The following is a 72089-nucleotide window of genomic DNA, read 5'->3' on the forward strand; positions in this document are numbered from 1 at the left end:
GTGAAGTCTATGGACCTTTTTGCTGAATAATGCTTCTAAATGTGTAAAACTAAATGCATATAATTACAAAGGAAATCAATTAGGTTGAGCTCTAGTTGTACGTTTATATCTACATATGTATTTATAGATATATATATATAGGTATAGCTATAGATGTATACATAGAACAAGTTCATGGATAGCAGGTAAAGACCTCTTATAGGGACGCCATAGTGCATAGGTGAGTCAGGAAGACTCCATGAATTCAAATCCGGCCTCAGATGCTTAGTAGCTGTTTTACCCTGGGTAAGTCACTTTACCCATTGCCTCAGTTTCCTCATCTGTAAAATGAGCTGGATAAGGAAATGGTCAACCATTCTAGCAACTTTGTCAAGAAAACCCCACATGGAATCTCAGAGACTCACAAATCCCCTGACACAGTTCCTGGCACATGGCAAATAAGCAAAGCCTTAGCTAGCTAGCTTTGGCTCCAAATGGAACAGTGTTCAACAAGCAATTTCCTCCCTCTGAATTTTGGAACTGTTCTCTGCCTACAGAGTCCATCATCCTGGGATTCAGAGAACCTTAGACACAGGATTGCAAAGGTGTCCTGACCTGGAGGGTTGACCGGGACATTCAGGTCCCAGAGCCCTGGTTTGAGAAGAACCAGAGTAATAATCGACAGCCCAATCTAGAACAAGCAATGCTAGGGAATAGCCCAGCAGGACTCAAGAGCCAACAGCATGGATGATGGGTAAAGTTTAGACAATGAAACGAGTAAGCAAATCTGGGCCAATTAGGGAATGACTGAACAAACTGTTGTATGTGATCACAGTGGAATACTATTATGCTAAAAGAAATTATGAGCTCAAAAATCTTCAGAAAACATGGATAGACTTAGCATGAAATAAGAGCAAAATAAATAACAGTAATATTGTTTTAAGAACAACTTTGAGCAACTAAGTCATTTTGACTATTTATAAATACTCAGATCACTGCAAAGAACAATCAAAGAAACCTTCTGTATCCAGAGAAAGAACTGATAAATTAATTATGGATAGAGTAATTTTACATATTTGTGTCTGATGGTAGGGGGAGGGAGAGGGGAGATAGGGGGGAGAAAAAATAAGAAAAAATTCACATCATAACTTTATTATATATTTAAAAGGAATAACAAATAGTACATAATAGATTTGCAGTTTCATGTGCAATCATATTTTTATTTTTCTACTGTTATGAAAATATTTTTTTACAATTCTTTTTTCACAAATGCAATTTCACAATTTCACAAATTAAAAACAAAGATTTTTTTTTTTAAAGATAGCAGCAATCTCTCTATTCCCAGACATTTCCAGTTTATGCTAATGAGGTTCCCCTGAATCTCTTCAACTTTGCCTGTTGCCCTGCAGCTTCCCTTCCAAATGGGCCCTTCAATGCTGACTATTGAAAGCTCGCTGCCTCTTGGCCCCATCCCACTGACTGCCATCTTGCTGCCTCTTGGCCCCATCCCACTGACTGCCATCTTGCTAACGTAATCCTATGCATCTACCAGGAGGCAGCTAGAGGGGCCCTAGTGTGCTGAGCCCCTTGCCTGGACGCAACAGCAAAAACAAACCAATACCTGAAAATATCATTTCCCCCCAAATCAAAAAATCCTGGTTTTGTTGTTCAATTATTTCAACCATGTCCAACTCTTCATCCATTTGGAGTTTTCTGAGCACAGATATCGGAGTGGTTTGACATTTTCTTCTCCAGCTCACTTGACAAATAAGGAAACTGAAGCAAGCAGGGTTAAGTGACTTGTCCACAGTCATATAATTAATAAGGTCCCAATTGAATTCCTGATTCTAGGCCCAGCACTCTATCCACTGAGCCACCCAGCTACTCCTAGATCATGTTTTTGATCAATACAACTTCTGCCTGAACATATAGAACAATACAACCTTCTTATACGTGACCTTATATGTGACTTCTTATAGAAAATTCAATTTCTGGGACTAGTATTCTCTGGAATAGTTAATCACCAACCACAGGATTAAATAAATACTGAGTACTCCGTGGTATGGTGGAAAGACTGTGTCAAGAGATTGGAGTTCTAATTTTGATTCTGTCACTGATTCATCATTGGATCTTTGGAGTTTCTTAACCTCATGTAGCTCCTCTGCTTAAAAAAACAAAAGAAAAGAAAAAGATTGGACTAAATGATCTCTTAGTTATCGTTAGCAACAGTAGCTTCATACTATGATTGAGCTCCCAGCTTATTTGATTCCCAAGATCCCCAACATCATTCTCTCTCACCAGACCCTGGAGTGTTTATACCTTCAACCTCACCACTCCCAAGATCTTGAATTTAGACATCTCCACCTATAATCACAACCTCTTATTCTGCCGTCTTACCCTTTGTTTTACTTCTCCTAAAGAAGTTCCCTCAATCTCCACCCATTGTGACCCTTCATCATTCTAGTCATCTTCTTCTGGACACTTCCAGATTATCAACACCATTCCTTACGTGTAGTTCCCCAGGACTGAACACGGTACTCCCACTTCCCTCTGAATTTAAGATTCTGTTCCACCTGGACTCTCACTAATAACTGATGGACTAGCATATAGATGCTGGACAAGTTATTGTCTATTCTTCTACTCTGGCACAAATAGCCTTGTCATTCAACCACGTCTTCCTCCATGGGGAACAAAAAGTGATCGTGGAAGGCTTGCCCAACCTCTTGGTATCTCATCAGGAAGATTTTCAGAGCAAAAAGAAAGGTAATGTCAGAAATTCAATTATAAGCAAACTAACAAAATTTTATTAAGCATCTATTATATGTAAGACACAGTGCTTAGCACTGAGGACACCACAACAAAAAACGACAGTCCCCTACTCTCAAGGAGCTTACAATCTACTTGGAATACAACATGGCTCCACAAAAATATAAATAATTTCAAGGTAGTTTAAGAAGGATGAGGGCCAAAATCTTACAAAAATGAATGTTGAAAACTATCTTTATGTGTATTTGGAAAAATAAAATACTATTAAAAACTTAAAAAGCGGGGAATAGTAACAATGGGGCAACCAAGAGAGACTTTAGAGAGGAGGGATAGTACATGAAGTAAGTCTTGAAAGATAATGAGGATTCTGAGAATGAAAAGTGAGGAAAATCTGTGCAAAGACCCAACAATGCAAGATGAAAGGACAAATGTGGGGAAGAAACCAGCAGCACAATTTAACTAATATAGAGAACAGAAGTGTCAAGCATACTGCCTGAAAACAACATGGCCACTGCAGCCTGAGCAAGATTAAAATGTAATTGGGAAATATTTAACAAAGTAAAAATACAATAGAACATAGGTAATGTGAATTTGTGGTTTTTCTAAGTCAATATGGCCTAGAATTTAGTGGTCTTATTTCTTTTTGAACTTGACATCAGTGACAGAGAACAAACATAGAGAAAAATGAAATTAACTGCGTAGAAAGGTGCAACCAGGTATGGAGGACTTTAAATGCCAAGTGAAGAAGTTCATATTTGTCCAAAGGAATAGGAATAGGATGGCATTGAAGCTATTTGAGGGAGGAAGGGCAACTGAGTCTGATCAAGGGTACTTGATTACCCATCAAGTAAAGGATGTGTAAAATGATGAGAGACAAAGCAAGAAGACAATTTATTTTTGTTTGTTTTTGCGAGACAATCAGAGTAAAGTGACTTGCAACTAGTAAGTGTCCAGTGTCTGAAGTCACATTTGAATTCAGGTCCTCCTGACTTCAGAGCTGGTGCTCTATTCACTGTGGCACCTACCGGCCCTCAAGAAGACCATTTAGCAGGCAATTACAACACTGGTATCAAGATGGGATATGAGTCTGAAATAAGCCATCTAACACACCAGGCAGATGGAGACATCACCTGTGTACCTCCCTGAAGCAAGGAAACATCCCTATGCATACTAGAACATCTGGAAGGAAAACTTCTGCAATTCTTCTCTGTCACCCTTCACTTTGGCTACATAGAATGGGAAATAACAGCTTTGAGAGGCTCTTGCTCTCTGCCCTCTGCTGTTCATGGACCTGATCTCTGCCAATTCCAACTTTAAGGACCGATGGCAAATGAACAGAGGTAGAAGAAGCAGCGGGAGCTTTTCTACCCAGGGCAACATGATCTACAGATTTATTGTCATCATTATTATTTTTTAAAATCTACCTTGAGCTTAAAAAAAAGTAGATGGATGAATGTGAGACATTTATTGTTTTTATTTTGATATTTTCCTTTCTCTGTGCCTGACCCAGACTAGAAGTCCAGAAGCTGTGTGTGTCAGATCAGCCCCAATGGGGGATAAATGCTAAATAAAGTTGATAGAAAAATCAAAGAGATAATTGATCATGAATATGGAAATGATAGTGAAGACTGAATGACTAGAGGGAAGGATGAAAATTCATTAGTAAATGCTTACAACCTGCCAAGTCTGTGCTAAGAGCTTCAGATACAAATACAAAAACAAGACTGTTCCTGCTCTCAAGGGGCTAACATTTAAAGGAGGGAGACAATACATATAGTAGAGTCAAGTCAAGCAAGGAAAGAAGTTCATGACTTCAAATCAAGAAGTGCAGAATAGAGCCCTTTCAAGCTTTCCAGACAGAAAGACCAAAGCTCAACAGAAATTATGAAATGCAAATGCAGTAGTTAAGCAAAATCCAGAGGGCCCTGCTTGCAAAGAATTTGAGAGCCAAGTTCCCTCTGATTTCTCCTCTTCTAGAAGAGCAGAAATATCAGAAGACCTAAGCCAAACTGGGAAGCAGGATTAAGTGGCTCAATGGATAGAGTACCAAGTCTGGATTCAGGAGGACTTGATTTCGAATCCAGCCTTAAACATTAACTAGCTGTCACTTAACCCCATTCTCCTAAATTGAGCTAAAGAAGGAAATGGCAAACTATTCCAGCGAAATGGGTTCACAAAGACTCAGACATGACTGAACAAAAATTAATTCATTAATGAATGAATGAAGCTGAAGCAGCCATGGTGAGGTCATGGAGAGGATGAAAGTGGTAATGATGATGGTGAAGTTGGTACTGATGGTGAGGGAGAGGATGGCAGTTACGATGGTGAAGGAGTGTAAGAATGGGTTAATGATGGTGGTGAAGATAGAAATGATGGTAAAGATAATGGTGGTGGAGATTGTAGCATTAATGGTAGTGACTGTGATGAGGATGAGGATAGTGGTAAAGGTGATCGTGATGACAGTGATAGACAATGGTATAGATCACTACGACACTGATGATTATAATCAGGGTGATTGGGATGGTCATAATTATCATAAGGTGGTACTAGTGAAAGGAACAGTAATGGCTGTGGAATTCACATCTCTGATAGCGATAGGATGAGGATAATGGTGATGGTGATGTGATGACAATGATGGATAGTAAAGATAGTGGTAGTGATGTTTCTAAAGATGATGCTGATGATAGTTATATGGCAGTCACAATCATGGCTGAGCAATGAGAGTGGAAGGGATCATAATGACAAAACTTCCTTAGATTAGGATCTTAGAAAGCATCAAGAATACATAATCATTTAAAGGTTTAAAGAACACATAGGAACAACCAATCTGAAAGAGAGAAAGCAGTCTGAGATGTACCAATTAACCAGTATTTATTAAGTGCTTGCTATGTGCCAGGCACTGTATGGAGTATTGGGATACAAAGAAAGATTTATTTTTTAATCCTCAAGGATTTTTTATCTCAAGGTCAAAATTGTCTCAAGGACAGTCTAAAGGTCTGAAGACACTGTGCAAATGACTATACACAAATGAGTATATATTGAATAAATCGGAGGTAGCCTTAAGAGAGTTAAAGTAATTAGAGACAGAAAAGAGGAGGAGATGTAGAAAAAATATTTACTCAGAAGCAGAGAGGGAGCTGAAGATAATTTTTTCCACATCACATCAAAGCTTCCCTCTACTCCATTACAGGCATCATCATAAGACCCTAGAATAGGACCTTTCATAGAAATATGGGGATTTGGCATTAGCAGAGTTAATGGGATAGAGTGGTTTCAAAGGGAACCTTAGTGATTTAGTACCGGTCTCTGGAGAAGCAGAGGTTAGGATAAAACTTCCTTCACTCTAGTCTCCAGAAAAGAAAGGAATCCCTAGATTTCCTTCAAAGTTCTGGGATGGAAATGGAGATGGAGATTATAGAAAGACTATTTTTCCAGAGGAAAATATTGTAGTTTCTCTCCACAAAATCTGAACATCACAGTGATGGCAGTCATAGGATCACATATTTTGACCTGAGGGACAATGGAGATCACCCAGTCCAAAGCTCTCATTTTATAGATGAGGAAAGAGAGACCCAGAGAGTTTAAATGGCTTCTGAGATTCTCACAAGCAATAGATAGCAGAGAAGTTTACTGACTCCAATCCAGTCCTCTTTCCATAATGCCAGGCCACTTCTCCGATAGTGATGATGATGTTTTATCTTGGGGGACAAACCCCAAAACACAACTCATAGGGGAAAAGAAGAGATGTGAGGATAGGAGGCTAAAAGCTTGTCCAATTCTCTAAGGCTTTTATGGACATTCGTGAGTTCCTAGGAGAAGAGGTAAAAGAGACATTTATAAAGTAGAGAGAAGAGGGAAGTAGACTACAGGAGAAAGGGGGAAAGCAAAAGGAGGAATAAGATGGAGAAGGGCATAATATTATTAACTCTTTCTTCAGAATCTCCAATGGAAGCAACAGTCCATAAATAGATGGGCAAAAAAGAGCACACTCTGTCCTCCCATATTTCCACTAGCCAGTGCCCAGGATCCTCTGGAAATTAATTTAGAGGAAGACATCCCCGCTCTGGTCTGGAGAAGCCAGAATTTATCAAAATATTTTCACTGGACTTGGTGAGAGCTACTTCTGACTTCTTTGCAAGACCTTCAGGTTCTCTGATTTCAGTTTCTTCCACCTGTCAGGCAAAAAATATGGCATGGCTCCAGTCAGTGGAAAGAGCTTGGCACTCATTGAACTAAGATAAAGGCTCACTTCCTTGTTTGGGCCAGGAAGATTCACAAAGAGGAAATGGCTCCTCTGTCATAGACTCAGTCCCTAATTAAATCCTGACGGTCATTTATTGGCTCAGTTTCTTCATCTGTAAAATGAGAAAGTCGAATCCATTGCTCTCTAAATTCTATCTCAGTTCTAAATCTATAATTCCATGGTTTCTCTTCCCAGGAATTTGAGAAAGCATGGAACCTAGGGCTACAGGAAGCCCAACCTGGCTTTCTGGAAAATAGGTTGTCCCAATATAATAGCATCCAATCAGAATTGAAGCCCTCCTTCAACTGAATTTGCCCCAAAGCACAAATAGTTCCTTGAGATCTTAAAGGCTAACCAATGGAGAGTCCAAGATCTGGCAGAACTTTACCAAGATGGAAAGATTTTGAAAACCACCCAACAATGGATTAGGACTGTTGGCCAGTCTAACTGAGAACAGAGTACCTCATCACTAAAAAAGCAGAAAGCAAGAATAATTATTTTTCTGGCCTCAGCAATTGAAGAAATGATATATTAAAAGGCAATGGTAGCACAGGGAGGGAATATCTGTGTTAGAGAAACCAAGGAAAAAGAACTTAAGCATGGGCTTTGATTGATTTTGTTATATATAAATGCTATCCATTTTTATGGGTTTATTTTGCAGCTATTACTTTACTGAACTATTAAAATCATGAATACTTTCTTTGCTAGTTCTCTAGGGTTTTCTAAGCAAGTTACAAAGAAGGATGATTTTTTTTTCTTTTTTGTCAATATTTATGACTTTAAATTCTTGCTCTTGTCTTATCATATCATTTATCATAGTGGTCAGAGTACAGATACAGCTGAAGTTAGATCTTCTGAAGCAATTAGCATAGCATCTTGGATTAGTGTAGAGAAGATAAAATGATGTACAGTGTCTCTACTTTACTATCCATGGGATTCTTTTCTAAGTAGGGATAGAAGAGCCTTTCAAACAAGTACAAACAAAATAGTCACAGCTAAATCCATGAAAGGCTAAGGGGATAAATCAGAAAAGTCTGCCTGGACACAAGATGACAAATTAGGAAGCCAGGTAAGAGGTACTGAAGGACTAAGTATGATTAACACGGTGTGAAAGAAGAAGTAGGAAACATGATGAGATTTGGCAACTAACTGGATGTAAGAAGGATGAGAATGGGAAATGGGTAGGGAGAAAGAAGGAAGAATTCAGAAAGACTCCAAGAGAGCAAACCAAATCTTATGGGGTGGAATAAATAACTCCAGACCCCAGACATGGTGCTTTTTTTCTGGTCTTAGGGTCTCCTTCCAGAATTTGGCTATTCAATTTTGCCAAGAGTCTTCCTGTTTTCTTTGTTCTCCTCCTGAAGGAAAGATGAAGGTCACTGGTGATGTAGTGGATAGACGACTGGGCTTGGAGTCAAGAAAACCTAAATTCAGATCTCAGACACTGATCATATGTGTGACCCTGGAGAAGGCACTTAACCTCTGTTTGCCTCAGTTTCCTCAACTATAAAATCATGTAAATAAAGCGCTTTATAATCATAAAAAACTATATAGTTATGCAATAGTAATAGCAGCAATAAAAGTAGTATTAGTAGTAGTAGTAGTAGTAACAGTAGTAGCAGCAGCAATAGCAGTAGTATAATAGTACTTATCTATTTCAGGGCTGTTGTGAGGATCAACTGAGATAATATTTGTAAAAGTACTTACCACAATTCCTGTTTCTTAGCAGATATTATATAGATGTTTATTCTCTATTCCCTTCCCTCCTCCTCTTGTCCTACCCCTGTCCCTCAACTCCATATATCAAATTAATTGACAAATATGTATCATTGAGACTGCCCCCTGGAAAGGGAAACTAGGATCAAGAACATGTAACCAAACTAGAGGGGAAAAAATAAAAAAGATACCTGAGGTTTCTCTTTCTGGGAAGCCATCTCTACCAGGTTCTCATCTGCATTCAACTTATAGAAGAGGTTTTTCCTAGTGGAGAAAAAGTGAGACTGTTTTCTACCTTTCTTCTGCCATCATTCCTCCACCTTTCCTAGCCTTCCTGAATTCCCACTTCCAACCCCGCCAATATACATTGAGGAAGAAGTCTCTGTCTCAGACTCCAACAGATCAGATAAGATCACACTGTCCCAGAAAAGAGACAGAAGAAAGGGATGAATAACATGAAACAACTCTTCTCTTGTCCACTGCTTCTTCCCCATGTTCACTGGGACTTGGGAAAGCAGGAGAAATATAGGTGAGATGATATAATGGAATGAGAATAGTCTTAAACTAAAAAGATGTAGTCTGAAGTCCTGTCTCAACCAAAGTATCCAAAGCAGGAAAAGATCTTTTGGTCATGGGATGACATATTTAAAAGAGACAATAACATCTCTATTTGTGTTCCATATGATGACTTACTTAGAAAACCCCCGAGAACTAGCAAATAAATATTTGTGACACTGAGTGGTTTTAGTAAGATAGCAGGATTCACAATAAATTCACAAAACAGTCAGATCTCACACTTTCCTTTTTTGGGGTTGGGGGTGGGGCGTTTCTCTAATATAACAGAGTTCTAATTTAAAGGCAGTATGGAGTATAGTAGGTAAGAATACTGGACTTAGAGTCAGGAAGACCCGAGTTGTAATTTTGCCTTAGGCACTTAGTAGCTGTGTAATCCTGGGCAAGTCACTTAACTTTCTCCATCTTAAGTTTCTTCATTTGTAAAGTAAGGATAATACCTATCTCACAGAGTTGTGAGTGTGAAATGAGATAAGAAAAGTTTCATATAAATACTACATATTAATAATAATAATAATAAAGTTAGATACTGCTCCACACCTCACTATGGTCTTTCAGGAGATCATTCATTTCCTAGTTGCTGGAGCCAAAGACTATAGAAAAAATAGGCATCATTTATCCCCATTTTATAGATGAGGAAAAGAATGTTCAGACAGATAAGTGAATTTAACATTACATAATAAGACCCAAAGACTCAAAATTGGCTCATAGATTCAGAACTGGAAGGGAGAAGCAATGTAATTTAAAGCCTTTGTTTTATATTTTAAAACTCAGTGAGGAAAGTTGATTCATCTGAATTTGATTTTCTTCATTTCTTAAATGGAAATAATGATGCCTGCTCTCTCTACTTCCTAGAGTGGTTGTGAAATTTGAACAAAATCATATAAATAAAGAGCTTTATAGTCATAAAATACTATATAGTTGTGCAATAGTAACAGCAGCAATAGAAGTAGTAGTAGTAGTAGTAGTAGTAACAATAGTAGCAGCAGCAGTAGCAGTAGCAGTAGCTGTAATAATGGCAGTGGCAGCAGCAGCAGCAGCAGTAGTAGTAGTAATCATTGTCATTCTCGATAAGAGTTCAAATCTTGCTTTAGACAATTATTAGCATTTTACAAATATTAAAATGCTATACTAATGCTATAGGGAGATGAAGGAAAGAGAAAGAAAAAAAGAGAAGACAAAAAAAAATTTTTAAAGGAGGAACTAAAGAAGGGGGACGAGGAAGGGAAGACAAGGAGAAAAAGGAGAAGAAAAAGAAGAAAGAGGAGGAGAACAACAAAAAGAGAAAGAGGTCCAGAGGAGGAAGAGAAGAAGAAACCTTTCCAGACAATTTTACCTTTTCCAGATGTGAATGGTCACCATACCCAAGAGCAGTAATAGGCAGCAAAACAGCACCATGAAGATGATAAAGAGCAGCTGATACAGGCTCAAGTGGTCAAGAACTGTAAGACCCAAGTGAAAAAGTCCACTTAGAAGGTTCATTAGTTTCTCCACTCCCAGCACATGTATCTTCTTCATTGTCTTCTAGGTCATCTTTAGCTTCTTGTCATTTAAATGAATTAAATGTCTACTCTAAATCACACCTAGGTACTGGAGATGCAAAAACAAAAAGCAGCATACCCTCTTCCCTCAGAGGGCTTCAGGGGCCAAAGAATAGAGGGAAAAAATCACAGGTACGCATAAAAGTCAATGCAAACTATAGACAAAGCAATGGTAGTGAAGACTGGGTACCAGCATCTGGAGACAGAATGGATCCTTCTAGGAGGTGCTACCCAAGGTGAGCCTTGAAGGAAGCTAGAAGTGAAAAGTGGATGGGGAGGGACCACATTCCCAGTATGGGGAAGAGCCTTTCCAAGGTTACATAAGTGGAAAATGGAATGTTGAATATAAGGTCAGCTTGAGTCTGTGAGAAAGAGCAGTGTGTAATAAGGCTACAATGTTAAACTGTAAAAGGGCTCCAAATGCCAATAGAGGAGCTCCTATAGATTGTCCTAGGAGAAATCCTGGAATCTTCTGAGTAGAGGGCTGACATGGTGTAAATGGCACTTTAGGAATGTCATTTTTTGTGGAAGATGTGGATAAAGAATGGATTGCAAAGGAAAGAAACTAGAGGCAGACAGACCAATTGGGAAGGAGGGTGCTGCAATATTTCCAGTGCAAAGTGATGGGGGGGAGGAGGAGGAAGAGCAGAGAAAAAGAAGAGGAGGAAGGTAAACAAGCAGAGTAGCTGGGTAAGGTTAGAGAGGTGTCCAACGATAAAGATGTTAGAGAGATGGAATTGACAAGGCATGGCAATTAAATGGATATGTGTAACTAGGGAGAGGAAATAATTGAAGATGAATTTTAGATCAAGAATGAAGTGGAGTGATAGGAAGAGATATGAAAGAGATAAGGAAATTAGGAAGAAGGGAAGGTTTAGAGCAAGGACAATAAGTTTCATTTTGGACTATTTCCTTTTGGACCTTGTATTCTCAGCACCTAGCAGCGATATGCACATAGTAAGTGCTTAGTGTTTGCTGGATCAAATAGAATTGATGGAATGAGAAAAGAACTATCCAAATTGAAAAAAGAAAATTTCCCAGCAGACCTTGGAGAGAACTTTCTCTTTCTAAATGGTGGTTCCCATTCAAAGAAACTTGTAGCCTCTCCTCCAGAGATTGTTACACAGAGAGAAACAAGCAGACCAGGCGTGTGATTCCTCCTCAGCATAGGGGAAGACACTAAATGAACTTCTTCCTGATATTCCCAGAAGATCTTTGCTCACCTCTTCGTCCAAGGTACACAGAAGATGAAGCAGAACCCAGAGCATTGGATGCCAAGCATACATAATCTCCCTGGTCTGTGGAACTCATATCCTGGACGTCCACCCTCAGAGTATTGTAGGAGGTTGATACTTGAAAGTGGGGAGGATGACGGCTTCCAGGATGGGTAGAAGCAATAAACTGGCTTCCATGATAAAGGGCCAGCTCAGCCCGGGGCTCACTATCCACATGACAGTGCAGGATTCCCCAGAGACCAGTCTCTGGCTCTAGGAAAAAAGTCACAGCAGGTATCCGTGGTGCATCTGCAAAGGAGATCCGGGAATGAGTCTTAATGTTAGAGATACTTAAGCTTAAGCTTAAGAGCTTAAGATAAGCAATATCAAATAAAGAGCTAAAGTCAGATTTGGAGTCAGAAAAAAACTCAGTCAGAAAAAGAGTTAGAAATGGACTTAAAATGAGAAGGAGCCAGGGATTGACCTAGAGTCACTCTAGAAAAAGTTCTAGAATTCAATCTAGAGTCAGAGAAAAGGCTAGAAACAGATTTAGAACTAAGAAAGATTAGGATCAGAGAAAGAACTAGAAACAGACCTCAAATCCAAGAAAGAACAATGAGAAATAAAGCCAAAGACCAATCAAGAATCAGAGAAAGAGCTAGGGAAAGTGCAAGACTCCAAGAAAGAGCTCAAAACAGACCTCAAATCCAAGAAAGAGCTAAAGAGAAAAGGCTAGAGCCTGACTTAGATTCAGAAAGAGATAGACGCAAAGGAAAGCCCCTCTTTGTAACATCAGCAGGCTTAGGGTTAAGTCTAAAACAATTTATTTGTATGATCAATCAGTGCACATTCAGATTGCAACAAAAATATAGAGGTAATGGCTCATCTTTAACCTTAATGATCTGAAAGGCTGGCAGACAGCTTATGTCTAAGAGGTCTGAATTGATCAACATCCAATATCTTTAGCGTGATGAGCCCTCTCAAGTTGGAGTCACCAAGATATCTAAGGAAGGGCAAACTAGCCTGGAGCAAAAACAGATCACTCAAAGTTCCCATGCCAATTGGCACTATAATTGGGTCCATAATTAGCCACTATACTTCTAGACTGGATGAAATGGAGACCCAGTCTTTAAAAAGGGCAGTGAGGAGGCATTTAACAAAAATCAGCTTATATTTACATGGAATCCAAAATAAAAGTACAAAAAAAGCAAATAAACAAGGTTTAAAGATAGACATAGACCTATAAATGTAGATATCTACATATCTACATCTGTAGATCTATGTCGACCTATATAGGTAAACATATAGATATAGGTATCCTAAAGTGAGCAATATCAGTTCAGCAAGTAGAAATGAGATAGAAAACAGACAGTCATTTCAGATTTATCATGATCCCCTTTGAGGTTTTCTTGGCAGAGATACTAGAATGGTTTGCCAGTTTCTTCTCCAGTTGATATTCAATTGAGGCAAACAGGATTAAGTGACTTGCCCAAGATCATACACCATAGTAAATGTCTGAGGCTGGATTTGAACTTAGGAAGATGAGTCTTCTTGACTCCAGCCCCAGCATTCCATGCACTATGGCACAATCTAATTGCCCAAGACAGGGTAAAGGGAGAGGCAAGGGGAATAATTTCACTATGTTCCACTTACAGCTCAATGAACAGATACTTGGATTCTAACAGCAAATTCTCTGTAAGTAAATCACTCACTAAGAGAGCCATGGAGGCAAACAAAATTCCAACTACTGAAATGTACATTGAGAGTTTGGGGGGGGGCAGCAGTAACTTTTACTTGCACCAGCTCAATGCTAGTCAGAGAAACATATCTAGACTCAGGAAACAATGTACAGTCACACAAAGAGCTAGAGCGACAGAAAGATCCAGAGATATATTTAGAATCAAAAGACTAAAGAGAGATCTAGAAAATAAATAGCTAGCCAGTGCAGAAGAGGTAAACTTAAAATGAAAGAGTTAGAGTCAGAGTTAGGAATAAGTCTAGTGTTAGAGAGAATTCTAGCGTCAGAGATCAAGAGACTAAAACAAAAAACAAAAAAAAACCCACCTTGGAGTAAGTTTTTCAAAGACAGTGATGGAGAAAATGACAGAATCAGACAAAGCTTTAGAAATAGACTTAGAAATTGTACATGTTTAACATATATTGCAATGCAATATATGTTAAACATGTACAATTTCTAAGTCTATTATTTGCTATCTAATGAAGGGGTGAAGGAAGGGAGGGAGAAAATTTTGAAAGACAAGGTTTTGTAAGGGTAAATGTTGAAAATTTTTGCATGTATTTTGAAAATAAAAAGCTATTATTTAAAAAAGAAAGAAAGAAAGAAGTAGACTTAGAGCCAGAGAAAGCACTATGATCACAGAGATAAGGAGGAGAAGGAGGGAGAGAAAGATACAGAGAGACACAGGGAGAGAGGAAGAGAAACAGAGAGAAACAAATAGAGACATTGGAAAGGAGAGAGAGAAATTCGGGAAAGATAGAGGAAGAGAAGGAGAAGGAGAGAGAAAAAATACAGAGACATAGGGAGAGAGGGCAAGAGGAAGAAAGAAGAGAAAGAGAAAAGGAGAGAAATAGAGATAGAGAAATGAAGAAGAGAGAGAGAGACAGAAAGAGAGAGGGGGAGGGAGGAAAGAGGAGGGTGAGAGAGATATGAAAGGAGTGAGAGAAAGGTACAGAGAAAGACATGGGGAAAGAGAGGGAAAGAGGAAGAGAAAGGAAGAGAGAGATGAGAGAACTAGAGGGAAGAGGAGGAAGAAGAAAAAGAAAAAAGAAGAAGAAGAAGATGATGATGATGATGCCCACAACAACAATAGGACAGCAGAAAGGGGAATTAAAGAGAGATTTAGAGGTACAACTCCAGTAAAAAAAAAAAAAAAAAAAAAAAAAAAAGATTGATCAATTGACCTAAAATTAAAGATATAAGCCAAAATAAAAAAACAGAGCCAGGCCTTGAGCCAGAGTAAAAGGCAAAATAAAAGGGTAGTAAATGAAATCCAAGATGCCAGGAGTTTGAACCAGTTTAAGATGTAGGGCCTTGCTTACAAGTGGTTCTTAAAGGTAAGACAGAGAAAAATCTCTAAGTCGGAGAGCCAACCAAGAGCAGTAGTTGTCATAGGCAAATGAACGAAAAAGGGAGATGGGATGTACTCTTGCAACGGACAACCTTCTGAGATATTTTATTAAAATTAAATATTAAATATTAATAAAAATTAATAAAATCAATTAATAAAATATCAATAAAAATAAAAGACATTTTCTGTTCTTTACCCAAGAATGACTTCACTACCAACAGGGATCAGAATTGCTACTGTTAGGCTTATACCTCAAGCCAGAAGGAAGCTATAACAGCTGTCTCTTCTCCTCCACCAATATCTTTAAGAAAAGGATAGAAAACAGGAAGATCTAAAACTATTATTCTGAAGGCAAGTGAATTCTGAGCCCACCCTTCAAGGCTCAATGAATTTATGCACAAAACAAGGATGCGTGATAGTTCTTGTTCACCTTCACTTCAAGTCTTAGCAGAGGAAAAAGTTGGGATTGTGGCCCCCAAGAAATGGGTACACCCTCAAACCCTTCCAGAAGAGCATACACACTTACATAAAACTTTGAGGCTCACGGGGGCTGAGGAGACACTCCCGAAGGACCCTTTAGCATGACATTGGTACACCCCAGCCTGCTCACTGGCCACCTGGGAAAACCTGAGTGTAGGCTCTGGCCCCTCCTGCAACCATCGGGAATTCCAGGACCACGTGTAAGTGGTGTTCTCTTCTTGGACCTGGCTGGTCAGCAGACAGGTCATATTGAGGGAATCTCCTTCATGAATCTCCAAGTCTGGCTCCACTGTGATGCGAAGACCTGAGAAACAGTCCAATGGCAGTAAGAGTAACAGCAGCAATAATGATGCTGTTTCAGAGAGCCAATAGAAAATCAGCTTACATTCCAAAGCTTTTATTCGACTACAAAATGCAAACATTTGATCCATCTATTCCATATTATTTAATACAAAACAACCATTAGAAGTTAATGGACAAGTTCCTACCTCAACTCCCTCAAAAATAATAGATGAGAACAAGAAATCGCACCAACAATAACAGCAATAATAATAATTTTATAGTGCTTTAAAATTTTCAGAGTTAACCTGTGTACCTCATTTAAACTTTGGAATTACTCTCCAAGACAGATATATGACTAATTATTATTCCCATTTTACAGAGGAGAAAACTAAAATACTAAGAAGTATAATGAAGTTTAATTTTTAAGAGTCAGAAAAAGAGATCTTACACCTTCTCCAAGTACAGAATCATCATCCTTCCCTCTCCCAAAACATACTCCACCCTGCTTTCTGAGACAGGAAATATCCTGTCTGGACATTTCATTATGCTCATCCTCTTTTTACCTCTGTATGATTATTCTCCCAGAGAATAGTCTCTCAGACTAGAATTCCAAGAAAATTAGGGTCCAAATAGAGCCTACCTGAGGGCAGAGACTATGACTTCTCATGAGACCCATGTCTCTCAGAGGTTATATCTCTTGTATCAGACTATGGGCTGTTTCTCCCATCAGGCCAGAGGTTTTTCTGTCTCTGTATGCCTATATCTATGTGTATATATGTATCTCTGTCTCTGTCTCTCTGTCTTTCTGTCCCCTTCTCCCTCCTTCTCTCATCTCTCATCACCACAGAACAGGCTTCAGTACAAATAGTTCAGGGATATTGTCACCCCATCAAACTGAAGATATCAGGAATGCTAATGACTCCACGTTCTCCTTGTACCTTGACCCAGTCCACTTGGAATGCCCAGAACCAGCAAGAAGGACTGACGGGCCCCTCTGTCCTCATTCCCTAGACTTCCACCCAAACCCTTCCACTTACCTTCTCCCTGTAACTGTCCAGTGGTAGTGATGGAGCCAAGAGCATTCTGGGCAGAGCAGAGGTAGTCTCCCTCATCCTCCAAATTGACGTGCCACAGCTCCAGCCGAAGGGTATTATGGGTAGTGTGGACACGGCTTCTGCCCACCAGTGACCCAAAGGGATTCTGACCAGAAGCCACCAGTTCACCATCATGGGACAGACTCAGTTTTGCGGGAGGCTCACTGTCCACGGTACACTGCAACACAGTCAATCGACCAGCCCGGGTATCCAAGAAAGAGGTCAGGAATGCATCTCTAGGGGCATCTGGGAACAAGGGAACCAGTCTATGGGGGCAAAGCCAGACGGCATCTGAGACTGCCCCCCCCCCAGCCTCTGCCTGCTCCCTTTCTGATTTAGAGCTCTCAGGGTTACCATTTTCTGTACTGGCATTTACAGATCCAGTGAAGTGAATTATTGGGGCTAACCCACTGGAAACAGGCAGTGGAACAACCTTTGAAAGAACCGGTCACCTTGTAATTAGCTTTAAATTCATATATGTAGAATTGAATCAAATCAGATTGAAATGAACTAACTTGAAATTTGATTCATTCATGTTGTTTTGCTCATCAACTTGGATATTCCCTCAAAGCAGGAGCTGGGTATCTCCTTCATCAGACCTAGAACTCCCAAAAGTAAGAGCTGTGTGTCCTCCATCAGACAAGGGACTCCCTGAGGTCAGGGATTGGGTCAATCCCCCATCAGACTGAGGATTCCCTGAGACCAGGGATGGACCATCAGACCAGGGACTTCCTAAGGAGAAGAACTGGTTTTCCCCATTGGACTAAAGGATTTCTCAGGCAAGGACTATCTCCCTTCTCAAACTATGATTTCCCAGAATACATGGATCACTTAATATCAATTTGAGTTGAATAAAACCTGAGCAAGCTATTAAGGTTTTCTAAACCAATTTCCTCATCTATAAAACAGACATCATAATACTTGGAGTAATTATCTCACAAGAATGTTAATGGAATCAAATTAAATAATAATAAATAACATTTAAATAGCCTTTACTATGTGTTAAGTACTTTATAATTATTATCTCATTTGATCCTCACTCAATCCTGGGAGGTAAGTGTTATTATTATAACATTTTACAGTTGAGGCAACTGAGGCAGGTAGAGATTAAATGACTTGCCCAAGGATACACATAATCTGAGGACAGATTTTACCTCCTTTCTTCTCTGGGCCTATTATCTCAAAACTGAGGGCAGTGGATCAGATGGTCTTTAGATCTCTCAGGCTAGGAATCACCAAAAAAGTGCTACCCCTAACTGGGCTCCCTCCCTCCCTCCCTCTCCCTTACATAAACGTCGCAGAGAAGCAGGCTGGGAACTTCGGACACTCCGGGCATCTCGAGCAGTGCAGGAGTAGGCACCGGCATCATGGGCCCTGGAAGTGCCAGGGAGCTGGAGGATATGAGAGGGCCCCTCCTGGAGCCAACGGCCATTGTGATACCAGGTGTAGACTGTGGGTGGCTTGGCAGCAGGGTCCTCACACGTCAGGCTGACAGGTGTACCCTCAGGCACCTCATTGGACGGAGCTATGGACACTCTGGTGACTGGAAGACAAGGAGAAAGAGCTGAGGCTGGGACTAGCTGGGGAGGAAAGCACGGGCTTTGTGCCTGGAACCCGGGATTGCCGAGTTCTAACACAGAGTCTTTTCTTACCATCTCCTTCTTACCCCTTCCCAAAAATCCCCTTGTATTTCATCTATATAAACTTTGTATCTGCTTCTATTTGCACATGGTTTCTCCTCTGATAGAGTGTAAGTTTCCTGAGGTCAGGAATTGTTTCATTCTGTCTTTGTGTAATCAGTGCCTGGAGTAACCATTGCTTGTTTACTGGATTAGGCCCCTTGGCTGTCCCTGCATAAAACATGGCAGGAAAGTCTTAGCCATAAGCAGAAGAGGCGTCTACCCACGTGGCATGATTTGAGGGACACTAACAAGGAGGTATTTCATCCCAAATCGGGGGTTAATGACAGAGTGGAGAGAGCTCTTGATTTTAAATCAAAAGATCTGGGTTTGAAACCTAACCCCGCTACTTACTACCTGGGTCTTTTCACTCATTCTGAGTCTCTGTTCTCTCCTCTGCAAAATTAGGAGGCGGATCTCAATGATCTCTAATCTAAATAGGGGGCAGGGGAGAAAGGAATAGGGAACAGGGAACAGAGGTCAAGAAAGAGGGGTGGATTGAGGGGACACTCCTCCCATCATGCTTTGGAGCCTTGCTGTCTCCTTCTCATGCTCACCTTCTAGATGTAGCTCCAAGGACGTGTTTGCCTGGCCCAGAGAGTTCTTAGCAAAACAGGTATAGAGGCCACTCCCAGGGGCCTTCAGCTCCTGGAGCTCGAGGCGAAGGGTATTGGGGGTGGAGGATGCCCCCATTCTGGTTTGCCCGATGGAAGACGAGGCCAGGAGTTGACCAGCCCAACTCAAAGCCAGTGTGGCCGGAGGCTGGCTGTCCACAGTGCACAACAACACGGCTGGCTGTCCTGCCTGGCTTTCCAGCAGAGATGTCAGACGCAGTGCCCGAGGTGGGTCTAGAGGGAAGGACAAAGGAAATCAGAGCAGGGGCAAGGCCAAACAGAGAGATCTTCTCGGAGGAGGTGACTAGGAGAACTGAAGAGGCTTAACGGCATGGTTAACAGGAAGGACGGGGAATAATGAGATAAAGCAGCTCTAGACAGAGAATTCAACTAAGAGGCAGGAACCCCAATTGAGTGATTGATTTTGGCTAACTGGCTTCAATTTCCTTATCTATAAAATGAAGAATTTGGGACTCGATAGCTTCTAAGGTCCTTTCTCTGAATCCTTTATCTTTTTGAGCCTCAGTTTATCCACCTGTAAAATGAAAGAGTTGGACTGGGGTCCTTTGAAACCCCTTTCAGATCTAGGGCTATGACCCATGAATGCTCTCCCTGGAGTTTTGTCCTAAGTTTCCCACCCTCACTGTGTCTTCTCCTCTTCCTCAGGTTTGTAACTAGCACATGGCAACAGGAGCTTTGTCCCATAGTATGGACCACAGGAAAGAGGGATGCTTCCTCCCCATAGTGCCCATCGTCCATTTACTTCACTAGACCACATTGTCGCATGGAGCTAGTGCCCTGTCACCCTGAGTTACCCCCCCCCCAGAGTCTAACCATGTGACACCTCTCTCCAAAGTCTACCTTCTCTCCCTCCAGAGTCTCTGGGAAGCAGGCTGTCCCCTTCTCTCTGTGTGACTGTCTCTGAGGTGGCCTGGTCCTTGGCATCCTAGCCCTAAGTACCAGGACCTCTAGTTATAACTGCCCCTCTTCCACACTAGACTGGGTATCCACCTGTAGCCCCAGATTCCCTTAATTTGACCTGCACCTTGGCCAAATCCACAACCTCTCCAAGTCTTGCCTTTGCCATCTGTGAAATAGGACTAATCTCTCTTGCTATCTCTGCTTTGCTAAAAAAAAAAAATCATATGGAAAGATAAGATGAGAAGGCAGCCCAGAAAGGGCTTTGGGATGAGTCATGGTTGCTGCATGAATATATGAGATATTCATATCATTTCCCCAAGTTTCCAAAATGAAGAAGAGACTCATTCAGACCCTATTCTCAAATACTGTTCCCTGCCCTGCCCCAAAGGGGAGGCCATAAGATAATTCAAAATCCCTAGCCAGCCCAACCTGGGACTCACAGAGAACAGAGAGGCTTTTGGGGGAGGAGAGGCGTATGCCTCCTTTATAAGTATCCACAGCACAGCGGTAAGAAGCGGCATCAGCAGCAGAAACATTGGGGAGGAAGATGGAGGAGGAGCCAGAGCCTCCAGCCACCCACTGCCCATTCCGGTACCATGTGTAGTTGAGCTCAGTAACAGCGGCAGCTGAGACCACACAAGTCAAGTTCACAGACTGGCCCTCCCGAACGGTCAGAGAGGGCAGCACCTGGACCACCACGGCTGTTGGGGAAAGAAGATGATGAATCAGATCAAACTGTGCATACACTTCGATCCAGCAGTGTCTTTACTGGGCCTGTATCCCAAAGAGATCATAAAAAAAGAGAAAAGGACTTTGCGTGCAAAAATGTTTGTAGCAGCCCTTTTTATGGTGGCAGGGAACTGGAAACTGGGTGGATGCCCATCAGCTGGAGAATGGCTGAATAAGCTATGGGATATGAAGGTAATAAATAGTATTGTTCTATAAAAAAATGATCAGCAGGATGATTTCAGAGAGGCCTGGAGAGACTTGCATGAACTGATGCTGAAAGAAGTGAGTAGAATTAAGAGAACAATGGACACAGCAACAAGATTATTTGATAATCAACTCTCATAAACTTGGCTTTTTTCAGCAATGAGGAGATTCAAGACAATTCCAATAGAGTCATGATGGAGAGAGCCATCTGCATCCAGAGCAAGGACTGTGGGGATTGAATATGGATCACAATGTAATATTTTCACCTTTTTGTTGTTGTTTGCTTGGGTTTTGTTTTCTTTCTCATTTTTTTTCCTTTTTTGATCTGGTTTTTCTTGTGCCGCATGATAAATGTGGAAATATGTATAGAAGAATTGCACATATATATTGGATTACTTGCTATCTAAAGAAACAGTGGGGGGAAGGCGGAGAATAATTTGGAACACAATATTTTTCAAGGGTGAGAGTTGAAAACTATCTTTGCATGTATTTTGAAAATAAAAAGCTCTTATAAAAAAAAAAGGAGATGAACCAGTGTTACATTGAAGACAATGAAAAACTCCCACCCTTCTCTTTCTGAGAGCAGAAACATGCTAGTTATTATAAATAGCTATTCCTCTTGTATTAAAAAAGAGACAATGGAATAAAAGAGTATTAACCTCAAAGTCAAGAAGACAGAAATTCAAGTCTCACCTCTGACTCCACTGGCTTTATGACACTGAATGAATGAGCAATTTTTAACATTCTTTTTTTATTTTGAGTTCCAAATTCTCCCCCAGCCCCTGCATTGGGAAGTCAATATGATATCAATTATCCATGTGAAGTCATACAAAACATATTTCCATATACCTTTATGTACTACATAACATGGTATAAAATATCTAATGTATACAATATACATACATTCTTGTGTACATACATATATATGCTATATATATGTATAAAAATAAAATCTGCTTCAGTCTACACTCAGAGTTCACTAATTCTTTGGAGATGGAAAGCATTTTTCATCATGAGCCTTTGGAACTGACATAGATCATTATGTTGATCTTTCATAGTTGATTGCCATACAATATTACTGTTACTATGTGCAATATTCTTCTGGTTCTGCACACTTCACTATCACTTCATCTAAGTCTTTCCAGGTTTTCCTGAAACCATCCTACTTGTCATTTTTTTTTTAGCACAATAGTATTGCACCACAATCCTACACCATAACTTGTTCAGCCATTCCCCAGTGGATGACCTTTCCTCAATTTCCAATTTTTTGCTGCCACAGAAAGAGCTGCTATAAATATTTCTAGACATGGATCCTGTTACTTTTTTAATCTCTTGAGGATATAGACTTAATAGTTTGCACAGTTTTTTTTTTAGATCATTGGAAACATTTCCAAATTATTCTCCAGAATAGTTGGACCATTTCACAACTCCACTAACAATGCATTAGTGTCCCATTTTTTCTTCATCTCCTCCAACATGTATCATTTTCCTTCTCTGTAATATTAGCCATTATGACAGATGTGAGACAGTATATTAGAGGTCTATTAATTTGCATTTTTCTAATCAATAGAGATTTAGAGCATTTTTTTTCATAAAACTATCAACAGCTTTGATTTATTCTTCTGAAAACTGCTTGCATCTAGCCTTTGACCATTTATCAATCTGGAAAGTTTTTATAAATTTGGCTCAGCTCCATATATATTTAAGAAATGAAGCCTTTATCAGAAAAAAATTGTTTTAAATTTTTCCCCATTTTCCTAATTTGATTCTAATTTAGGCTGCATTGGTTTTGTTTGTGCAGCACCTTTTAAATTTCATATAATTAAAATTAACCATATCATTTCCCATGACCCTCTCGATCTCTTATTTGGTCATAAACTCTTCCCCTTCCATAGATCTGACAGATGTGTTTTTCCAAACTCCTCTGATTTGCTTATGATATCACCCTTTATGTCTAAATCATATACCCATTTTTAACTTTATCTTAATATATGTTGTGAGATATTGATCTATATCTAGCTTCTGTCAAACTTCTTTCTGGTTTTCCTGGTAATTTTTATCAAGTAGTCAGTTCTTGCCCCCACAGCTTGGATCTTTGGGTTTATCAAACAAAGTGACTATGGTCACTTTAATTACCTATAGTATTGCATACCTAATTTATTCCACTGAACCACCACTCTATTTCTTAGCCCAAACCAGATAGTCTTTAATGATTATGCTTTATAATATAGATTAAAATCCGACACAGTTGGGTGGTGCAGGGAATGGAACAATGGACTCATCTTCCAGAGTCCAAATTGGGCCTCAAATACTTCCTATCTATATGGACAAGTCACTTAACCATGTTTGCCTCAATTTCCTCATCTGTAAGTAAATTAACTTAGATGGAATTGTTGCTTTTATTATGTTGTTTCAGCCAATCCATGAGCAATTAATGTTTTTCCAATTGTTTCATTCTGCTTTTATTTGTGGGCAAGCTATCTAAACTTTCAATGTCCTAATCTCCAAGTTGCTGTCATGTGTCTTCAATGGTAGAAGCAGTTTTCTAACTCAGAGTTCCATGTAACAATGAAACCCAAGTCCAGTTGGAAACGCCCACCCCTCCCCTCCACAGACAAACTCAATGTGTCTCACTCACTTTCAGCACTGAAGGCCACAGAAGCTGTTGAAGTCCCAAAGATGTTGCTGGCTTCACAGTTGTATTCTCCTTCATCCTCAAGCTTCACATTTGGGATCTCCACCCGGAGGACATTGAAAGCCCGAGTGACTAGAGAAGAGTTGACTCCAACGCTGCTTTGGGAGGAGGCCAGGAGCCGGTCGCCCTTCAGCAGTCTCAGCTGGGCCTGGGGATCACTGTCTACTTGGCACAAGATGAGGCCCAGCCTCCCAGCCTCCAGTCCTCGCAAGGCCGTGAGGGTAGGCTGTCGTGGGGGGTCTGTGTGGGGAGAGCAGAGGAAAAGGGGAGAGGGAAGTACAAAAAGGGCCAAGGGGAACCCTCTCTATGATTCTTCTCCTAAGGACCTGGTCCATTAGACCGAGGGTCTGCCTTCCTGAGGATAGGCCTCAGGCAGCTAGAGAGCAGCAGGGACAGCCCCGGCCTGACAACCAGCCATCAAAGACCTTGACTGTGGACACCTGAGGGAGACAGGAACCCAGCACCCCAACTACCTATGAGCACAAAAACTAACAGGAGCCCTGGGGATGGAGGACTGAGAGTCTCTCCGATACTACTGTGGGCTTCAGTTCTGGGAATAATGGCTCAGGATCCCTTCCTGAGCCCTGAGAGCGCTGCCTACTCCTTCCTCCCCATTCCCTCCACCAGACTGACCTGGGCACTCTAAAATCCAGATTTTATAACTGAAAGTGGAAGTCGCATTTAGTGTAGTATGATTTAGTAGTAGTAAGTCTGATTTGCATACCTATGTTATATATTTTTTATGTACCTATTTTATTTATATACCTAATTTATATATTTTTTATATACTTATAACCCTAGGATCATGTAAAAGTTTCACAGATGAAAAGGGTCGCACCCTTTGTGCTTCCCTACTTTTCCTCTTCCTCCTTTTTCTCTCCTCTCTTCCAACCCTTCCCCTTTTTCAGACACCCTTCACTTCCAACTCTTCTTTCTTCCTTCCCTTACTCTCCTTCCTCCCCCTTCCCCAACCGTAGGGGCTGTACTTACAGGACACATGAAGGCTGACGGGGGAGGCCAGACTGGTGGCCCCTCCTGGGGCCCGGGCCTGACAGTGGTAGGCACCCCCCTGCTCAGCAGTGATGGAAGGAAAGTGGAGCGTGGAAAAGATGGACTCTGGGAGGTGCCGACTGTCGCGGTACCAGTGGTAGGTGGTCCCATCGGGAGCCCCACCTGTCACTTTGCAGCTCAAGGACACTGCTTCCCCTTCCTTGACCTCCAAGGATGGCAATACCTGAACCCAAGCAGCTGGAAGGGGGAGGAGAGGGACCAGAGGGTCAGACTCTGTACTGTCCTCAATGAGACATTACCTGCCTCCTACACCCACCGAACTGGTGGGAACAAGGGCGGGGGGGAGAGAGCCAAGGCAGAGAACAGGCTGGTAAATCTGCTGGAGATCATGGAGCATCCTTGGGAGACGGGGAAATTTAAATCAGATCTAGGGAAGAACTTGGCTACAGCTCCAGAAATCGGGAGTGAGAAGAAGCAAAGGCAAAACACTCGACTGGAAATAAGAAGCCGGGCTGAAGTCACAGCTTAGACAAGCAGCCTCCATTCTCTGGACCCCACTTTTCCTTATTTGTAAAAGGAAGAGATGGGAGGGAGTGATCCCCAGGGGGGCTTTTCTTAGTCCTCTTGGCAGGTGCTGCAATTCCAAGCTGTGCAGGACCGAGGACAGCTCCTTGGGGATGCCCCAAGGAGGCACCTGGGGGAGGCAGATTACAGTGGAGCAGAAGGAAAATCACCTCAAAACACCGAACTATCTCACACTCACTCACACACTCTCACTCTCACTCTCCTTACTCTCCCTCCTTGTCCAGACCTTTGGGCCTGTAATGATGCCCTTTCTTTCCTCTACCTCCCCAGATTTCTAGCTTCCTTCAAAACTCAGCTTGAGGCCCACCTCCTACCTGAGAGTTTTCCTTATTTCACACCCCCAACCACGAAAATTACTTTGCACTTATTTTATAGAAATATTTTAATTGATCTATCTGAATAGGCGAGAGAGAGAAAGGGGAAAGGGAAGGGGGGCAGGGACAGGAACAGGGAGGAGAGACAAAAGGAGAACAGAAGACAGGAGAGGGGGGAGGCAAGGGGGAGATAGAACAAAGGGGAGAGAGAAAAGAGAAGAGAAGAGAAGAAGAGAAGAAGAAGAGAAGAGGGAGAGAAGAGGAAGGGAAGAGAAGAGAAGAGAAGAGAAGAGAAGAGAAGAGAAGAGAAGAGGAAGAGAAGAGGTAAGGAGGAAGAAAAGGAGTGAAGGAGAGGGAAAGAACAAGGGAGAGAGAGAGAAACAAAGAAAGACAGAAACAGAGACAAAGAGAGAGACAAGAGAGAGAGATTATGGCACACAGAATTGTTATGAGCTCCTCCTTCACTTTAAGATAATGAAACTGAAGCCCAGAGAAATTCAGAGACTGGCTCAAGCCGCCCCATCAGAAGCTGAAGGACCAGTCAGGACTTCTGGGAGGACACATCTGGCAGAAGGAGAACAGACAACTTCTCTTGGCCCCTCCTTCTCTGGGGTTCCATGGTAACCAAACCAGGAAGAAGAATGGAAGGCCTTCTTTTGACCCGTATTTTTAAAATACTCCATTTATCTTTTTTATCTTTAGTCACAAGGCCCGACTTGAAAATCAGGTTTATTTTAGTCAAGTGATTTGCCAGAAAAGCCTGGATTTGTGTTTGTTGCAGCCCTTGTGTAGGCTCTGACATGGTGATATGCCGCCACTTGGTGGTAACTGTGCTTGTTGCAGGGGAAAGTATATTTCTTCCCAGATTGTTGTCTGTCCTTCCTTCTCCAGGAGGACCTTAACATAGGGAGGAGCTGCCTTGACATGCAAGTGGACTGGATTTGAGGGAGGAGGGAGGGTCGAAAGGTCACCTGCCTCACCCTTCCAGAGCCATCGGGGTCCAATGGCCAGGGAGAGATGGGGAGGGCTGAGATGGCCCAGCAAGAGCTCATAGAGTTCTCCCACGAGCACTTGGGCTTAAAAGGCCGAGGTCTCCCTCTGCATCCAGGGCCATCGCCAGTCCTGATCTCTAGCTGGCCAGTGTCCCACCGCATCCAGGGCCATCTCTAGTTGTCCTGTCGCTCTCTGACCAGGGGACCCAGATGGCTCATGGGAGGGAAAGAGCAAGTGCACTGCCCAGCCTGGAGCAGCTAGGCATCCACCCTGCCTGCATGCAGCACCTCCGGAAGTCATGGTGCTCCAATGGCCAGAAGAGGCACCGATCTTAGATTTGGCAGGGGCACCTCGAGGTCTCTTGAGTCCAACTCCTGTTCACAAAAGAACTCCAACTACAAGAGTGAAATGATTCCTAAGATCCACAAGTTTTAATATACAGCTCCAGGGCCTGGGGTCAAAGACATGAAATCAAATACTACTCTGATACTATGGCTCTAGGACCCCAGGAGAGGTCGCTTAGCCTCTCTTTCCCTCTGTAAACTGGAGATAATCATTCTAGTGCTGGCACAATGTCTTGTGTTAAGTCCTTCTTCACAAATCCTACACAGTCCAGGCTTGACGATGTTACCGCCATGGTTAGCATCACTGTGTGCTGTTGCTTTTAAGGGAGGTTGAAAACACTAGATGTGTCCAGTTGTGGGCTAAATAATGGAAAATACAGTCATTGGTCCAGCTAGAGGAATTTTGCCTAGTTCAAAGTTCCTACTAGTGACCCAGCAATCCATCTGCTTTGTCATGTTTACCTAATGAACAAATAGAATGTAAATGCTTGTGAACCCAGAACGGTTTCACTCCCCAGTCAAATGATATAATAGCTAAACAGAAATGATTCCTGAGGATAACTACTGTGAAAGGTTGATTGTTTGGGAGTTGAGAGTGGCTGAGGGAGACAGAAGGTAAATGGGAAATAGATCTAGGGCAACTAAGAATTATGGAATCTCAGGAGAAAAGTGCTCAGTGGAGTTTCCTAGGAGTCATCAAGATGGTCATGGAGTGCTCCAGGAAGAACAAGAATGCTAAGTGGAATGCTCCAAGGAACAAGAAAGGTCATAGAGTGCTCCAGAGAAAGACAGGTCACAGCACAGTGTAGCTAGAGAAATAGATCAAGCAGTGGAGTGCTCGGAAAAAGATCAATTGTGGAATGCTCCAGGGAGAACAAGAAAGTCAACAGTGTAGTGTTCCAGAGACAACAGGAAGGTCACAGTGGAGTGCTCCAGGGAAAACAAGAAAGTCAACAGTGGAGTGTTCCAGAGAGAATAGGAAGGTCAAAAGTGGAGTGGTCCAGAGATCGTCTTGATCCTATTGCTTTCAGCATTTTTATTAGTGATTTGGATGCTTGTCAAATATGCCTTAGAAGCAATCATTTCTCTTCATAATAAACATCTTCTATATTTGGTTGAACTGAAAATTGAGCAAACTCTCCTTCCTCCTGGACCTCTTTCTCTCAATATTAGTCCCCCACTCTAATAGCACTGTTCCCTAAACCACTTTTTCCACGTACTTCTCTCACTGCCTTCCCTTACGAGTCTAGTAAAAAAAAAAAAAAAATCGTTCAATCAATGAACATTTACTACTCTGTGCCAGGCATTACACTAAGCACTGGGCAATTTAAATACATTATTTTATTTAATTCTTATTTAATTTAATTAATTAATTTATTTGATTTAATTTAATTATTTAATTCTTAATTAATTTAACTCTGTGAAGTGCCAATAATGCTAGCCCATTTAGTTAGGGAAACTGAGGCTCAGAGTCAAGTGATTTAGTCAGGCAGGTAGTATGTGCTAGAGGAAAATGTTTCCTGACTCCAAGTTCACTTCTCAATTGCCTAGAAGGAAGGAACAAGGGAGAGAGGAGAGAAATACTCACCATGAACTTGAAAAAAAATGGTGCTGTTGGCTGAGCCATGAGCATTAGTGGCCCGGCATTGGTAGTTCCCAGCATCCTCTAGTCTCAGGTCCTTGATTTCCATTCTGAGGGAGTTAGGGCTAGCCTCTACCCAGGGTTGCCTGCCTTCCAATGTCTTGGAGCCAAGGCTGGATGCCACCAACTTCTCACCATGGAACAAGGTTATTGATGCAGGGGGGCTGCTGCTAACAGTGCAGAGGAACACGGCCCCTTGGTCCCCAGTGGTGTCCAGGAAGACAGAGAGATGGGGGGAATCTGGAGGGTCTAAAGGGGTAACAGAGATAGAATTAGGCTGACACCTCAATCTACCATCATGGTTTATCCACATCACAACTCAAGAATAGCTTAGTCACATTTCTTGACCTAAGCTCCAACCCGCATGACTTTCTTGTTCTCCCTGGAGCACTCAGCCCCAGTAGCAGAGGGCTAGTCTCAGTCCCAATGCCAGAGGGCTAGCCTCAGTCACAATTCCAGAGGGCTAGCCTCAGTCCCAATGCTAGTGCCTGAGGGCTAGCTTCAGTCCCAGTGGCAGAGGGCTAGCTTCAGGCCCAGTGCTAAAGGGCTAGCCTCATTCCCAATGCCAGAGCTAGCCTCAGTCCTAGTGCCAGAGGGCTAGCCTCAGACCAAGCCCTTTCCTCCCAATTACTCTCCCTCTTCCCCAGGCCCACCACAGCCAACTTTCTTCCTTCAGGGCTCATCCCTCCCATGCCTTTCACTCACACAGCACTTGCAGGGCCACCGCAGGGGAGTGTCTCTCCCCTATTTGGGTGCTGACATGGCAGGAGTACAGGCCGGCATGTGTCCTAGTCACAGGCTGAAGGACCACAGCTCCTTGTGATCCCTGGGCCCACGGGGCCCCGTTCCAGTACCAAGTGAAATTTGTGGTGCTATTGTTGGACTCCCGATTCACGACACAGGTCAGATTGACCCCTCCGCCCTCCTTCACGGTAGCTGATGGAAAGATGACGAGCTGGGTACCTGGGGGGGGGGAGAAGCAAAGTCACAGATGCTTGGAGTTAAGGTCATGCGGATCATCCTCCTGCCTCCAACCCAACTGTGGCCAGTCCTCCCAGCCACAAGAGATGACTCCCCATTGTTGCTCCCAGCATCTTTGCTCCCAGAAAGCCCAGGGGTAGATAGCATCGATTCTGCCGAGCCCTCCACTTCCATGTGGGAATGGCCATCGCCCAACTCAAACAGGAATCCGGGTAAGATTCTGGCAATGCATTGTGGGATGTTAGAACTGAAAGGGCTTTAGGGCCATAGACTGGAGTGATCTAATCCAACAGCCCATTTTACACATGGGAAAACCGAGGGACACCCTGAGCCTACTGAAACCCATTCCGGCAAGGCCCTTTTTTCCCTTTTCCCCGCCCTGTGTCCACCATAGTTCAATCCAAAGCTGTAACTGCAAAGGCTTCCTTCTCCCCTTTGACCTACGCTCTGCTATGGCCTCTTGAGCACCATCCTCTCCACTAAGAGTGTCCTCCCTCCCCTAGACTCTTCCTAAGGAGCTGTCCTTGGTCCTCCAGCCCGTTCCTCACCAACTTCCCAGAAGCCATCACTCACTCTGGGTCTCAAACATGGCAGAGACTGTGGAATTGCCCAGCGTGTTGGTGGCTTTGCACGTGTACTCCCCCTCGTCCTCCAGCACCACGTCGCGGATCTCCACGCGGAGGGAATTGGGCCCAGAGGTTGCCTGGACCCGGGGACGCCTGGGCCCTCCTCGGCCCTCGTCCCGAGAGGCGGCCACAAGCTGGTCTCCTCGGAACAGCCTCAGGTCGGCCACCGGGTCACTGTCCACCGTGCACGAGAGGAGGCCCAGCCTGCCGGCCTCCGTGGCCACCAAGGTAGTGAGCGAAGGTTGTCGCGGGGGGTCTGTGCACAGGGAGAAGGCGGTGGGGGAGTGAGGGCCCTGGGTGTGCAACGACGGCTATTTCTCTGCCAAACTCCACTGACACACACACTGTGCAATCTGTTATCTGGTGACATTCATCTCCCTGCTACCCACCTATCTCCCCATCTTCTCTCCCCGACTTCGCTCCCCGATTCGCTCCTATAAAGCCCAGGTCCAGCCTCCTGCCTCCCCCAGCCTCCTTCTAGACTCAGTTGAAGCCCCACCTCCTGCAGGAAGCCCCTCCCAAGACCCTCAATGCTAAGGTCTTCCCTCGGGGCTTGCCTCCCACTTCCCTGGTCTGCCCTTCCTGTCTGTACAACCTTATGTTCCCACTGTCCTCCCTTCAATTGGGAACTCCTTTGCCTTTCTTTCCCCAAAGTGTATAATGTTCCTGACCCAGAATAGCCCCATAATCGGTGCTCACTGATTGAAACGAGTTCCGTGAGTCCAGGAGCTGCTGGGGAACAGGAAATCCTCCCTTGCCCATTCCCTCGCCTACTTTATGGACCCCTACCGGGGTGTCCCCAGCCCAAAGCCTTGGGGCTCACTCACAGATAACAGTAAGGGCAGCAGGAGGGGAGGTCCGGCTGCTGCCCAGGCTATCCTGGGCCTGGCAGTGATAGGAGCCCGAGTTGGCGCTGAGCACCCTGGGAAAGGTGAGGAGACCAAGGGGCCCCTCCTTCAGCCTCTCGCCATTCCGGTACCAGGTATAGAGGGTATAGGGCCGGTCCCCTGGGGCGGTCACACAGCTCAGAGTCACTTCCTCGCCCTCCACCACCTGGGATGCTGGATGGATTCCAACCCAGGCTGCTACGGAGACCAAAGGGAGAAGGGTCCGGGTCCACATCAGTTAGCTCAGCCCCAGCCTCCAGCCCTAGGCCCTGCCTCTGAGACTACCAGGCCTAGAATAAGCTTCCTCCCCTTCACAATCACAGCTTCAGGACACCTTATCCTTAATGGCACCCGCCCACTCCAAGAAGTCTTCTGGGATTTCTCTCCCCATCCCTTTTTTCTCCCCCAAATTTAATGAATTTCCTTCCTCTCAGAGCCCTTAATTTACATTCTGGGGCCTACATATTACTTGTTTGTGGCTCAGCCTTAGTGCTTAACCCAAGTTCCCTCAGGAGATCCAAGAAGTCCTTCAAGATCCTCAGAGGCCAGTCCAGGGGCTCCCGCGGCCACCCCCCTCCCCCTCAGCTGGACCGCCGTCCTTACTGTCAGCCCTGAGCTCATGGCTGGAGACGGCCTTCCCGAGGACGTTGACGGCCTCACACGTGTAGTTCCCACCATCGTCAGCCTCCAGGCCCCAAATGCTCAGACGCAGGGAGTTGTGGCCGCTGGTGACGCTGAAGCGCTGACCGGGAGTGTCCTGGGAGGTCGAGGAGACCAGCGGCCGGCCGGCGTGCCACAGGGTCAGGTTGGCTTGGGGCTCGCTGTCCACGGAGCAGTGGATGATGGCTCTCTGGGCCTTCTGGGTTTCCAGGAAGGAGGTGAGCACGGGGACCCTCGGGGGATCTGCACGGGATACAGAGGAGCTGAGGGAGAGCCCTAGGCTGGTGGGGGGGCATGGAGGAAGACCCAGCACGGGGGAAGGATGCTGGCTAATGTTTCACCTCCTTCAGGAAGCTTTCCAGGATTTCTCCAGTGAGAATTACTGGCTTCTCTGCCTTGGAAGCCCCATGACTCCTGCCTCCTTTTGGGCCCTAGAAGCCCTTTCATTTATGAACAATCACAGGATTTCACCACTGGGAGTTCCCCTGGTGTGATGGGGTAGCACGGGGAAGGTGAAGGTGGTCCTAGGGAGAGAAGTTGTTTGGAAAGTCCAGTAGACCCAGGACTCAGCTTGAGAGGAGCTAGTGATCTGTGACCATTAATTTGGCGGCAGAAGGAGCTTCCAGAGAGCCCCTTCCTCTCATTTAACAGATGAAGAAACTGATTCCCAGACAGAGGTAACTTTCCCAAGATTCCACCTTGTAGAAGAGACAGGATGGAACTTGACTTTCTTGACAGTGAGCCCAAGGCTTTCTCCACAGCACAGAGCTGCTGCCCCTTGCAGCTGCCGCAGAAACGGGTCCGGGCACATCCCCGGCCTCAGCCGCCACGGGTCCGCTTGCCCCCTCCCAGCCCTGAACCCCTGCCCAGGAGGAGGCGACTCACAGGTGACCACCAGGTTAGTGGGTGGGGAGGCCTTGACCCCCATGGAATTCTGCACCGTGCAGAAGTAGAAGCCGGAGTCGGCGCTGCTGATTCGGGCGTACGTCAGGGTCCGGACGGCCACATCCTCGAGCCACAAGTTGTTCTTGAACCAGCTGTAGGAGGCGTTCTGGCTGTCCCCCCCAGGCAGGGCGCAGGTGAGAGACACTGCCTGCCCTTCCTGGATGGTTCCCGGAGGGCGCACTTGGATCAGTGGATCTAAGGGATAGACAGGATGAGCAAGGGAAGGACCGAGGCAGGATGGCCCCCGGGATGTGGGGCCTGTGTCCCTCCTCCCACTGAGACTGGGGGACAAGACCTCGCCCCCGCAGCTGCCTCCCCCACCCCTTAACTCGCCCCTCCAACAAACCCAGTTCCACCAAAGCTAAACCTTCAAGTATTTTCTATTGCCCCAGTTTTCTGAGCTAAGGTGGAAACCAACCCAAATTTAACCAAGTCTATGTCGGGGCTTTAATCTCAACTGTACTTTCTTGTTGCTCATCATGTTCAACTTTTCATGACCTCATTGGGGTTTCCTTGGCCAAGCCACTGAAGTGGTTGGCCATTTCCTTCTCAGGAAATCGAGGCAAACAAATTAAGGAGCTTACCCAGGGTCACTTAGCTAGGAAGCATCTGGGGTCAGACTTGAACTCGTTTTCCCAATGCCAGGCTCAGCACTCTGCCCGGCTCGGCACTCTGCCCCGTGCCATCTAGCTGGCCCACTAACTACTCATGGATCCTACTCTGCCAATGACCCTGCTAAGTGCCGGGGGTACTAAGAGGCAAAGGAAACAGTCCCTGCCTTCAGGGAGTCTTCCTAGTAAGTAGCAAAAACAGGATTTTAATCCAGATCTAACCTGAGTTCAACTCTGATCTTAAGTCAGTCTTGAGCCCACTACATTTGGCCCAGCCTGTGCTCTGCACTCAGTAAACAAAGAATCATGCTTCTTAAATGGAATTAAAATCCAACCATAGCCCCGCCACATAATCTGGATCCCTTGGATGGAAACCTCCCCTAAGTCTCCCCACCTCCCCAGCAGCTGACATGGGTTCATCTGGGGTGGAAATGGAACACAGAAAGACAAGCTCATCCCTGGCCCCTTGTCCCACCCCTAAAAGGAATCCCCAGTCAGAAGGTAGAAAAGACAAGGTAGATATATTAGGAAAAAAAGTATACACTGGCCTCCTCCCCATATCTTCAGTCCCTGAATAGTTCTAGATCTTCTTCTGAAACTTCATACCTCTCTCTCTCCCCTCTCTTAGCTGGCTGGAGCCTTCCCTCCCTCTGTTTGCCAAGTGGGAGGTAACAGAAAAGTGCTAAAATCCCCGGATGCTTAACCGGGCCCAGAAGAGGGGGCTGACTCCATCCATTTCCCAGCCCCAGGGGGCTAGCAGGTCCTTGCAGAGAAAGACTTTCCTATGGGGACCACACTTCAGAATATCAAAAGCACTGATTGGAGGAACTCACCAAAGATAGGGACAGTGATGGGATCAGCTGTTCCAGTGCCCAAGGTATTCTCCGCCTTGCAGGAGTAGCGCCCGTGGTCCTTCCATGTGGCCTTGCTCACCTGGAGCACTTCTTGATTGGCCTTATGGAGGGCTCCATCCTTAAACCACCTGAAGACGGTGGGCTTAGGGTAGCTGTCGTTGACGTGACAGGTGAGGGTAAAGGAATCCCCCAGGTGGATGTTCTGTGCGGAGGGCTTTAGAGAGACCTTCACTCCTTTGGGGGCAACTAGAGAGAGAAGAGGTTCGCTAAGGAGCAAGGTCCATTAGAGGCTATGGAATGGAGAATTAAATCACCTTATGATGAAGTCTAAAACAACTGGCTACTGACAGTGAGACTGAGGACAGCTCCTAGACCAGCTCAGCAGGCTGGGAAAGGGTTAGGGTGAGTCCCAAGGAAGTGGGCGGGAAAGCAGTTAGATTAAGCAATAACTGGCCACACTTGGGAGTCAGGGAGAAAGGTACCCAACTATACCTTAGGTGTTGAATGGCTCTTTAAATCTTGCCTCAAATTGTAAGTCCCCAATTTAAATTTAATAATAAGTAAATCTAGTAAATGTTATGCTATGGTGTTTTTTTAAACCTTTCCAATCTAGTAAAAGAAGAGCTGAAAATAAAATTGTGCAAAACACCCCTCCTCTACCTCAGCCTGCAGCCCCCAAATTAGAGACAAAATGGCCAGGAGGAAATAATAGTATCGGGAAGGCCAGTTTTATGCCTTACTTCAACAGAAAACATATAGTTTCACAAGGAGACAGAAGTCTCCCTCAGGGCAGAGATCTGATCTTCTCCCTCTTCCATCAAAAAATAAAGTCATCATTGATTTATTGATTGGTTTGTCTTTCAAAAATCAGCTTAAATTATTTATCTCCATCTGCCTTACTTTACGTTTACCCATAGAATATACCTTTTTTCAGTTAGTTTTTAGTTGATAGTTTGTTAAATTTAATTTAATTTTTAATTAAGTATTTTTTAAATTAAAATTCAGCAGCAATAGGGACAGCTACTTTCTTTTACTCTGTTTTTTATTTTACATCACCTGCCCCACCCTAGGAAAGATGTAAATTGCCAACTTTGAAAGACCTAAGGATTGGGTTGCCAGTCTACATTAGTCTGAGAGATAATAGAATCTTTTATTCCAGTAAGGGGATGGCAATCCCAGAGAAATTTAACTAGGAGATATAGGAATAAGCTAAGGCCTAAGGACTAAGGAAGCCCAAAGTGGAGCCTCTGAGACAGCTTCCAAAAATTCAAGATGGCCCTAGAGGTTGTCAGCTTGGCATCTGCTGTCACTTACACTTCACCTGGAGGCGGATCTCCCCCTGGCTCTGCTTCCCTGCCCCAGAGAATTGGCAACTGAGCAGCCGGCCATGGTCGCGCCAGGATAAGGCAACGCTGAGGCTTTGTCGGTAGCTGACCCCAGCGGGTTCCAGTACTCGGAGCTCACTAGTGTTGGAGCGCACAGGATCCTGACCATGCCAGGAAAGGGGCTCTTGTCTTCAGGACACACATAGGGGTAGAACAACTGAAGGTAACTTGGGTGTCTTCCTGAAGATGAGTAGGGAGGCAATGGTGGGGCTGCTGGGTTCATCTGGGGTGGAAATGGAAAACAGAGAGACAAGCTCATCCCAGAATCCCTTTTGAGTCAGAGGCAGAAAAGACAAGGTAGCTATAATAGTAAAAAAGTGTACAAAGGCCTCCTCCCCATATCTTCAGTTCCTGAATAGTTCTAGATCCTTTTCTGAAACTCTCTCTCTCTTCTCTCTCTCTCCCCTCTCTCTCTGTGTCTCTGTATCTGTCTCTGTTCCTGTCTCTGTCTCTCTGTGCCTCTTTGTGCATCTCTGTCTGTCTGTCTGTCTGTCTCTCTCTCTTCTCTCTCACCTCTAAACTGAATTCTGACCTACTAGAAGGAAGGACAGAAAATGGAAATGGAGGTAAGAATAAGAGTGGAATGAGACTAAGAGATGACTCATGGGCATTTATTGTCACAGTTTAAGAAGGATGTTGACAAGTTGGAACTGGTGCATAGAAGAGAGAAAAGCATGGGGAAGGAACTAGAGATAATGTCATGTTATCCATTGAAGGAATGGAGATCTTTATACTGAAGAAGATTTAGGAGAGACATGATGATCAGCATGTGCATATGGGACTAGGTATGCTCTGCTGTCACCTAAAGGACAGAACTAACAGAACTAGAAAATGTTTTAGAAAGGCAAACTTAACTAAATATAAGAATAAACTACCTAATAATGGGAGGAGGTAGGAGGACAAAAAGGAGGAGGAGGGAAGGAGGAGAAAAAGCCAAAATTTACATAGGAATTTAAGGATTTCAAAGTGCTTCACTTGTCTTATTTCATTTGATCCTCACAACAATCCTGGGAAACAGGTGCTATTATTATCTCCACTTTACAGATAGGAAAATGGAGGCTGTGAAAAATTATATGACTTGGCCATAGTTACATAACTAGTAAATGTGGATCTTTCCTCATTGGAGCTCATCAAAAAAAGGCCTGGGTGACCTCTTTGTCACAAATATTTAAGAGGGCATCCTCGTTCCTGTCGGAGTCTTTGATGTCCCTTCTAACTGGAACATTTTGTGATTTTGAAAATGTGACAGTGGATGTAGAGATAAAGGAACAATGAAAGGAGGAATCCAAAGGAATGTGTGGAGTTTGGGGAATCAGCAAAAGCCAGGACCTGCTAAAACACTGAGTTATCCAAACATGGAACAGAAGGTTGCGATGATAGCTAATGAGTTCTTCATCAGTTGCCATTTGGTCATGTCCAAGTCTTTGTGACCCCATGGATCGTAGAATACCCATACCATCCATGGGATTTTCTTGGCAAAGACACTAGAGTGGTTTGCCATTTCTTTCTTCAGTGTTTAAGGCCAACAGAGATAAAGTGACTTGCTTATACAACTAATGAGTTTTGAACTCAGTTTTCCTGCCTCCAGACTCAATGCTTTATCCACTGAACCATCCAACTGCTTCTTAGCAGTCATTAAATAGTGACTGGATGGCTCATCAGAGAAGCTAGAGATAGTGCAGAATGAATTCTTGGTCAGGAATGGATTGGATTAGATGATTTCTTCTAAATCTGAAATCCTGTAGCTCTAGGAGGGGGAATAGGGTGGATAAGGGGATTAGAGAGGGAGGTGAAGAATAAGAAGGAAGGATAGAGGATGGTTCCGTCTTCCCGAGTCTCACCAATAACTTTGATCGTGGTGCTCCTCTTGGCAGACCATTTGTCTCCCCCAATGATCTCAAATCGGAAGGTATAGTCCCCATTGTCCTTGGGACTGAGTTCCCGCATCAGTAGATTGCAGGTCTTCTGCTCAGGTTTCCCCAGAAACACAGCCCGGCCTTGGTACCTTGACCCCACCTGTGCTGGGTCTCCGGAATGGCTTACCACCGTCTTTCTCTCAGGATCTGCATAGTCTCGGTACCAGATGGCAATAATGCCTTGATTTGGGTTCACATCATTAGGAAAGTTAAAAGTGCAGGGGATGACCACACAGGAGCCACTGACACCCTGAAGATTCTCAGGGTTATTCACCTTCCAGGAACCCAGGCCTGAGGGGAGAAAGGAGAAAAAAGAGAAGGAGCAGAGGGGAGAAAAGTCCTAGACTTTCGGAAATCCTCTGAGCTAATCATCTCCCAGGAACCCAGACCCAATAATTAAGAGGGAAGAGGGAGAATCAGTCAGTCTGATCCTTCCTCCCCCATCAAGCATGAATTCACCTAAGGCCAAATTCGCCACAGGCTCTCCTGAGGGAAAATGCTGGGGGGACTCAGGACACCTGCCTCCCTTCTTTGCATTAGATTGAGAAATAAAGCCCTCCCACTCCTCAAGTGATAAATAATCAAAAAATATGAACAGTTTTCAGATAAATGAATCAAGCCATTTACGGCCATATGGGGGAAAAACACTAATTCATTATTGATTGGAAAAATGTAAATTAAAACAATTCTGAGGTACTACCACATACCTTTAGACTGGCTAAGTCAGAAAAGGGAAATGAGAAATATTGGAGGGAACGTGGAGAAAAGGAGACATTAATGCATTGATCATGGAATGGTGAACTGAGTACACCATTCTCTAGAGGTGGCGCAGTGGATATAGCACCAGCCCTGAAGTCAGGAGGACCTGAGTTCAATTCTAGCCTCAAACACTTAACACCTCCTAGCTATGTAATCCTGGGTAATGTGACCCAATTGCCTCAGTAAAAACTAAAAAAAAGAAAAAAAAAAAAAAAGAAAAACACTATCCAAAGCCAGAGAAAAAACTGGTTCTCTGAATAAAGAATGCTTTTTTAAAACTTTATTTTCCTTAAAGTATTTTTTGGGGGGAGTGAAAATCTATGTTTTCTATTACAACATGATTTTTATGGAAATATTTTGCATAACTGCACATGTGCCTTCTCAATGCAGGGAGAGGGGAAGGAAGCAAGAAGAGAATTTGGAACTTGAAATTTTAAAAGCAAATGTTAAAAATCATTCTATATGTAACTGGGGGAAAATAAAATATTAAATGATAAAAAAATTAAAATAAAATGAGAAAGATCACACAAAAAAAATCAAGAAAAAAAAAGAAGCTCTTATATTCAAGAAATTGGGAGATTTTTTTTTCCCCAACAGGAAGCTATATAGAAAAACAAATGTATAATTCATAGTAATCCCCCTCTCCAGGCATATGCTTCTTAGTATTCCATTCAAATATCAGCTCCATGAGGGCAAGAAATGTGTGTTTATATTATGAGAACCAAATGAGACCATGGATTTGAAAGCACTTAGCGATGTCCAAGACCCAAAGAGGTGTGGGGGAAATTGGGGATGGGGAGACTTGGACTTTCTTCAAAAATGGGGGTACCATGAGGAAGTTGGAAGATAGGCTAGAGACCCTCTCGAGTTTAAGCATACCTTGTTGGAAGGCAGACCCAAGGAGGAGCAGCCAGGTCAAAAGCAACATGACCAGGTCCAGCAGTGTTCCTGGGGGAGAGAAAGAAGAGAGCTGGAAGGGAAGAACATTTAGGAAAGGGGTTGATAATTCTTGCCTTGAGGATAGTGTGGAGGAAAATGATTTGTAATCCTGAAAAACCTTTGGAAAGGTGGGTTGTTAATATGAAGGTCACCACCCCTAACACCTGAAGCACCATCACCATCATCTGAAGGCAGCCGGATGAAGTGAGTGGAAGGCCTGGAAGATCCTGCCCCAGAGTCAGGGAAGACCAAGTTCCCAGCTCAATGAATACTTTGCCCTGGATCCTCAGATCCCCACTGACCCCTCCTCACATCCTCCTTTGGCCTGACTCCTCTTTCTTAAAGGTCCTTTCTAAGTCACCCACTTTCCTGGGCAGAAGTGGACTGGTGATAGGGACTGGGGCAGGGGAATCAAATCATTATCACAAAACCCCGGAGAGAAGTCAGCTCGGCCCTATACAAAATCCCATACAAAATCCTTCCTAAAGGAATCCCCTTAGAAGCTCCCCAAATTCCACTGAGTTACTCCATAAAGGTGGGGCTATTGTCTCCAGAAGATCCCTTTTCCAATGCATGTTTCCTTGAAAAGCATGAGAACTCTGGAAGAAGGACAAGAAGAAGTTGGAAGGGTTTCCCCCTTAGATCCTTTCCCATTCATTGATCCCATGGTAACTCACACAAAATGTGATTGTTTTAGATCTTCTCAGTCACATCTGACTCTTCATGATGCCGACTGAAGTTTTCTTGGGGTGTGCCAGTTCCTTCTCAGCTTATTTCACAGAGAAGGAAACTGAGGCAATCAGGCTTAAGTGACTTGCCCAATGTCACTGATAATTGTCTATTTGAGGCAAGATTAGAACTCAGGAAGATCAGTCCTCCTGATTCCAGTTCCCACTCTCTATCCAGCTAACTGCCATGGTGTAAATTAAGTGCCCAATAAACCATAAAATTTGACAACTGAAAGGGACCTCAGAGGAAATCCAACTAATGCACTGAAGCAATCCACTGTGACATGATTGATTGATCGCCACGCATTTACCCTTACAAAACCTTGTGTTCCAAACTTTCTCCTTCTGCTCATCCCTTCCCCTAGATGACAAGTAATCCAATATATGTTAAAATGTTTTTAAAAAATCTGTTAAATCCAATATATATATATATATATATATATATATACATATTTGTATAATTATCATGCTACACAAAAAAATCAGATCAAAAAGGAAAAAAATGAGAAAGAAAAAAAAAACAAAACAAGCAAACAACACAAAGAGTGAAAATACTATGCTGTGATCCACACTCAGTTCCCACACAGTCTCTCTCTGGGTGCAGATGGCTTCTCCATCACAAATCTTGGTATTGGCCTGAATCACCTCAATGTTGAAAAGAGCCCCCATCCATCAGGGTTGATCATCACATAATCTTGTTGTTGCTAGTACAATGTTCTCTTGATTCTATTCATTTCATTCAGCGTGTAAGTCTTTCCAGGCCTTTCTGAAATTAGCCAGCTGATCATAAAATCCCATCTTCTCCAGGAATTCTTTCCCAACTCCTCTGAGTTCCAAAGCTTTCCCTCCATTAGCCATTTCTCTTAGTCTATGGCTCGTTTGTATATAATTGTTTGCTTATCATCTTCGGAATTGTCTCTTAGCTCTTTTGGTGAGCTTTGTGTAGAATCTGGCATATAGGAAGTGAGTAATAAATGTTTATTGACTGACTGACTGATTGACTGGATTGGATGGTAAGACCCTTCAGAAAATAGAGAGTGGTAACCAAGTGAAAGAGCTGAATTTACTCTGAAACCTACAGTTGGAAGCAGGAAATGGGAAAAGGTAGAACCTCATATATAATACTGAAGAGCTAGAAATTACCTTGGGGCCTTCCTCCCTCATTGCATTCAGTGATTTACTCAGAATCACGCAGATGTCAGAGGTAGGATTTCAACTCAAGTCCTCCAGACTCTAAGCCCTGCACTCTACCCACTATTCCATGACCCCATTATCTCATCTGTGCCTTAATTAGCAAGGGAAATTCATTTGGGTGGTGAAATCCATTACTATCCATTTGATAGAAGAGGAAACTGAGATTCAGAGAGGTTCCCAGATCATGCAGTATCCTAGGACGGGGAGGGAGGATGATGAAAGCCATATCAAGAAAGTAAAAGGAAGTGGAGAAAGCAGAGGAAGAAGGAACCGGCAGGAGGTGAGGCATACTGGGCACACTTCACAGTTTTGCCTGGTACCAAGTACTGACTCAGCAAAGGGATGAGAGGATGGAAATAAAGATAGAAACCTGACAAACTGACAGAAAACTGACAAACGGCTTCCCCATTTGTCTCCTGGAAACAGAAAACCAAAATTATCCACTTCTTGCGGTTCCCCAAGAGCAAAGACGATTCCCTGGGTGGGATCCCAGGAAAAAAACATGACTTTAGCTGCGGAATCACAAAAAGTGATTTTGAAACTTGGCTCTTCTTTGTTGGTATTCAGTCACTTCAGTCTTGTCTGACTCTTCTTGATCCCATTTGGGGTTTTCTTGGCAGAGACACTGGAGGGATTGGCCATTTCCTTCTCCAGCTCATTTTATAGATGAAAAACAGGGTGCAGTGCCCTGCCCAGGGCACACAGTTAGGAAGTGTCTGAGGGCAGATTTGAACTCGGGAAGATGAGTCTTCCTGGTACTCTGTGCACTATGGCTAGCTGCCCCTTGCCTCTGCAACTCACCATCAATCCATAGCTCAGATTATCCTAGATCTGGAGCTGAAGAGAACCACAGTCTGGACCATCTTGTCCAATCCTTTCATTTCATAGATGAAAAAGCCGAGACCCAAGGAGCGTGACTGACTAGTAAGCATCAGAGACTGGATTTGAACCAAACTTCTCAGATTTGGGATCCAGTGAACCATTCAATGTGCCACAATAATATTTAAGCTAACAAATATTTCTTAAATGCCCACTACCAAAAATGGACCGTGCTAGGCGCTGAACATCCAGAGACAAAACAAAATAAAACCAACAAAAAAAAAAATCTGCCTTCAAGGACCTTACATTTTAATGAGATAATGCCAAATGTAATCAGCAAGAAATTCATTTTCATTTGAGGTGAAAGAGAATAATAACAATTCTACTTCCTACATGGTGCTGTGGAGAGAGCAACAGGCTTGGAGTCAGGTAGAACTACATAAGGTGTCCTAATTTGGAATCCTGCCTCTCTCACCTGTGTGAGGGACCTCTGCAACTCTGGGGTAAGATTGGAGAAGACTGGAGGTTCCTTCTAATTCTAGATTTATGATGTGTGATTCCTATGTTCATTACCTAGCTAACTAAATACTTTCCATAGAACAAGCTCTTTTGATGGTCGTTTTTGATGGTATTTCCCTCTTCACAATGAAAAAACCAGTGAAGTTCCCAGAGAAGATACAATGGTACGTAGCTCTTCCCTCCCAGTATCGAGGATGGAGGCTATTGGGACCCAATATCAAACATGGTCTTCTTATCAAATGCTTTTCTTTGCCTCAAGGGAGAGCTCAGTGGGAATGAAGGAAAGAGTGACATAGAAATAAATTCTACAGATGAGGCGGCTTGGTTTTGGCCAAAGTCATATGAGCGGGAGGGGAGGGATAAATATTCTGTGAATGTCAATGGAAGGAAGTGTTCAGTTTCATTTCTGCTCTTGCCAAGGTTTCTTCTGAGTCTGGTTTCAGTTTTCTCTTCGTGTTCATCACAAGTTCCCTCTCAGGCTGAGACCCAAGGAAAGTGAAGAGGGAAGGGAGGGGGGGAAAGAAACAAGGGAGACCATTAGTGGAAAGCTCCAGAGGCCAAATTCCTCTTTGACCAAAAAGATGGAGATAGACAATCATGGATGGATGTTCTGAGCTGGCAAGGATGGCATAGATGCTCTCAAAAGTGTAAACCATTAAGATGACAGGAAAAGAGAATGATAAATGTTAGAGGGGATGAAACTGGGACACTAACGCATTGTTGGTGGAGTTATAAAATGATCCAACCATTCTGGAGAGCAATTTGGAACAAAGCTCCAAGGGCTGTTGGAGTTCTCCCTCCTCAGAAATCCTAACCCAGAGGCTATCAAAGCAGAGTGTCTCTGCTTCATCTGTATCCCAAAGAGTTCCTTAAAAGGGGGAAAGAACCCATCTGTGCACAAATGTTTGTAGCAGCTCTTTTTGTGGTGACAAGGAACTGGAAGCTGAGTGGATGCCCAGCAGTGGGGGAGTGGCTGAATAAATTATGGGATATGAATATTATGGAATATTATGGTTCTATCAGAAATGATCAGCAGGATGATTTCAGAAAGATCTGGAGAGACTCACATGAACTGATGCTGAGTGAAGTGAGTAGAAGCAAGAGTACATTGGACATTATGTGATGATCAACTGTGATGGACTTGGCTCTTTTCAACAGTGTGGTGACTCAAGGCAATTCCTATAGACTTGTGTTGGAGAAAACCACCTGCATCCAGAGAGAGAACTATGGAGACTGAATATGAATCACGACATAGTATTTTCACCTTTGTTGTTGTTATTGTTTGCTGTTTGTTTTTCTTTCTAATTTTTTCCCTTTTGATCTGATTTTTCTTGTGCAGTATGATTAATGTGGAAATAGATATAAAAGAGTTCTACATGTTATATTGCTTGCTGTCTAGGAAAGGGGAAGGGAGGGAGGGAGAAAAATTTGGAACACTATCTTGCAAGGGTGGATGTTGAAAACTATCTTTGCAAGTATTTTGAAAATAAAAAGCTATTGCTATTTTTTTAAAAAGTAAACCATGTTCTAAGAAGAGCAAATTATCAGACAACAGATAAACACCAAGAGAGTCAGACCAAAGACACAGAGCTAGAAGGGACTCCAAGGGTCAGCTGGTCATCACTATTATACAAAAAAGGAAAATGAGCTGAGGAAGAGAAAGCGATTTGGACAAAGTTACCCAAGCCACATCTATCTCTCTCAGACCCAGACTTGGGATTTCTTCATTATAAGGAACTCCCAGTGTGGAAATTCCCCTTCCTCAATTCAGAAAAATTACTTATCTGTAATTTCTAATCTTTGATATTTGACTAGGGGCAAAATTTAAAGTTTGATTCTCAGATTCCAGAGTTAAGGCTCTTTCGGTTATACCAAGAGTGATGAAGAAAGGACCAGTGCAGGATGTGTAACATATTACCTATGTAATTTTGGACAGTTCCATTAATTTTTACATGTTCAGCCATTCCAGTAATGTCTGACTCTTCATGAACCTATTTGAGGTTTTCTTGGCAGAGATACTGGAGTGGTTTTTCCTCCCCTTCTCTAGTTTGACAGATGAGGAAACTGAGGCAAAGTTAAGTGACCTGTCCAAGGTCACACAGCTGCTAAGTGTCAGAGATCAGTAAACTCATGGATCCTAAAATGAAAATCCTTGTTGTGCCAAAGTTCCATTTTGATGTCCTGACCTAGTTTCTCCAATTGTCCTATTTAGTTAATTTGCCTCAGGTTATAACCTTTCCCTCTTAATGTTTGAGATAAAGATTTTATATCTTTAGGTTATAGACATTCTTAATGTTTGAGGAGATAAAGGTTTATCCACTTTAGATGTCATTAGAATATCAGTAACCCCCCTGCATTATGTCATCCTAGGGCCTCCCCCACCATTAGTTTATCCCCATCTAGGTGCCTCCCCCACTATGTCATTGTTCTTGTTATCCTATAAAAAAGCTTGCTGTCTCCCTACTCCGGGTTAGACTCTTTGAGATGATTGTCTCCTCTAGCCCTGGGATCAACCATGGATCCATTGGTCCCAGTATTTCTCTCCATTTAATAAACTATTGAATTGGTCTCTAATCTTGTCTTGCTCAGTTTCTTCGGCATTACAGTCCCAGGAATGTTATAGACAATTCCAGAGCTTCCAGATCAAGGATAAAACATTGCCAAGAGGCATTATTACAAACAATTCCAATATCATGGAATCATAATCAGTATAATAAATTTGAATTCATGAAGATGAATCTCCCTGATTGCAGGCTTAGTATTTGATCAACTGCACCACCTAACTTTTCAATGCCCCTAGTTCAATGTCAAAGAGTAGAAATTACAAATAAGTAATTTTTCTGAATTCAGGAGGGAAGTTTTCACACTGGGAGTTCCTTACAATGAAGAAATCTCAAGTCTGGATGTGAGGGAGACAAATAGAAATAGAGATAGAGAGAAAGAGAAACAAACAAACAAAAAAAAAAAAACAGAGACAAAGAGACAGAGAACAGAGGATATTCACAAATAATTTATCATTGGCTTTGAACTGTATTATATGAAATTCATGGAGCAGATTTAATTTTCTGACCATATTTTGTTTACAATGATTAAATATTCACTCCTTATACTCAGTTCATCAAAGAGGAAGAGGAAATGGAATACTGGGAGGAGAAATGTAACCACTAATTAGATAGAAGCCACATAATGAGTAAGATAAACATGGAAATGGAGAGTTTGAAAGTAACTGACATTAAATCAACTCTAGCTAAGTAAATGCCTTGATCCCCCCCTTTATTTGCTTATGTAGACACTGTCATGCAATGAAATCAACCAGCCTGGGATCTCCCAGTTCCCATCCCAGACTTTTCATCTCAGAGCTCAACATTGGATGGGAACTCAACATCCATGTCACTCAAACCATTCCCCACAACCCCCCCACCACACACACACACACACACACACACACACACACAAACATACCAGACAAAACCCATCTAGCCTCTAGGTTAGGATTTCTAAGGAAGGAGAACTCCAACAACTCCTTGACCTCAAAGTCATTGCTAATCGCACCTGTGTATTCCAACTTCTGCCCTCTGGGATAAAGAAGCCATCTAATACCTCCTCCATAGTTTAAACTTTCAAAAGCTTAGCCCAGCTATCTCATCTCCCCTCAGGCTCCTTCTAACTGCTTCCCTTCTTTCTCAGGTTCTTCGATCAATCCTCACATGACAGGAATTGGTTACCCTGCTTTGGACACTCTTCAGTTTATCAATATACTGGGCCCAGAATAATAATTCATATTCATATACTATAAAGATTATATTTATATTATATAATTATAATAGTATATTATATATAGTATAGAATCACAATAATATATATATTATATTATAGCATGATATTATGTTATATGATATTATATATCTCATAATATCACAATATGTGATGTATTATATAATATATTACATAATTATATAAATATCACATATAATATATATTACATCATATGATTATAAAGTATATAATACAGTGCAACCTATAAAAGTATATAATGCATTACATTCTATAATTATCATATAAAATATAGCATTATATTGTTATAATGTATTTAATATATCATCACAATAGCATATTATATATTCTATTTGATGATCATAGTATTATATGATATATTATATATGCTACATAATTCTAATATTACATGATATATTATGCTATATGATTATATTATATGCTATATTACATTATATGATTATAATAGTTTAATTATATTACATTATTTATAATCCATGATGTATGACATCTTATATTACATGATGTAATATCATATTACATAATATAATATATATTATATATAATAGTATCTATCACATTATATAATTATCATGCATTACATTATGTGACTATAATATTAGAGAATATACTGCATTATACGGCTATAATATTATAATTATTTGTCATGTATAATATAACATATGATATAATATGACATAGTATTTATTATATATTATCATTAAAATATACTATATAGTCATAATGACATCATGTATTACATTATTTATTATATGTTACATTATGTTATAAATGCATATTAAGAATTATAGAAACTCTTTCATATTTCCAAGTATTTGCTCTGCATTGAGGAGCAAGCCTCCTGGTTAGGGTTCAGGCCCAGTTCTGATAAATACTGACTATGTCACTGGGCAGATCATCTCATCTCCATGCCCTAGGGTGAAGGTGCCAAACACATGGCCTACAGCATTCCCTAGTGCAACCCAAACCAGATCAAAATGTAATTGGGAAACATTAACAAATTAATGATTTAAAGAGCAATGTGCTTTTTCTCATTACTAGGCAGCCCTCAGGGATCCTTAGTATGTTTAGTGGCCCTGGTTTTCACTGGAAGTCCAGTGCTCTATGTATAATCCAGCTACCAATTTGCCCTTGATGAAAATTAGGGATTAGAAAATGAATTAGATGAATTAGATCTGCCTCGGTATGCAGAGGGGATGAGGGTCAAAGATCAGTGTAGAGAAATGGATTCTGGGACTAGGATGAGGGTCAAGTTAGATAATGAGATGAGGATTGAGAACAGGGGAGAAGCGGGAATATGGGTGGCTTGCTATTTCACTGCTATAAACTGAATTGGTGGAGAATTTCCTCACCAGAGTTCTCCCTCTCAGTGAAATCAAAGGTCAAAGACTTTTCTCCTATTTCATTTCTAAAATTCATTATCTTCAAGAATTTCTTAAGCCTTGAGAGTTTCAGTGGCTCAGAGTCAGAAGACAGAAGCTAGACTCGAAATCTGGTCTTCCTGGAACCAAGATCAGCCCCCTACCCAGTGGGCAAAACTGCCTCTCACTGCTCACATTAATAATGTTTGTAAAACACTTTAGATCATTGTCTCCACTGTTTCCTACAGAATGTTCTTGTTGTTTAGTCATTTCAGTCAATCCGACCCTGTGACCTCAATTGGCGTTTTCTTGGCAAAGTTACTGGGGCGGTCGCCTGTTTCCTTCTCTGGATCATTTTATAGCTGAGGAAACTGAGGCAAGCAGGGTTAAGTGCCTTGCCCCAGCTCACATAACTAGAAAGTATCAGAAGGGCTCTATCCACTCCAGTGCCTAGTATGAGGTGAGTGCTATGACAATGTCCATTCTGGAGATGAGGACTTACTTCTACTGAGTATCTTAGGTGGAAATCCAACCCAGTGTCTCCCGATTGCAGATGACCCTGAATCCAAAATCACACAGCCTCAAAACCGATGGCAGTTCTCCAGGAATAGTCTGCCCAGGACAAAGTACTCTGATTTTTCTGCTCCTTGCCAGAGCCTAAATTCACTTTTATTAGCTTTCTCAACTTCAATGTTTACTCAGATTGACCTTAACAAATTGCATCTCCACCCAGCATCTCCCATTCCTGGAGAGTTGGTTTTAAAGCCCAAATGTAAGACTTAACCTTGAGCCCTATTGAATTTCATCTTACTTGATTTGATCTAATGTTCTGGCCTGTCAAATACAGTCCGTCATACAGTGTTAGCCAGGGATTGGATCAGGGAGAGATCAGTATATGGATATGGACAGATTAGGACTCCGATTGATTGATAGATATTGATATCTGAGACTTATAAAATGATTCCCTTTTCTGATAGCATTTTATTGCCTCACAAGAACCTTGAGCTACATAGTGCAAATATCATCATCCCCATTTTTATGGATGAGAAAACTAAGGCTCTGGGAGTGGTCACTTTGCCCAAGATAACACAGTTGGTGAGTGGCTTCATTCCTTTCCCTAAAACTATTGCTTTTTCTAGCACACCATGAAGCTGGAATTTCAGATCTGGATTCAATCTTTCTGTCCCCAAAATAGGAAAACGACGAGGTAAGAGGAGGTTAGAGATAGAATAAGCTCTGGAATAAAGAACAAGGGTTTGGACAAGCTTTGTCAGGGATAAGAGTTAAGAATGGGATTGGTGGTAAAATTAAGGTGTGAGAGTAATGGTTGGGTTCAGGGTGGAGCCACAGCTGGGTCCTGACAAATGGGTGTCTTCACAGTCTCTTTGCTAAAAAGCAAACAAACACCTTTGCACATGCATCGATTTGAACCCATACTCTCTTTGGGGACAGGCTGCCCATGATATTCATTTTATGGATGAAAAAACTGAGGCGGGTGAGGTTTAGGTTAGAATGAATTAGAAAAAAATGGTCTGAAGAGCACTAGAATTATATGGAAGGATTCAATTTTTTAGGGTTTTTAGGATTCAATTTAGGATTTTATTTAGGTTTTAATTTAGGGTTCAATTAAATGATGTGATTTAAGACAAGGCTTGGGCTAAAATTAAGTATTGGGTGCAGTGGGATTAGTTCCTGGGATATGGTTGGAACAAATCATTAGGTTTCTAACTGGGGTTAGAGTTGAGAATCAGGATAGAGAAGAAAGGTTAGAATTTAGTGTCTCAGTCATGTCCAACTCTTCCTGACCCCATTTGAGGGTTTCTTGGCAGAAATACTGGGGTGATTTGTCATTTCTTTCTCTATCTCATTTTACAAATGAAGAAACTGAGGCAAACAGATTAAGTGACTTGCCTGATAAGTGCTAATAAGTGTCTGAAGCTGGACTTGAATGAGTCTTCCAGATTCGAAGTCCAGTGCTCTGTGTATAATTCAGCTACCCATCCACCCCTGATGAAAATTAGAGATTAGAAGATGAACTAGAAGACATTGGTATGCAGATGGGATGAGGGTCAGAGATCAGTGCAGAGATATGGATGCTAGGATTAGGATAAGGGTCAAGTTAGATAATGAGAAGAGGATTGAGAACAGGGGGAGAAACTGGAATAGGGGTGGCTTGCTGAGCCTGGAGTCAAGAGGAACTAAGTTCAAAGCCAACCTCAGATCCTCAGCAAGTTATCTGGCCTCTGATTGCCTCAGTTTCCCCATCTGTGGGGAGGGAGGGTGATCTTGCACCTCACTCACTGAAGTGTTCTGAGTATAAAAAAAAGAGAAATATTGGGAAGCACTTAAAGTGTTAGGAAAAAATATGGCTACATCAACTTTGAGCTAAAATATCTGATGACTGGGCTTTAGGGGTCATTACATCCAGCTCCCACATTTCTCAGATGAGGAAACTGAGGTCCAGAGTGGCTGAGTCACAGAATTAGGAAGTGTGTGAGGCAGTATTTGAACCCAATTCTTACTCCTTGTCTAGCACTCTATAATAGCACGTTGTCTCTATATATTAACATACACCTAGGAATAAAAATAAAGCCCTGACTAGTGCCACTCTGATCATAGAATCAGACTTGGAAATCACCACAAAGACCAAGACGTTCATTTTACAGATGAAAAAACTGAGTCCAAGAGAGATGGACTGATTTGTCCAGGGTCACCCAGATAGCAAGTATCATCAGAGATGAAATAGGAGCAAAGCTCTTTCCACCATAATATTTCACCTGTGGGTCACTGCTAGATTACCTGTCATTGCACACAAGTGGAAAAAATTTCCACAGCCAGGAATTCCCAGGGAAAGCCTTAGTTCAGACCAAAGAAATAAATAAAGTCCAGAAGGTCCCATCCCCCCCCAAAATTCTCTCAGCTCTTCCCCAGAGCAAAGACGTTTCTTCCTTTTGTTTCTCCACTCGACACCCCCTGCTCACCTTTTCTCACCAAAGGGGGAAAATTACCTCAATTGGGAGTCTGATGATGGCTGCAATGTCAAATCCAAAAGAAGGGGAAAGCAGGGCATCCGCAGTCCAGCCAAAACTCCCGGCCCTTCAGATTTCCCTGGAGCACTGGCTAGTCCTGTTCAGTCTTGGGAAGAATATAAAGCCATTGCCTGCTTCCTCTTTTCCTAAAACCTCAAGCACCCTCCCCACTCCCCACTGGGAAGTAGTACAATAATTGCATAATGCCTGAGCCCTTGTCACTCTCCTTGCCCTGGAGAAGAAAGCTCTGGGAGCACCAGACAGCTTTCCCATTCCTATTCAGTCAGATCCAAAGGATTTCTCACCTAACCTAAATCACTGAATGGGTGTTGCCTCCCTCAAACTGAGACCTGTTCAAGACCTTAACTTTAAAAGGCCAAAGCTCTCCCATTGAATCCAGAATCGTCTCTGGTGGTCCTGATCTCTATCTGGCTACTGGATGGGTAGCTCTGATGGGGATGGCTCTGAAGGGGAAAGTGAGGCAGGGGACTTTGCACAGCCCTCCCTCACTTAGTTCCAATTCACTTGCAAGTCATGGCAGCACCTCCCTGATGTCACGGTCCTCTTCCAGAATGAAGGACAAACAATAATCTGTGAGTTATGGGAGCTTCCCCATTGGGGACCCACCTGGCCACTTCCAGATGGACAACACTGCTCCTTTTTTTCCTCTCCTCTACATCCCTTTTTCCCCTTCCTCTCCTCTCCCTCCTCCTTTCCTCTTTCCCTCTTACCTGCAGGTGAGTAAATTTTGATTGCAGAAACCTTGCAAGATACCTGGGATCTTACGGCTAGATTTATTGCCTCACCTTAAACCCAAATCTCTCTTCCTCTTTTTGATTGGCCAACAATAGGATCCGGCCCAAGCCCCATTTTGGTCATTTTTTGGGCTGGGAAGAGTGAATGCCTATTGCTTCGGTTTTGGCCAGAAATCCTGAGGGTCTTCCCTTATCAGATTGATTTTTTTTAACTAAGTAAAAAAGGCCATTTTCTGCCTTATTTCTTATCTAATCTTAATCACTGAATGGGCCTTGGCTGAGGAGTCAAACTGAGAATTGTTAAAGACTTTAGTTTAAAAAGACCAAGGTCTCCCACTGCATCCTGGGCGGTCTTCAGTCATCCTGATCTATATCTTGCCACTGTATCCAGAGGAGAAAGTGAGGCTGGTGACTTTACCCAGTTATCCCTCATTTAAATCCAATTCACTTGCTGAATTTAAATGCAATCACCTTTCAGAAGCTGTGGTCCTCTAGGAGAACAAAGGCCAAACCACAGATCACAAATCAAGTCCAAACCCATAGATCAATATCAATATTAAGCACCTACTATGTGCCAGGCTAGACTGAATGGAGATCAAAGCATAGTATTTTCATCTTCTGTTTGTTTATTTGCTTTTTCTTTCTCATTCGTGGTTGTTTCCCTTTTGGTCTGATTTTTCTTGCACAACAAGACAAATATGGAAATATGTTTAAAAGGATTGCATATGTTTATTCTATTTACTGTCTTGGAGAAGGGGCAGGTAAAGGAACAAAGGAGAAAAAATTGGAACACAAAGTCTTACACAAATGAATGATGAAAACTATATATGTATTTGGAAAAATAAAATACTGTTGAGAAAAAATATTTTTTTAAAGAAACTCATTCTATGGCGAAAACAAGATATAGATAAATAAGTGTAAATATAATAATATAAAAAATAATTTATATATAATATAAAAAATAAAAAAGTAATAACAAGACAAAATTTTTGGAGTGAGGGCTTCAGCAGCTAGTCATAATAGGAAAAGTTGTATAAAAGGTGGCACTTGAGAAGAGTTTTTAGAAAAAGTGTACCAGGTACTAGGTTCTATTATCGGGTTTGTTCCAAAGATCCAAAAAGCAAAACCATAAAAAAACCTGTGTTCTCGAGGAGCTTATATTCTACTGACTATAAGAGTACTTAATTAAGTTTGTGAAAGGCCAACAGCTGGACCCAGCTGGGCTCCATAACTGGTCCATCCCCAGTGACTCAGGCCCCTGCCAAAAAATTAAGACTTATTGTAATATTAATTCTGAATGTGTAAAAATTTTGTGACCTTATGAAAATCCTAAAATGGACTTTGGAGGACTCTTCCCGGGAAGACACATCTCTCCTGGAAATCACAGAATCAAGAATCCTCAGAACTAGCGGCCAGCTAGTCCAGTCAGTGGCTCCCACTATGACACAGGGCCATAAGCATCAGGCTCAGAGATTCAACCTAGAAAGGAGTCTACCTCTATCTTCATTTCCTTGATCTAGCATATGGTGCTTTAAGATTTGCAAAGTGCTTTGTATATATTAAATTAAAAGCTCCTTGAGAACAGAAACTGCCCCTCAAGCCTTTTTTGTACTCTTAGTATTTAGCATAGTGTTGGGCACATAGTAGGAATGTCACAAATATTAATTGATTTTTTTTTCTTCATTTGATCCTTACAATAGACCTGACAGTTAGATGCTCCTATTATACAGCTAATAAGTGCCTGAGGAAGAATTGAAACTCAAGTTTTCCTAACTCCACCACCATATTATGATTCTCATTCTTTGATTGAAGGCATCCATTGTGTTTCTTTCTTCCTCAGACAGTTGAAGTCAATTTTGAGATTTCTTATGGCCTCCAAGCTTTATTTGACCAACTTTTATATTCTTGTTAATGTAGAAAAGTAGCTGAAGTCATGGAAATATTGATTTTAAATTGAGCTATCTAAGATTTGAATTTATATCAGATTTTGATAAATTAATTGGGGAGAATTACTATTTATAGTATGATTGATTTATGTCCTGAAAGGTAACTGATGATGATGATGCTATCTTTACAATTAAGAACAATTTGTGCTTTGGTCTCTGAATGCAGTTAAGTACAAAATAATTTTATACATAAATATTATAGAAAATATATCTAAATATATAAAATATGAAGTTTATACATATATAAATTGCATACACAAGTGTATAAAGTATATATGAAATATATAGTTATATATAATATATAAAAATTTTTATATGAATACTATGTTAAAATTTTATCTATAATTACTAAAGTAATTTGGAAATTCATTCAAGTGAATTAATGTCTTTGGCAATAAGTTGTTGTTTCAAGTTTTATGTTTTGAGCCTTTAATATTGTCATATATTTTATTATGTTTCTTTTTTTATGATGCTATTTTGAGAAACTAGAACAAATGCCCTAATATGAAAATTACACTTAGTGTGAATTGCATTTTTATTATTAGGAGAACTTGGGATCTCAAAGCTGTGAAATTATTAATTTAAACTATCACTTATTAGAAAGTATCATATAGAATAAAACAGTTATCAAATACTTAGATATTTTTGCTTTAAAATGAAAAAGAATTACTTGGAAAGTCTAAGAGACCTTGTGAATTCTCATTTTCGGTAAAATTCTTTTTGAACTTGCCAGATTTTTCAGTCATCTGGATCTTCAGCTTTGGTAAGGTCATGAAATCTATCAACTGTGTGAAAAATATTCAAAGAACGTTGTGAAATTCTGAAATAATAAATTGATTTACCAAGAGATTAAGATCCCCTCCTCCATCACAAATATGCATAGCCAAAATCTGTGACAGAGGGGACTTTAAAGGTTTGCTTAAAGTATGGAAGTGCTTTATATAGTTCTCTATCTGACTGATTACGAAAATTTTGAGTTTATTCCTAGAAGAGTGTATATTGAAGTTATAACTTTATTTATATATCAACAATATTTTGTTTCTGCCTTAGGGATTAATATGTGATACTTTAAAATATAAATGTTGGCCGGGAGGTTTATGGCGTTCATAGTTTTTCTATATTTTGATTGAACAATGATGTACTCACTGCACTAGTGCAACTCGAGAATGTGATTCTTTTCTCAATTTCTCATAATTGATTTTTACACTAAGATAAGTTTAAATTAGTCAAGCATTGAATAAATGTCTTGGGAAAGCCTTTTATGCCCTTAATAAATACTGGAGATAGATGTTTTTATTTACTATTAATTATTACTGCAATACTGTAATAAGATGGGGAAAAAGCAACTATACCCTGTACTAAACCATAATAAGTGGAAATTTCTGTTTGAAGTAGAACTGTGATTTGAATTGTTTTGATTTTGAATTCAGGTACGACTAGTTGTTGTTCATCCAGCCGTCCATCATTCAGAAAAATGTTCTGAATTGCTCAAAGGGATAGTAAAAGTTTTAATTTTTTTTAATGAAACAGTAAACTTAACATTATAGCAGCTAAGTGGTGCAGTAGATAGAGCACTAGGCTTGGAATCAGAAAAATTCATTTTCAAATCTGTTCAAATCTGGCCTCAGATACTTACTAGCCATGTGATCCTGGGCAAGTAACTCAAGGGTGTTTGCCTCAGTTTCCTCAGCTATAAAATGAGCTGAATAAGGAAATGGCAAACCACTCCAGTCTCTTTGTCAAGAAAATTCCAAATGGGGTCATGAAGAATCAAAAACAACTAAAGAACAAAATATTTAACTTTGGGGAAAGCTATAGTTGCTTTCTAGTTGAGAACTAAGAGAAGTGTGATTGGATTTCAAATGCTTTATTGGGTAAAAGAGTAAACTTAAGGGACTCATGCATGATAGCTTTAATTGTATTAGTAGCTTTAAAATTTCTGCTATGTTGAAAATGGAAAACGATTGCAGAGACAAGTAAAGATGATAGTTCTAAATGAACTATTTTAAATTTTATCCTCAAAGTAATAGGAAACTATAGAATTTCTTTCAGATCCATTTGAAAATTCACAAAAATCTTTCCATATAGTTACCTAAGTACAGAGGCTTTAAGTATATTTCAGTGATAGTCTTTGGATGTGTTTTAGTAACTGTTGGGATATATTTTAGTAAATGTTTAAAAAGTCTCAAGATGGATTGAGATGTTTAAAAATAGAACTGTTTTAAATTATGATTTCTTTTGGAGATGAAAAGATAAAAAGGAAATAAATGCTACCCATTTTCTTTACAAAACAATTTAAATTACTATTCCTAGAGATACTAAATGTGTGTACGTGTCTGTGTCTAAGACTCCATTTGTGTACATTGAGAAAAGAGAATGGAAATATTTGTGGTCCCCTGAATAACCAAAAACAGAGCCCCTTCTCCAGACACATAATGGGTAAGGAGGAGTCTAAAGAGATTTCTAAAGTATTAACTTGAAACTCTGGCAAAAAAGAAAAAAAAACACAAAGGAAGATTCAGTGGAATACCATTATTCTCTATAAACAACACATTTTTTTTAACTGGTTTTACAAATAAAAATTTAAAACCCTGGAGCTAACCTGTCCAAAGGGATAAACAAACAGGAGAGAATTGCAAGTTCCCTCAAAAGTTTCTGCTTGCCCTAAAAAAATAGCCAAAGATGACTTCCTTCCTTTAGTATGTGTGGCTATATTGCATAAATATGAAATATATATGACAGAATGACTTTTATGATATTAATTCTGAAGGTGTAAAATTTTCATGACATTATAAAAATCATAAGGGGAACTTGGAGGAACTGAGAAGACACATCCTTCCTAGGAACCACAGAATCACTGTTGAATAAAATAATTTAAAAAGTTAAGTTTATTAAAGATAATAAGTCTTTATAGTCAAGCAATCCTAAAGCTTTTAGCTTTAGGAAAAGATCTATCTCAATTTGTTGACGCTTATACATTAAACAGACTAGTTGTCTAAAACATTTCAGTATCCGCAAGATGGTAAAAAAAATAATAATAAAACTGTATTTTATTTTAGAAATTCATCTTATATGAGAGAGTTTTAAATTTGTTTTTAAACTATATTTCTGTTTGAGCTTGTTCACTGTTCTTTTTTCTCTTTCCTTTTTCTGTTTTCTCTTCTCTCTCTTTCTCCCACCTCCTTTTCTCTTTCTCTTTCTTCTTCTCTTCCCCTCTCTCTTCCTCCCTTTCTTTCTTTCTCCTTCTCTGTATCTGTCTCTCTCTCTCTCTGTCTCTTTCTCTCACTGAAAATATCAAGAGAAAGAAAAACTATTTTTACAAAGTCAAATCTTTAATGCATTCTTTAAGCAGCTGCAATATCCCCATTGCAAGGTAAGATTAAAATGGTTTTGCTAGTTCCTCAACTCAAAGTGTCAGCTTTGCTTTGGAAGGCTTGATTTAGAAACATTTTTCATTTTGTGTCTATGTTCTGTCCAGGAAGTGAATGAAATATTGGTTACATATTAAAACATGAAATCTGCTCTTTGCAGCTAATTCAGAGCACCCATTTTTGTCTCGTCACTTCTCACAGTGCTCTGAAATTAAAACAATACCTTGTGATCCCATCATTTTTGATGCTGTTAAACATATATATACAAATATATATATATATGTATATATATATAATACCTATTGCATATATATATATATATACACATACGTGCCTTGACAACTGCCAGACCTCAGCTGTTTCTGAGTGACACTGGTCATAGCTTCAATCCTTCTTCATCATTAATATTCGGGCTCCATTGCCTTTTCCTTGGCTTCTGATGCCGCCATTTTGGAGAAAAAATGGTAAAAAGGAGAAAAAAAAGAAAACACAAAGCAAAAATATCTTTTCATCCTATTGCACTAATCCCTTGTCTTAGGGTTATAAAACCTCAACTTCATCTCTTCCTTTTTTTATTGAGAAGTTAAGGGCATGCCCAGGGAAGACTTCAGAATTAGAGCCATCTAGGCTCCTTGAAATTGTCTAGATCTAAGAAGAGTTTGAACAAAGGAGAGAACGATGCAGAGCCCTCTTGAGCTACAAGGATCCACAGCTCTCCCTCCCACTTCCCTGCTCTTTAGCATTCCTGACACTCACAATTTTGTATTCACCCTTGGTTACTTACCCTTACTTCCAAGGGCGTGCTGCTAATGCTTAACAACAGGTTCTCCAAAGTGCACCCAGGACATAACACTTCTAAGTTTAATATCCATTATTAACATTTTCTCTGTGTTAGACATAATCTAGACAAATCAATAATACAATCAATCAAGCCCTAAAGTGTAAATTCTCACTCTGAAAACTGCATCAACAAACCTCTTGAGCCAACTTAGCTGGCTCCAGGACACTCCTGTTTAGTTCCATCTTCTTGAGGCTCCTTTTTAACAATTCATATTTATTAATGTACTTCCCCTGCATCTAGATCGGTCTCTTTAGACATTTCTCCCCTTTTCTCTTTATCAAAATTATTTTTCTTTGTGTCTTCAGAGTATTATTCTTGAGAGTTTCTCTTCATCATCATAAAAGCTAGTATTTGAGGGCAGCTAGCTAGTGTAGTGGATAGAACACTACCCCTGAAGTTAGGAAGACCTGAGTTCAAATCTGGCCTCAGACTTCCTGGCTGTGTGACCTTGGGCACGTCACTTAACCATAATTGCCTCAGGGAGGGAAAAAAAGCTAGTATTTCTATAGTTTGCTAAGGATTTCAAAGGACAAATATGTACTATCTCATTGTATCCTCATAACGAATCTGTGAAGTAGATGCTATTATTAGCCCCATTTTACAGATGAGGAAACTCAGAGATGTAAGTCACTTACCCAAGATCATAAAGCTAATAAGTTGACTGAAGCAGGATTTGAATCCAGGTCCTTCTAACTCCAGGACCAGGGCTTTATAAACTGACCCTCCTTACTGCCTTCTGTAACAGAATAGCTCACGGGTCCCATTTCTCCTTTCTTTGAACCCTTTGTGATTTATCTTCCCAAGATCTAGGTTGCATGTCAGACTTTGCCAGGATTTTTTCTCCTCCAGCACAAATGCTAGGAAGGAATAACTGTTTCCTCCCAAAGTCCCCATTCCATCAACTTAGTTCCTCCTTAGTGAGAATCAGTTCCAGAATAAAAATTCCCTTTTCAGTTCATTCATCTTTTGAAGTCTGACCTTGAGGAACTTCAGTGGGCCCATGGGGTTAAAAGTATTGTTCCGCTCTTTATTCTAGGGACAATCATATGGTTTTGATCTTGCCTGCCTTTAATGAACCACTTAGGCTCCCTTTTCTTACACTCATTCCCCGCCCCCAGCCTCGTAACTCTTTGGGACTATTTTACTTATGGTTATCTCCGGGGCTTCCCCAAAAAATTGGAAAGCAAAAGAGCATCCAATATGACTCACATAAGATAAAGTTAATTTGTTCCTGTACACAACAGAAATGCTAAATGTAGAAAGACTCACCACAAGAGTTAATAACTTAACTTTTTAATGATTATTACAATTTAAGGAAATACAGGTTCGTAAATCTGATCAGAAGCCATAGCAGGCTTACCCATCGGGCATTTTACCATAGCCCTCCCCTCTCACTTCATCACAACTCTGAACCTTGAACTTAGCTGATTTCCACAAGCAAATTTCCGTGCATCTGCAGCAAGCATCTTCTCCTCTCTTTGACCTTTCAGGCTCACGGGGTCATCATCTCCAAGGCTGAACATGGTAGGGAAAATAAAGAGGAAAAATCCAGCAGGAACAGCCCAAACTTGCCTAATGGAGTTCATGATCCACATGGAAGCAGTGCTCCTTTGGGGGGATGAGTACCACTTATTCCGCCACAATGAACAGCAGAAACTTCCATAGTCAAGAGAAGGCTTAGTCCAAGGACGGCTTCAATTAAATGATGAAATAGCCGACTCCCTGCTCCATCAGAGGGTCGGGGGAAAACCAAGGGAACACTCAGAGTTTACCACATCATAGTAAAATGTAAGGTTCTTTCAGCATGGAGTCACCACGTGCAAAAAGGCTCCTAGGTCAATCAGAACCAGAACCAGAACCAGAACCAGAAAGGGCAGCTCTGAGCACATGCCATGTTAAGGGGAAGGAAGGATTGGCCCCCAGGAGAGAGGAATGAATTACCATTGAGTCAAATCAATAAATTATTTTCTCTGCTCTGAGGGAGAGGAAGGAAGGAAGGGGAACAGAAAAGGGGAAAGAAACAGAGAAGGAAAGGGGAAGAAGAGAGAGAGGAGACAGAGACAGAGAAATAGAGACACACACAGAGAGACAGAGACAGAGAGAAGGCTTCGATATTCAGATGTCTGAATAAAGTCCCCTAGTCTACATCACTATACTCTCATGGCTCTGGGCCATTATCACTTTCTTGAAGTCCCTTGGAGAACTCAGAATTAGGGAATAACATGATTGAGTGGGAAAAGCACTAGAGTTGGAGTCGGAGGAACTGAGTTCTAATCCTGGTTGTGTATGATCTTGGGCAAGTCATTTATCCTCATCATAATAACAGCTGATAGTCCTCTAGAACTTTGATATTTGCCAGTTGCCACATATTATCTCATTTTGAGCTTCACAACAGCCCCCTGCAGGAAGTACTTCTATTGTCCCCATTTTACTAGTGAGGAAATTGAGTCTCAGAATGGTTAGGTGACTTGCCCATGACCAGAGAGCTAAGTATCAGAGACAGGATTTGAATCCAGATCTTCCCTAGCTCCAAGTTCTAAATTTCTTCTCTGACATCACAGAGCCTCTCTGAGGCTTGGAATAAAGAACAGTGAGGTGTCCTGTGTCCCCCAGAGAGATATGTTCAACTCTCCAGCCACGCAAACAGGTAGAGATTTAAGGTTACCTAGGAGGAGTAACTAGGTGAATGACATCTGCAAAGTCCAAACTCTAGTTCTGAGGTTGAGACCTCGGCTTCCTGGATCACCAGCTCTTCCTCTCAGAACAAGTTCTAATAACCTACCTTGGGTTTAAGGGCTTTTGCAAAAAGCATCCCTTACTTCACTTCCCTGAAGATTGAACCTCCAGGGGAAATAGTCTCCCATAAGCCATCTGTTTCCTGAGTTTAGGAAGCTATATTCTCCCAAACTCTAATAACTATTCACTGGCCGCTATCACCAATTCTGGGTACCATATTCCATTTTTCACAAATACAAGGCAAGGATAAGGTAATTAAACATGTGTACGAAAGATAGGGACCCAGTTCCAGATAGGGACCTTAAATTTCTTTTTTTTTTTTTTTTTTTAACAATTTTTATTTATCTATTTATTGTTAGCGTTCTTTTTTAAGTTCCCAGATCTCTCCCTCTCTCCAACCCCTCAACGACCCTTTGAGAAAGCAAAAAATATAATAAAAATTTATATCTGTTAAATCATGCAAAACAATTTTTAATAGCCTTTTATTTCCAAGTTATGGCATTGACAATTGCCAAACCTTCTGTTCCAAGTTTTCCCCTCCTTCTCCCCACCCCCTCCCCAGATGGCAGGATGACCATTAGATGTTAAATATATTAAAATATAAATTAGATACACAATAAATATACATGATCAAACCGTTATTTTCATGCAAAACAATTTTGTATGTTAGCCATGTCTCACCAAAAAAAAAAAAAAAAAAGAAAAGAAAATTTAAAAGTGAAAAGCTATGCTTCAATCTGAAATCAGAATTCATTAGTTGTTTTTTTTTCCCCAGAGATGGATAGCATTTTTCATCCTTAGTCCTTTGGAATTGTCTCAAGTCAATGCAATGATCCAAGAAGCTAAATCTTTCACAGATGATCATTGTTATAATATTGTTGCTACCATGTACAAAGTTGTACTGATTCTGCTTGCCATACTGGGCTGTCGATTCATAAAGCTCTGCCCAGCTTCTTCTGAAACCATCCTGCTTGTCATTTACAACACAGTGATATTCCATCACAAACCCATAGCACAATTTGTTTAACTGTTCTCCCAATGGTCCTTGACACCTCAAAAAGGGATGCTACAACTATTTTTGAACAAATAACTCATTTTGTTCTGATTTTTCTTTCACAACATGACTAATATAGAAATACATTTTAAATGACTGGACATATGTAAGCTATATCAGATTGTTTGCTATCTTAGAGAGGGAGAGATAAGGGAAGGAGGGAGGAAATTTATAACTCAAAATCTTATGAAAATGAATCTTCACATATAATTAAAAAATAAAAAATAGAAAAATTAGAAAAAATAAAATGCTATTAAAATTAGAAAAAAAGATTAATAACTTTATTAACATTTTCTCCATCACTTCATTAAGTCTAGACAATGTATAAAATAACAAATGAAGTCCTCATTTATAGTGCTTGCTAATTTTGGAAGTATAAATATTCACACTAAAAATTTAACAATCAGTTCTCCTATTTGAGCATAGCTCTGAAATACACTCAAGTAAAAATTGAACTCATCATCCCAGTATCATTGGTTGGAGGGCATTTTGGTCTATTCTTCCATCTCTGGATTTGCTTTCATTCATTCAATTCAACAAACATTTTTATGCCAATCAATTTAATTCCTCTTAAATTGTTCATTTATTTTTTATTTCTTATTTATTAATCTATTTTGTATTAAATAGAATGTAGGTACAGGGGATATAAAAATCAAAATGAAACAAATGTACTTTTAAGAAGCTTAGAGTCTTTACCTACTATTAGATTCAAACTTTGAAATGGGAAAAGAAAGGTCCATTGCATCATCCATAGTCCATTCAATTCAGTTCACTTTAATCCCTTTACTAGATCTGGCCATCTTATCAAGGTCTGTGGGGATCCTATCTGTCTACACAGCATGTGAATTATGTACTTCCCAGTCTTTTATCATTTGCAACCATAATAAGGATGCAGTCACCTGAGCCTGTGAAAAAAATGCTCAACAGGTCAGAACCAAGGACAAGCTCCTGAAGCATTTGGCCATGATGTGGTGGGAGGAATCATAGACTCACAATCACAGGGTTTGGGTTTGAATCGCTCCTCTGTCACCCACTGACTAGGTGATCTCAAGCTAGCCGTTTCATTTCCCCGGGGTTCAGTTTCTTCATATCTTTAAATGAAGATATTGTGCTAGATGACCTCTAAGATCGAGACCTTTGACCCTCTGGTTAGAGAATGGGGTGGTGAACATTGGGAGTACTTCCCAGATCCTCCATTTAAGGAGAGCTCCCAAGGTGGTCACCTCATCATTTTCCACTGGGCTATTCATCCTGCAAGATGGCATCACTTTGAAGCTCCACATCCATCCTCTGTGGCTCTTCCCTTCTTCTGATTGAAAAAAGTGGAGGGCAGACATCTGAGGAGACCCAGGGCAGCCGTCCCATTATTTTCCACTTGGCTTCATCAGACTTGGTACTGGATACCTTCCCCCAGCCCCCTGTCTCCTTTTCATATATTGTCTTCTCCCATTAGATGTGGCCTTCCTGAAAGCAGAGACTTCTTTTGCTTTTCTTTGTCTCCTATAGTAGATCCTTAATAGATGTGTATAGCCTGGCTGACTATTGACTGACTCCCATCTGGTAGACACAAAGTCATCAATTCTTATTTTGAGTCTAGCTCTTCAACCAGTTCCAAGGCAATGCAGAGAAGAGCAGCATTGTGGAGCAGAGAGATCATGGATTTGGAGACAGAGGGACTTCATTCAAAGCCTAGCTTTGCTACCTAAAACTTGCAGGATCTAAAACAAGTCACCTCCCCAGGCTCCAGTTTCCACCAGCTTGTTGCTGTTCAATCTTCACAGTCATGTCTAATTCTTCACGGCCCAATTTTTTTTTGGCAGAGATACTTGAGTGGTTTGCCATTTCCTTGTCCAGTCCATTTTATAGATGAGGAAACTGAGGCAAATAAGTGGAGTGAGTTGCTTAGGGTCACAGAGCTAGTAAATATCTGAGGCTTTATTTCAATTCAGATCTTCCCCTGACTCCAGGACCACTGCTCTACGCACCACCTAGCTACCCTTTGATCTGGAAGTATGGGTCGATCATGCCATGTCATCTGGCTGGCCCTACCTTAGTTTATTAATCACATCCTTTGCTTGCCAAACCCAACGTGCTCTTTTAGGAAGAACCTCAACTCAAGGCCACAGTTGAATAATTGAGCAGAATAAATCATTTTAAGGTAGATATTTCAAAAGGCCACATTCTGTTCCTTCTCAGTTCCAGTCTCCCAGATAATCTCTTCTCAGGCTAGAGTTTGGTTTCCCCCTCTTTGCCCTCTTGAACACAACACAGAAGGAAGAGAGATGGCCTAGAAGATGACTTCCATTAGGCTTCCTTGTCTACTCCAAAAATGGCTGTGGCACACAGGAAATTAGCTCCTAAGAAATTGTCTGTCCCAGGATTGAAGTCTCAGTTATCTGGAGGCTGAAGCAGAAAACCTGTGGCTGACTTCCACTGGGCTAGTTCATATACCTGCTTGACCTTGAAGCTTCCTTCATGGCAAAGATCAAGATTTAAAGGTTCATAGGAAATCATTGTACACAGAAACAGCAATATTATATGGCAATAAATTCTGATGGACATGGCTCTTTCCAACAATGAGATGATTCAGGCCAGTGCCAATGATCTTGTGATAAGGAGAGCCATCTACACCCAGAGAGAGGACTGTGGGAACTGAGTGTGGATCACAACACTTTTGTTGTTGTTCACATGCATTTTGTTTTCTTACTCATTTTCCTTTCTGTTTAATCTGATTTTTCTGGTGCATCAAGAGAATTATATAAATATATTTACATATACTGGATTTAATATATATTTTAACATATTATAACATATATTGGATTGCTATGCAATCTAGGGAAAGGGTGGAGGAAGGAGAGGAAAATTTGGAACACAAGGCTATGCAAGGGTCAATGTTAAAAATTATCTGTTTGTAGATGTTTTGAAAATAAAGACTTTAATTTAAAAAAGGAAATTAAAAAAAATATTTAAGGGTTCACTCACCAACAGCAAGGAGGCCACTTTAGCTGTGTGCCAAACATAGCTATCCATCACTTTCTCTAAATCTTTGCCCTTCTTCATTCAAATATCGGCCTCCAACTGACTTTAGTCTCCTCCAGGTATTATACATTTCATGAACCTAAAGAGTGGATGGAGCTATTTTGAAACCTCAGAATCCTGGAAGGAAATAAGGATGCCCTCCTATAAAGTATGGCCTATTGCAGTGAAGAAAATCAATAAGTTGACAATCTAGGGTTCTCTTGTCATCTGGGTAGTCTTCACTTGGCTCAGCCCATGGTATTTCCCCCATTTCCACCCAAAAAAGATCAATGAAAATCCCCCCTGGGTGCAGAGAGATAAGAAGTACAGCCAGCGCATAAGTACCAGAAAATGAACTTGTCTCAGGTGGAAACACTTGTCACCACCTCTGGCTCCTGCTAATCCCCTTCACAATATATTCATCCTCAATCCATGTTGACATCCTTGGGTAGGAAATGCTGCTTTGTGCTCCTTCATCCCCACCCTTTGAGTTTGGTTTCTTGGTTCACTGGTTGGATTCTTGAAGGCAGAATGTTGCATCCTTGGACTCGTCATAGAATCATTGATTTTAGAACTAGAAAGGATTCCAGAGATCGTGTTGGATCACGCTGTCTTTCTCAGAAGGGTTCATTCTCTCATACACTATTAATTGTCCCAAATCGCCAGTATGTGTCGGCTCCACCCTGCCCTTAGAGTATGACTTCCAGACTTGAGGAAAAGTTCAAGGTCATTGTGCTTATTTATAAGAGCAGACCTACCCAAATGCAGAAATCACATCACAATTTGATTGCCTGCCTCCCATAGATCCTAATCCCCAAAAACCCAGATATTCAAGGTCAGAACCCTCTCCAAAACCATTTCCTCTCCCAACTCCAAGTCATAAATCATTCCCAGGTTCCGAAAAGTGAGATTTGGACCTGAGATTTGGCAGACAGTTCTTCCCCCGACCCCAAATGAAAAATAAAATTGGTTCCATGGTGGGAGAAAGTAAATCATGTAACGAGAGTAATTATTGCCAGAAAGTCTTCTCTGTCACTCCCTTCCACCTTCCCTTCCCCTTTTCTTCCCAAACTGCTGAGATTTCTCATCTTTCTTGGGGTCAGCAAAGATAGGAGAGGAGAAATGGAAACTGAAGAGGTTCTGACCCTACCTCTTCTCAGCCTCTCTACTGGGTCAAGGGGTAGGGACAGAAAAGGAGCCTAGAGCCAAAGCCAAACCCTGAAGTCAGCAAAGTGGGATTTTTAGTTCCCCAAGCCATTGCTGAGAGTTTTGCCTCTGGGCCGGCTGCCAAAACATTACTCCACCAACCTGGATATGTTCTCCCTAGCTGAGCCACTCAACCTCATCTGTTCTTTACCCATTCTGCCCTTATTGAAACGGGCCCATTCTGGCTCTCACCTCCTTAGGGTCCACATCTGGTTCATTCTGGTGTGATAATTACTAATCTCATAGACTCAGCTAGACTTTTGTGCTAATAGGAGAAGATTAGAGGAAGTATCCCCAACCCCAGAGCCCAGTTCATTCCTCCCAAGTAGCAAAAGTACAATTTTACAGAGGCCTTCTAGAGACAGTGTTATCACTTGTTCCCCAAATCTTGCCAATTCAAGTTTGTGCCTCTAAGGATATATGCACAATTTCCCAATTTCCAGAAATTGGGAAAGGGATCTTACCTAGATTATGGAAATGACAGGAAGAAAATGGCTTTTAGTACAGAGTATTCTTTACATTATAAACTACACATGTTGTTTCTCCCTTGATATGATATGATACTGTCATAATTTTATTGCTATGTTTTGTATTTACATTACCTCATTTTGAAATATATTTCTCTCACCTCCCCTCTGTCAGTCAATCAATCATCAAGCATTTATTAAGCACCAACTATATGCCGAGTATTGTGCTAAACATTGAGGTAGAAAGCAGTCCCTGTCTCAAAGACCTCCCAGTATAACAGAATCGATAACAACTACATTTAAACAAGATGTATATTGAAGAAACTGGAAATGACCAGCAGAGAGAAGTCTGGGAGGAAAGGAAGAGCTTCTTGTAGAATGTGGGATTTTAGCTGGGACTTGAAGGACGTCAGGAGATGGCCATGAGGAGGAGAGGGTTCTAAGCACTGGGGACAGCTAGAGAAAATGCCCAGAAGCTGAGAGGTGGAAGATCTTGTTCAAGGAACAGAAAGGGGATCAATGGTTCTGGATCATAGAATATGTATGAGTAAGAGGGGAGAGGACTGGAAAGATAGAAACAGGGCAAAAACAAAAACAAAAAACAAAACAAAACAAACAAACAAACAAAAAAACCAGGTGCTGACTACCAAATAGATGCTTTTATATTTCATCTTGAAGGTAGAGGTTACTGAGTAAGAGGGTGACTCATGCTTTAAGATCACTTTGAACACTGACTGGAGGAAGCACCGGAATGGGGAGATCTTGAGGCAGGTGGATTCAAAAGCAGCTATTGCAATAGTCCAAGCCTGAAGTGATGAGGGCAGCTAGGTGACTCCATAGTGCCCAGTGCACCAGGCCTGGAGTCAAGAAGACTCATCTTTCTGAGTTCAAAGCCAGCCTCAGGCACTTACTGATGGAACAAATCTCTCAACCCTGTTTGCCTCAGTTTCCTCTTCTGTAAAATGAGCCAGAGAGCTATAATAAAAGAACTTCTCAAGATTGGCCACAAAAAAAAAAAATAGGAGAGATATGGGACTCTAGCTAGTTAGGTGGATAGTGAGAGTTCTTTGAAAATGGGGGAGAGATGGGAATGTTTGTAGGCAAAGGAGAAACAATCAGTCATCAGGAAGAAACTGAAAATGATGGTGAGGAAGTAGGAATGATGGAAAAGATAGGATAGAATGAGACAACTCATGTATAAAGATGGGTTTCCTTGGACAAGGAGAAGGGCTGCCTGTTTAAATGAGACAGAGGAGAAGGAGATCATTACACAAGGCACATGAGTAATGAAAGAGGAGGAGGAGGAAAGAGAGTGCTCTTGTCAAATGATCTCAATTTTTTTTTCAGTGAAATACAAGGCAAGGTTTTAAGCTAGGAGAGGGAGCATAGGAGGTTTGGAGAGGGATCATGGGAAGTTCGGAGAGTGATGAAAAGGCTTGGAAAAATAATACAATGAGTGGGAATATTCCCCAGAGTAATGAATTATCACGTTCCCAGTACATAATTGTAGCAAATTGATCAGGGAGGTATAAAAGAATTGTCTCATCACCACAACAGCCCAGTTGAGATTATGTAATATAAATTTGTAATGGACATGGTTGGGACAGTCTCATGATTTCCTGTAGCTCCATGAACAACATGAGTAGGAGTAAAGAAAGCAGAAGGTGGGAGAAATCTAAAGATGAGACTTAACAGGGCAAGATCAATGATAAAGAGGCAAGAAAGGAATCAGAGAGGTCAGTGTCAAGTTGAACTTCTTCACCAAGTTGTCAAATGAGGAAGGAAGAGAATGTTGCTAATGCAAGGGTGATGGTCTGGAAAAAAAACTTAGGGCTGAAAAGATTGGAGGTAATGGTGAAGATGAAGAACAGGGTCTGGGATTTCAAGGCAGAGGGAGAGGTGGAATGACATCAGATTGTGATCAGATAAAGGAATTTCCCAGCTCATGAACATGGACAGGGAGCATTTTTGAGTGACAGTAAAATCATGGACATTTAGTTTTTTCCCTAAAAACTCATCCCTTGTAACAGATAATAACAAAGAGAGAAAAATTGGTATTCAGAAAAAACAACTAAAACACCAACTATCACTTATACTTCCTTAATCCCCACTCCTTTATCCCCTAACTCAACTGAGGTGATGAGGGCAGCTTTTTCTACACAAGCCACCCAGTACATCCAGCTAACTTGACCTCACCTAGGAAGCCTTAGAAGAAAGATGAATGAGAGAAACCAATCTGGAAAAATGGCATCCTCATTCATCCCCACCAATGTCAATGAACAGGTTGGGAAGAGGGAGGAACTCTCCATTGGATAATAAGAATGAGACCTGGAAGGGACCACAGAGTTCAGAGAATCCAACTTCCTCATCTTACAGAGGAAAGTCAGGCCAGAAAAGAGAAAATAACTTGTTCAAGGTCAAATGAGAAATAAGGAGGAGCCAAGTCAGTTCCTCAAATCCAGTGTTCTTTCCACAGAAGGCCACCTGGTATCAATGTTGAGAAGCTGAATGCTTCACCAAGAAGTTCCCTTTGGAATCATTTATCAGATTAGATAGATACAAATGGAATGGATGGATGGATGGATAGGTAGGTAGATAGATAGATAGATAGACAGACAGATAGTTAGGCAGATAGGCAGACAGATGGATAGACAGACAAGATAAATAAATAGATGATAGATTAGATAAACAAGATAGATTAGATAGATGGATAGATGGATGGATAAATGAATAAATAAATAAACAAATGAATTAATGGTTTTTTTAAAGAAAGAAATTCTTGCTCCCCTAGAAAGAGAAATTTTGTCATCAAATATCAATATTTACAGGGATCTTGGAAATCATCCAACCCAGAGATTCTTACCCTTTTTGTATCTTAGACTCATTTTGTGGAAGCTTTTGAAACCTCCTCAGTACAATACTTTTAAATGTATACAATAAAATGGCAGGATGACAAAGGAAATCGACCATAGTATATTGAAATATGCTTATGAAAATTTTTTTAAATGAACCCCAGATGAAGAATCCTAAATAAGCTAATCTGAGTATTTTATAAAAAGGAAACTAGGTCCAGAGAGAGGAAGAATTTTGCCCACATGTGAAGGAAAGCTCTTCTCACCAGCTCAGCCACATCAGACCCTCAGATGTCCTGGCCTTCCCTGTTCTAAGTCATCATCCTTTGATCTGCCCTGGCTTGAGCCACACAGTCCAGGAAATAAAACAACAGTTTACCCAACTTCTCAGGGCCTTCTGCTTCCCAAGCTGTCCTATCTATCATGTAGGTCCTCTTTTCTTCTTAGCCCAGTCTAGTCAAATTTGACATTTTTAAAGGTAAACTTTGCAAGAAAACAAAGAGAGAAGATGAAATAAAACCCATTAGTATACTCATAGAGTTCTTGACCTGGGGCATATAGTCTAGCCACAGGTATCCTCAGCTATCAAAGATCACTTTACTTCTCATCTGTAAAGATAAAATAAAAACATAATTATCTCAGGATTATTGTTAGCATAAAATGGGAAAAAATATGTAAAGTATTTTGCAAACTTTTATCATTGCTAGCCATTATCAAAGATTCCTCTTGGGCTGACTCCATCCTTCCTGGGAGCCTCTATAATTCCTCCTCCCACATCCTACCATGGTTCTAAGGCCATTTACTATCAGGGCCAATGGACCTAAGTATATTCACCATATAGTTATTGGATACTTATATACTTATAAGTATATACACATGCATTTATATTTTGTATACTTACATATTTATTAATTATATACTTATTGTATACTTATATACTTATAAATACATAATTATGTATACATATAAGTATATAATTATATATACTTATTGTATATACTTATATATATAATATATATACTGTGTAAGTATCATTATTATTTTAGAATGTTTATATATATATATATACATATACTTATATATTGTATAGTGTAAGTATATGCTTATTGCATAACTATATACTTACATATACACTTATTGTATACTTATATAATTAAAACTATATACATATATACATAAGTGTACTTATTGTACACTTAAATACTTAAAAATATATACATATATACTTATTGTATACTTATATACTTATATATAAGTATATATAAATATATATATAAGTGTATACTTATATATAAGTATATAAGCATAAAATAAGTATATATATGTATATATACTTATATAAATAAGTATATAGTTATATAAACTATATATAGTTATATATATGTATATAGTTATATAAATAAGTATATAGATTATATAGATTATAAGTCTGGTTCTTCACCTTAGAGTTCCACTTTCACAGAACTGGAGGCTTCAAAGAGAGCCCAGCTGCCAATCTAATCTAATCCATACTAGAAAGGGAGCCTCACTATATCTGGTACTCTTTTGGTTGGACTCAATTATCTCACTCCCAACAGGTGAGCTCACTCACTCTGCATGTTGCCGGGCATATACCCTCAGATGTATTCTTTCTCTGATTTCTGTTTCCTATCTGGTTGGGTAAATGGATTTACTCAACATTTGCTACATACTCATTAGGAGGAAATGGTATCTTGTAGAAAGAGGTTCAAGCCTTGGATACATAGCTTGGGACTTCTTCCCCATTGTAGGGAGCTGCAATTCTGGAGAAATATACTTGAAACAAGGTGTTAACTCAGTGGAATTGATGAGATAATAGTTCTCTAGTTTCCATATATACTTAGTACTTATTATGGTGATGTAATGGTTCTCTAGTTCACACATAATCAGTATGTAATTATAATAGGGTATTTAAACTGGGGACAAAGTCAGACTCAGAGGGAGACTGATTGAGACTGGCGACTGCTAGAGGAGACTGGGTCAGACTATGACAAACACAGACTGTTATTTTGTTGTTGTTCTGCCATTCCTATTCTATTTAGTTATTTTTTTCTCCATTCCTATTCTATTAGTTGTTATTTTTCCTGATTCAGATCTACTATTTATTTTGTTCTCTATTTCCTGATTCTATTAGTTATTATTTTGTTGAAGAAAAATAAAGACTCTAGACTCTATTTCTGATCATTCTCATGGTGTCTTATCCTGCTGAGACTAAGGCCTGTCTGAAGGACCTCCAGAGAGTAGCCCACACATTACACCCCCTTAAGAAATAATGATCAGGAGCACAACTTGAACTTAAAACTTATTTCCTCTAAATGAAGGGGCCCCGTGGATGGAATGCAGGGTCTGGAATAAGAAAGTTCTGGATTCAAATCCAATCTCAAACACTCATTAGCTAGGTGACCTTACACAAATCAATTGATCCCTTTTGCCTCAGTTTCCCCATCTGTAAAGTGGGAATACTAAGAGCATCTCGCAGGACAATTAAGAAGATCAAATAAGATAATAAGTATAAAGCACTTAGCATACTTCCTGGCACAAAATAAGCTAAATATAAAAGTTGGCTATTATTAACAATATTTGAAAAAGCAGATAGATATAATTTTAATCCAATACCTGCTTTCTTCAAGGAAAGCAGAGAAGCCAGCCTCTGACCCCAACTTCCTACTTGTTCTTTTGGCAAACATCAAAGTCTCCCTTGCAGAAGGCAGGAAAGGAAGAGATTCTAGAGATATTTATTTTTCCTTCCTTATGAGTCATATCTAGACAGATTCATGGACACACATAACCTACACAGGAAAAACAACAACAACAACAACAACCACCACCCCCCATGTACACACACACTGATTCTGCCTCTAACTGAAGACCTCTAAAAAGAGGGAACTTGCCACATGTTAAAGAAGCCAATTTCACTTTGTTTTTGTTCAGTCATTTCTGACATGCTTCACTTTTTTATGACCCCATTTGGGGTCTTCTTGGCAGAGATACCAGAGGGATTGGCCATTTCCTTCTCCAGCTCATTTTACAGATAAGGAAACTGAAGCAAACAGGATAAAGTGACTTGCCTAGGGTCACACAGCTAGTAGGTATCTGAAATGGGATTTTA

At 41.1% G+C, this 72089-nt stretch overlaps 1 protein-coding gene across 1 annotated transcript; it reads right to left on the reverse strand.

Moving 5' to 3' along the window:
• Positions 1 to 1497: 1497 nt before the first annotated feature.
• SIGLEC1 (sialic acid binding Ig like lectin 1) lies at positions 1498 to 50847 on the reverse strand. Its single transcript, XM_031949744.1, is given in 24 exon segments — positions 1498 to 2140; positions 8896 to 8968; positions 10614 to 10719; positions 12042 to 12341; positions 15648 to 15905; positions 16921 to 17223; positions 18266 to 18520; positions 19214 to 19504; positions 20632 to 20892; positions 23763 to 24059; positions 24810 to 25067; positions 28655 to 28957; positions 29414 to 29671; positions 30263 to 30571; positions 31143 to 31400; positions 31806 to 32105; positions 32748 to 33002; positions 34252 to 34518; positions 35587 to 35786; positions 35788 to 35854; positions 35857 to 35880; positions 37499 to 37864; positions 39212 to 39280; positions 50696 to 50847. Coding segments are annotated over 23 exon segments (5109 nt in total). The 5' UTR covers positions 39261 to 39280; positions 50696 to 50847; the 3' UTR covers positions 1498 to 2089.
• Positions 50848 to 72089: the final 21242 nt, after the last annotated feature.

Source organism: Sarcophilus harrisii, chromosome 2 (genome assembly GCF_902635505.1).
Source record: "Sarcophilus harrisii chromosome 2, mSarHar1.11, whole genome shotgun sequence".
NCBI lineage: Eukaryota > Metazoa > Chordata > Mammalia > Dasyuromorphia > Dasyuridae > Sarcophilus > Sarcophilus harrisii.